The 61,483-nt window shown below is 32.1% G+C and overlaps 6 protein-coding genes across 8 annotated transcripts; 2 read left to right on the top strand and 4 right to left on the bottom strand.

The window, feature by feature from the left end:
- Window positions 1-4,150: 4,150 nt before the first annotated feature.
- On the bottom strand, window positions 4,151-11,529 carry LOC130804023 (calcium-dependent protein kinase 24-like). The gene is made up of 8 exons (XM_057668314.1): window positions 9,526-11,529; window positions 8,578-8,721; window positions 7,957-8,109; window positions 6,978-7,093; window positions 6,726-6,893; window positions 5,753-5,977; window positions 5,157-5,264; window positions 4,151-4,521 (listed from the first exon to the last, which is right to left on the bottom strand). Exons 1-8 carry the CDS (start codon window positions 10,451-10,453, stop codon window positions 4,519-4,521), a joined length of 1,845 nt encoding a protein of 614 aa, XP_057524297.1. The 5' UTR covers window positions 10,454-11,529; the 3' UTR covers window positions 4,151-4,518.
- A 151-nt stretch (window positions 11,530-11,680) lies between these two features.
- Window positions 11,681-16,514, bottom strand: LOC130804024 (fra a 1-associated protein). Its single transcript, XM_057668316.1, has 2 exons — window positions 16,147-16,514; window positions 11,681-12,458 (listed from the first exon to the last, which is right to left on the bottom strand). Exons 1-2 carry the CDS (start codon window positions 16,374-16,376, stop codon window positions 12,089-12,091), a joined length of 600 nt encoding a protein of 199 aa, XP_057524299.1. The 5' UTR covers window positions 16,377-16,514; the 3' UTR covers window positions 11,681-12,088.
- Window positions 16,515-20,530: 4,016 nt separating this feature from the next.
- On the bottom strand, window positions 20,531-28,392 carry LOC130804075 (uncharacterized). Of its 2 annotated transcripts, none has more exons than XM_057668399.1 (11): window positions 28,072-28,392; window positions 26,784-27,008; window positions 26,542-26,663; window positions 25,501-25,609; window positions 25,352-25,391; window positions 25,180-25,269; window positions 24,708-24,807; window positions 24,469-24,608; window positions 23,493-23,595; window positions 21,716-22,398; window positions 20,531-20,993 (listed from the first exon to the last, which is right to left on the bottom strand). In XM_057668399.1, the coding sequence occupies exons 2-11, from the start codon at window positions 26,920-26,922 to the stop codon at window positions 20,801-20,803; spliced, it is 1,719 nt and encodes a 572-aa protein (XP_057524382.1). In that variant the 5' UTR covers window positions 26,923-27,008; window positions 28,072-28,392; the 3' UTR covers window positions 20,531-20,800. The 2 variants fall into 2 exon arrangements, with proteins under 2 accessions (XP_057524382.1, XP_057524381.1); XM_057668398.1 differs by having other exon boundaries at window positions 28,110-28,392.
- A 6,093-nt stretch (window positions 28,393-34,485) lies between these two features.
- Window positions 34,486-40,507, top strand: LOC130803462 (uncharacterized). Its single transcript, XM_057667567.1, has 4 exons — window positions 34,486-35,119; window positions 35,473-35,647; window positions 39,721-39,998; window positions 40,208-40,507. Exons 1-4 carry the CDS (start codon window positions 34,709-34,711, stop codon window positions 40,325-40,327), a joined length of 984 nt encoding a protein of 327 aa, XP_057523550.1. The 5' UTR covers window positions 34,486-34,708; the 3' UTR covers window positions 40,328-40,507.
- Window positions 40,508-41,954: 1,447 nt separating this feature from the next.
- Window positions 41,955-54,216, bottom strand: LOC130803463 (uncharacterized). Of its 2 annotated transcripts, XM_057667569.1 has the most exons (8): window positions 53,931-54,216; window positions 44,713-44,772; window positions 43,836-43,914; window positions 43,638-43,757; window positions 43,460-43,538; window positions 42,939-43,028; window positions 42,641-42,703; window positions 41,955-42,421 (listed from the first exon to the last, which is right to left on the bottom strand). In XM_057667569.1, exons 3-8 carry the CDS (start codon window positions 43,889-43,891, stop codon window positions 42,344-42,346), a joined length of 486 nt encoding a protein of 161 aa, XP_057523552.1. In that variant the 5' UTR covers window positions 43,892-43,914; window positions 44,713-44,772; window positions 53,931-54,216; the 3' UTR covers window positions 41,955-42,343. The 2 variants fall into 2 exon arrangements, with proteins under 2 accessions (XP_057523552.1, XP_057523551.1); XM_057667568.1 differs by lacking the exon at window positions 44,713-44,772.
- Window positions 54,217-56,960: 2,744 nt separating this feature from the next.
- Window positions 56,961-60,176, top strand: LOC130804326 (protein NOI4-like). The gene is made up of 3 exons (XM_057668721.1): window positions 56,961-57,065; window positions 58,918-59,172; window positions 59,929-60,176. The coding sequence occupies exons 1-3, from the start codon at window positions 57,060-57,062 to the stop codon at window positions 59,959-59,961; spliced, it is 294 nt and encodes a 97-aa protein (XP_057524704.1). The 5' UTR covers window positions 56,961-57,059; the 3' UTR covers window positions 59,962-60,176.
- Window positions 60,177-61,483: the final 1,307 nt, after the last annotated feature.

Below are 61,483 nucleotides of genomic sequence, written 5' to 3'. Positions count from 1 at the left end.
ATAACCAAAACTCGTTTTTAAATTCCAAGTAACTATAATATCATTCTAAAAACCTTTTTTTCATAATACATTGTAATTAGATAAATATATTTTCTTTATATTCAAATATAACTACTTTTATTAAATTACTTAAAATAAGAAACTATTTGCAAATATTATAAAGTTTTATCATAAGAAACCAAATTAATATGTTTATCAAATCATCTAAGTTTAGAAGGTTTCTAATGTTATTTTAGTAAATCAAATAAACTTTAATAAAACTAAGTACATTGAAAATCTTTACTTTAGTATAATAATAACATTAAACAAAACAAGACTTGGTTTATTCAAACTTAAAAGTTAAAAAAAAATTAAACTCTCATTATATTTGGCACTTAAAGATAAATAATAAATAAGTTACTAGTACTAATCCATACTCAAGGCTATTTAATTTAAGATTAAAAGAGGTTTAAAAATAGGGCTATTACATTAGACCGTCTGATTTAAAAACTTGTGTTTAACTTCTCTTTTTCACCCTGGTAATATACAATGTACATAATCATAAGTAGACCTGGGAAAATTTGATCCGACCCGAAAATGAACCCGGGACCCGACCCAACAAAACCCGAACCCGACCGACCCGAAAGCGACTTAATCCGAAACATGACCGACCCGATAATTACCCGACCGAAAATGACCCGACCGGAAACCGACCCGTTTTGACCGATTTAATATCAATTTTTAGAGTAATTTCAATGTTAGAATTCATTTCAAATAAAATTTTAGTTTTCAAAGTATCTCAACATATTGAGTATATCACTTGAACCCTAAAACTCATCAATAGATCTCAAAAAACACGTATTTAACGTCTTTTTAGCCATCGTAATTAATTTTCTTTAAAAACAGGACGTTATAATCATCTTAATTGAATACATGTATCTTGTTAAATCAGTCAAATGAGTTTTTAATTCTTCTACATTTCAGTAAGCAAATCAATATAATTTATACGAACGTTTCGCACGTTTGAATGAGCTTTTCAAAAAACAAATGTCGCTACCCTAAATAATAAAACGCGTATCTTATAAGACGAAATAAGTACTTAGTTAGTTGTATATCTTTCCAACATGAAAATTGTGAAGATAATTTTAACGTCATTTTTATCTAACGTTACAATTATAATAAACAAAATAACTTTTATAAAGCGCGTATCTTACAAGTCTTTCAAAATAAGTATTAATTCCCATATTTTTCTTGCACTTAAATGAACCTGACATACCAACTATTTTTTGAAAATCGTACATGTAATTTCTCTAATGATTTTTTTTAGACATTTTAATGATTTTTTTTTATGTTGAATTAATCGATTGGATATTCTAATGTTTTATGGTAACCCGTTGGGTCAATCCGAACCTACCCGAAACCCAGAGTGATCCGACCTGAAATTGACCTGATCCGAAACTGACCCGACCCGAAAATGACCCGACCGAAATTGATCCGACCCAAAACCCGACCGACCGATCGTTTTCCCAGGTCTAATCATAAGCTTCAAGTAAAAAATTTAGCCCAAAAATGCTATGCAGAATCGAAAAACTAAAAAAATTAGAACGCAAATCATTAAAGCCTAAAGTCGAATCAGTATAGTACTATCGGTTTATTAGTCGTATTAATATAGTGCTACTAAAGTATTAATATATTATTATATATTAGTTTTATTGTTGTAGTATTAGTCGTATTAGTGTATAATTAATATATTTTATTTAAGTGGTATATTATCAATATATTATTAGTTGTATAAGCGTATTATTAGTAAATTAATAGTCGTATTAGTAAACTATTAGTCATATTAGCATATTATCAGTTGTATTAATATCACATTTGTCATATTAGTGTAGAATCGGTTGTATTAGTGTATTATCGGTATACTGTTAGTTGTATTTTAGTATATTATTAGTCGTAATATATAGTGTAGTATAATATTTATCATATTAATATATTATTAATCTCGTATTAATTTTATTTTAGTCACATAAACATAGTGTTAATCACATAAAGTTTATTAAACTTATCAAATGAAATAAAAATTTAAAATTCACCAAGTTTTTGAGTGATTAAAAATTTAATAAAACTTTTGTTACTGATAATTTTAGATTAAATAGAATTTTTTAAGTAGGAAAATATTCAAAAATGAAGGCGGATAATTTACCTCCTTTTCCTTTCCCATTTTAAATTTTTCAAAAATTTTGACTATCATTATGTTAGACGGAAATTTAGTCGGTAAAATTCCGACTATTTGATTTTGCAGTAGGAAAAAACAGTTGAAATTTTTTATAAACATGATTTTAGTTGGAATTAGTTGGAAATTTCGATTAATACAAAGTAGTAAGAAATGCAGTCAAAAATTTCAGATTGTTTTATCATAGTCGGAATATTCAGTCGGTGTACCAACTTTTTTTCACATCATTTTATTATGATATACATGTGAACCTGTTTAAATGTTAAAAAAATAATTTCTTCCAATTCCATTTACGCATCTATATTCATAAAACCCCATCCAAAATTTATACAATGCCTATAAGCAACACGTGAATTTGATAAATAACGCATCAATGTTTATGTTACAAATGTTTCTCCTATCTGAAAGACTTTAGTCTCCTTCTGCATTGGCTTCTTTAAATAACAAATGAACCTCTTGCATAATGATGTCCACCATGGAAGTAGAAGGGGAGAATCAATAAAGGATGGCTTCCTTATATACCGCCAATACTTCTATTTCTTTTCATCAGTTTTCACTGCGAGTAAAGCATCATTAAGATACGTTTCAAATAAAACAACATACGATATATCGTTCTTGATATTTTATGGCCCGTAGAAAGTCTTCTTTATAGAGGGTTGATTGTGGTTTTCAATGGGTGCTTGGATGAGAATAGATTTTGTGAAAATAAAACATTATCATAGTAGGACAAGCATGAATCATAAATCTTGTCAAGTAATTTTTCTAGCTAAATTACATTAGATATTCGATAATCGATGTCATTTGCACCATAAAATACCAACCAAACAAATAAGAATTTTCATCAAAGCAAATAAAAGAAAACTAATTTCATTGCATATTTACATAGGATTGAAAATAGTTTATAATTTTATGCTATGTTTAGATAGCAAATTAGGAGAAAAAAGAAATGAAGGGAAAGAAATGGAAGGAGTATGGAGGAAAAGTGCACTTTGTTTGTTTAGAAGGGAAGGGAAGAAAAGAGAAAAGGAAGAATATGAGTGTTGTCCTTCTAAATCTTTCCACTTTAATGGCATGCTCGGATTGGGTGTAAATATTTAAGGGTTGAATAAAAAGTTAAAGTAAAAAAATGAAGTTGATAAATGAAAAATTAGTGAAATTTGATTGTTGTAGAGGTTGAAGAATAGTTGCAAAGTGGTGAAAAATAAAGGGAGCTTTTAATTCTGTGGGGTAAATATTTATCCAACGGGAGAGTGGGGGAATTACCTCCATAATAAGGGAAATTATCTTTTTTTCTTTCATTATTTTTATTTTATGCTCATTTTACCTTCTTCACAATTATCTCAACTACTTCAAATACATCTCTATTTGCTTTTATTTCATTAGTTTGACTTTACTTCCTCTTTAATTATTTATACCAAATCCAAATCTGCCTTTAAAGAGATTATATTATTAACAAAATTTATCCATATTTTTCCATCAAACCCTTTTCTCCTTTTCTATTACCCAAACAATAAATTTTCAATTCTTTCAAATTCTTCCCCTTTAGTCCCTTAATTGGTCTCTATAACTATAACACAGTGTAAAAGAAATTCCACCGAATGAAACCCATGAACATAAAAGTTAAAAACAGTTGTGTTATTAGGCTGAAATTCATGAATTTTATTTATGAGTTTTTGAAATTAGGCTGAAATTCATGAGTTTATGAGTTTATTCGGTTGAAATTAATAGTTTAAGAGTATAGGTAGGAATCCATAGTGGATTATCGATTAATTGGATTTTGCATCCAAAGGGAATTCACAGCTCAACCACTTCTAACAACAGTCAAAATTTTTGACAAATATGATTTTAGTCGGAATTAGTTGGAAATTTCAATTAACACAAAGTAGTAAGAAATTCAATCGAAAATTTCAAATTGTTTAATCATAGTCAGAATATTCAGTCGATGTACCAACTTTTTTTATATATTATATTATGATATACATTCGAACCTGTTTAAATGTTAAAAAATAGTTTCTTGCAATTTCGCTTTACGCATCTATCTTCATACAATCGCATCCAAAATTTAAAAACTATGCCTTTCAGCAACACTTGACTTTGATAAATAAAGCATTTTGCCATGATTATTGTGCTTGAATGTAACAAATGCTTCTCCTATCTGGAAGACTCTAGTCCCTTCTGCATTGGCTTCTTTATGTATGCAAATGAACCTCATGCATCATCATGTCCACCATGAAAGTAGAAGGGGAATCAATAAAGAATGGCTTCGTTGTATACCGCCCATACTTCTATTTCATTTCTATCAGTTTTCACTGCAAATAAAGCAACATTAAGCTACGTTTCAAATAAAAGTACATACGAACTGAAGATGTTATGTATCATTCTTGATATTTTATGGCCCGTTTTCTCGATTTTCGTTTTATTGGATGCTTGGATAATATATTTTTAAAAAATTTTTTGAGAAGAAAAAAATTCATTTTAAACACAGATTCAAACTCTAGACTAGCCAGACCCTAAGGGTTTGAGTTTGGGCCTGACATTTTTAAACTCTATAGATATGATTCCGGGTATAGATTCAATAAAAAAATCTAGATCTAGGTTTAGATGGACTCAACCCAGATTAGACTCATGCCAATAGATTTTTTGAAAAATAAAAGAATATCATAATAGTACAAGCATAATCATAAATCTTGTCAATTGGTTTTTCTAACTAAATGATAATTAAATATAATTAGTTTTTCTAACTAAATGATAATTAAATATTCGATAATCATACCATTTCCACCATTAAATACCAACAACCAAACAGATTATAAATTCGTCAAATCAAATAAAAGAAAACTAATACCATTTGCATATTTACATAAAATCGAAAATAATTTTAAAGAAATTTCGCCAAACCAAACACCCTCTTAATAAACCTACGAACATAAAGTTAACAACAAACCTGACGTGCTTCTTTGACTGCAACATTTAAAGGTTTCTGTCTTCTACCCAAATCAACGTTTCCTCTTTGCATCATTGCAACGAACTCATTATAATCTATGCGACCATCCTGCACATTTTAACATCCATAATTCCATATGACTAAATTCAGAGGCGAATGTAGAATAAAATCAAATTATGTGGATAATAAAGAAAATGTGCTTAAAGAGGTTTGAACTCAAGTCAATGCATTCACACAATAAATCTTCAACCAACTTAACCAACACATAAATTTATATTTCTAAGTATATGATTTTATATATAAGTAGAATGATATCAGTTAACATCGTTGAATGACATTGGATCCGCCCCTATGCTAATAGTACGGACAATAAGGGAATAACAACAACATTTCATTACCCTAGTGTCATTACTCGACTCCTACATAAGTGAAGTTTGAGGGTCAAATATACGCAACTTTATAGTTGTTAATGATAACAAAGAGGTTGTTTCCGATTGATCTAATTGCCAGTAATACCAGAAAAGTATAAATCTTTGACCCATCGAAAAAAAGGGACAATTGGATAAGAAAACAAACAAAAAAAGCCAAGAAAATACTTGATCTTGGTCAGCTTCATGAATAATCTCTTCAACATGATTTTCTTCAATGCCAAATTCTCGACAAGCTTGCTGTAATTCATCTTTAGTAATGTAACCGCTTCCATCTTTGTCAAAGTAGGAAAATGCAGCACATAAATGATCTTCCTTATCAACTCTGTGGAGGTGCAGCATTGCTGCGATGAACTCTCCGTAGTCAATTGTCCCACTATTATCAACATCTGCCTGTTATTTCAATCAATATATTATTATTAGTCGCGCACATTATAAAATTTCGACTCGAGTAACTTATTTAATATTGTGTTTGAAAATAACTGATTCATTTTAAATTATAGATTTTTAATTTTGAAATTATAAAGGAATAATTAGATAATCACAAAGTTTAGAAAATTATTTTCAAAAATTTACCTATTTTTTTAAATGATGGTGAAATTGACTTAACTTCAAACGTGAATTTCATTGATTTACCAAACATTCAATTTAAGTCGATTCTAGATTTACAAATAAAATCATTGTTCTCAGAAATAGTACGCTGGACTTATTGTAAATGTCAGCATATTATGGGAAAAAACATGAGTTGCACACACTTAATAAGCCAAGGATATATGTCATCCCCAAAATCATATGGCAATGGTAACAAGGGCTCCAATAACTTATAAAGTGTGCACACCATTTTCAATTTGTCAACGTGGAATAAACAATCCCAATAGTAGCTTTAGTGATAGTCATAAGTTAGTGAATTGGAAAGTAAATAAAAAAGATGTTCGGTAAAGTAGTCTACTGAGTAATTTTAGCTTATTTTATCATAAATAGAGGTTCGGATGGTCAAACCATCCAATAGTAGCGTTTGATAAATTAGCAATTTGAAACAACTTATTGTTTCGAATAAGTTGTTTCTAGCAGCGAATTCAAAATTAGCCTGCCAAATCAATTACTCCGATCACTTATCAACTACCAGTTGTCTAGAACTTACAGATTGCATTAGATAATGAATTTCAGACTCTTCAAGGTTAGCACCAAATCTTTTAAGTCCATTTTTGAGTTCTTCAAAAGTAATATTTCCACTGTTATCAGTGTCTATCATTTTAAACATCTCTTTAAGTCCAGCAATTTCTTCTTCTGAAAGCCTCTCAGCAATAACCTGCATTTCAAAATTCCCATTAAAACCCATGATCTTCAAGCTTTTTCTCCTTGTTTAGCAATTGTGGGGACAGGGGATACTTACTCTAAGTGCCATTTTCTTAAGTTTGTTCATAGCACAGAACTGAGTCAATCGACTTATCACTGAATGATCAAGAGGCTTATCAGGAGCCAAACCGTCAGCCATAATCCAGGGATGGCCTGAAAAAATAAGAATTAGAAGAATTCTAAACACTAATTCAAGGGGATGTTCGACAAAATAGCTTATTGGATAATTTTAACTTATTTTTTATGTGATTAGAGGGTTGAGTGGTTAAACCAAATGCTAATGTTTGGTAAATTAACTGGTTGAAACAACTTATTGTTATGAATAAGCTGTTTTTGAACAAGCTGCTTATAACAGTAATCAACCATTGTAATCAGTAATCAGTAATCAGCTACCGGCTATGAGTCAATCTCCAAACACCCACAATAATTCAATATACAATCACAATACATTACATTTACTGCAAGGTCATTTTATGGGTCCCACCTTATGGGGCTTAGGGCGTTTGATGTATGCGGTCTTAAACTCGTTAGTGATAACAAAGAGGTTGTTTTAAATTGATACTTGGTATCAAATATCATTTGTAATTTCACGTGAATTTGAAGTGCACATGATTTGATGAGCCATTTTAATGTAGCAGTAGTACATATAATTATATAGTATAATGCAGACACTAATTGCTTTACGAAGTCGTTCCACGTATACTCTGCTGAACTATATTCCATTCTATTATCTCTATGTCATTTAGTGACTCACATATATGTCAACATTACATCCGGAGAATCATGAGTGAGCCTAATGTTTGAGGGTTTTCCTTTTCACCGTTGTGATATAGGCTTGATTATCACTACTTACAAAAAGGATTGATTCTCTCTCCCTTTGCTCGGGGAATTCTTTATCCTACCTCAAATAAAAAGCATTGGCATTCAAACAAGTCTACAAATGTACAATGTATTAGAATTGGGAATAGAACATAAAAAAAATACAAAAAATAAAAAAATAAAAAAATGGCACTTACATAGAACTTCATGTGCAGTTAATCTTTTCTTTGGGTCTCTGACAAGCATTCTGCGAACCAAATCTTTTGCTCCTTCTGATATATTGGGCCATGGATCAGATATGAAGTCCAGGTCACCACGTAGAACCTCCTCAAATATTTCTTCCTCCGTTTCTGCATTAAAAGAAATAGCATTTATGTGTAAATTCTTCTGATCGAAGCATCTATGTAACATAACAAATAATCAAGGTTTATAAAATTGAAATTAAAGTGCCAAATATTCATAGTGGAGGAGCTCGGGCGAGCGAGCTAGTGGTGACCTCGTCCGAACAAGCAAGGAAGCATGGCGATCAAAAAGTGATAAGGGGTGTCACATGATTCGTTAATATTCATGCAAAATTATGAATGGGAACAAGCGAATTTTTATCGATTTTAGGCTTTTTTTTTATTTTAAGCGAATCGCAAATTCATAATCAAGCTGGCAAATTATGTTACATAGGCGACAAGCAATGTAAGGGCTGGTTCGACTTGCAAACACCATTGTAATTGTTGAGTTTTTCTTTACTAAATGAATACATTTGCATAACAAAGATGTTTATAGAAAAACATACAAAAGAATGTTATGGTCTTACGGTCTAATACCTGCCCAAAATGGAGGGACTCCACTTAGAAGTATATAGAGGATGACTCCAGCACTCCAAACATCAGCCTCAGGACCGTAACGCCTGCGTAATACCTCAGGTGCTACATAATATGGACTACCAACCACATCATCAAATATATCCCCTGTAATTAACAATTAGTCAGAATTTAATGTACCTTTTTGACAAGTAGAAAACAGACAGGATAGTTAAGCAACTAAGTAAAGCTTGTGAAGTGTGCACAATGTAGAAAAATCCTAAAAGCTACATCATCTGCTTTGTGAAGTGTCCTAAGAAATGAACATAACCATAGGTGTAAATTTATTAGTATATACTATATGTACAATAGATAGACTATTCTAATGTAGATATGTTTCGAAAAAAAATTAGCTTTCATTGTTCTCTTCCAATGACTACAGGCGACCTCCACGTGATAAGAGTATTGATTTGCCTTCTTTCCTATCCTCCTAGACCCTGCCTTGGGCGGGACTCATTGGGATGATGATGATGACAAGCTTAGGTCTTGTATTCTCAAATTCCCTAAGCAAATGTACTAAAGCCTATACTATAGGACATTTTGCAAGCTATATATGCACATCCTTGTTTCGCTCTTTCAAGCGAAGCATTATCCTACATGTAAATTGTCTATGTAGTTATCCGCATAGGATTAGCTTTTGGGTGTATTTGGTGAATGATTTTTTTGCTTGGTTTCTTAGTTGGCTTTTGATTTTTGGTTTTTTGATTGGTCAAACAGCAAAAAAATATTTGGTAAAAATCAGCTAAAAACATGTCATTCAAACCAAAACTAAAAAGCTGAAGCCAACAACTAATTTTAACCAAAAGAGTTGTCTTATCAATCAGCTAGCTAGTCAAACTAACCAACAGCTCTAGCAAAAGGCCATTTGCAAACAGTTTAAACATTAATTACTTAGAGATGTGAGGAGTATACCTGGCTTAAAAAATATAGATAATCCAAAGTCAATAGTTTTAAGAGGTGATTCCTCCTCCTCATTAACAAAAAGAAAGTTCTCGGGTTTAAGATCTCGATGCATGACTCCTAAAGAATGGCAAGCTTCAACTACACTAACTATGATCCTGGCTAGATTAGCTGCTTTCCTCTCAGTGTAATGACCTCTCTTGACAATTCTATCGAAAAGCTCACCTCCAGCACAAAGTTCCATGATAACATGAACAGCCACACCATCTTCATAAGCATCCTTAATATTGATCACATTAGGATGACCCTTTAAGTGATGCATAATCTGAATTTCCCTTCTCACATCTTCTACATCTTCCTTGTTTATAAGCTTCCTTTTCGCAATCGATTTGCAAGCGTATTCTTTTCCAGTTGCTTTTTCCTTACAAAGGAAGGTAGTTCCGAACTGCCCATGTCCAAGTTTTTTCCCTAAACTGTAAAATTCCTTCAAATTTCCTGTCTTTCGTCTCAAAACCGAGTGCACTTGCAGCCCTGCACTTGACACCCTCCTTTCGTGCACAGGCTGCTGCTGTTTCTTGCTCGTTTCCTCGTCTCCTACATTAACATTATAGCTACGACTCCTTTGACTTGTTAATCTGCTCAATGGTCTCCCTAACCGGCTTTCCTGCCTTCCTAATCGACTTTCCTGCCTTCCTAACCGGCTTTCCTGCCTTCCTAATCGACTTTCTTGCCTCCCTAACCGGCTTTCCTGCCTACTTAATCGGCTATCTTGTCTTCCTAATTTACTACCAATCTTCACTATTTCAGGTGGCTTAACCTGAACATCTGATGGATTATCTTGAATTTTATTACCACCCTTTGAACTATCTCTAGTGATCTTTTCATGTGGCTTGCACCAATACCAAACCTTTGAAAGTTTCGAAATACAATTACCTCCCATCTCATACTATAAACTAAATTACCCAATTCCTTTTCCCTCCGTATCACTCAAAACCTATGAACCAGTGTAAGATACTTCGCCAGCTAATTCAATTTTTTGAATTCGTAATTCACTCAAAATGACACAAAAATAGCCCAAAACCGACCAGATGGGCGAATCATGTCAAACTGCTACAAACGTTTCTCTAATAGCACCTTATAGACCATGAACAACATCAATTTGTCTTTTGATCCCAAATTGGGTTCTGGGTTTTTCATTTAAGAAGCCAAATCTTAATATTCTTGCCAAACCTCAAAAGAAATTATCTGTTTTTTGTACATTAATGCATACCCATAAACGAATTCAATAAAAGGGGGATGACATTGACCAAAACAAAAAGAAATAAGAACCCAGAAATTCAAACTAATAATCTGAAACAATAATATGAAAATAAATATTTGAGCATACAGTATGAAATACAGAATCCTGAAAGACAAACAATGATGATTGATGGATGATCAATTTTATGGGAATCAAAGATGAAATCTTTTGGAGAATCTAGATTGGGAAATCAAACAGTTTTTGAAAAGAGAGAAGGTCGGAGAGAGGAGAGGAAGAGACAGGGGAGAAAATGCAGAGAATTACAGGTTTTTCTGTTAGGAAACTTTTTAATTCCAAACGACGTGGAGTCCGCTACAGGATCATAATCTTATTGGCAACTATTAAAATTTCAACGACCGAGATTGTGGATTTTGAAGATCAACGGTGGTTATATATTGTTGTATGATGAAGTCAAAGGTAGGATGTCATTAGGCTTCTTTTGGTTTTGATTTTGATTTACAAGACTTTGCAGTTGACTTGGCGATGGGTCGTTCCATGTCAGTCGTGTGTCGTGTTGTGCTAGCTATGAGTCATGCCGGTTCATGCAAGAACGGGATGTTTCGTGTTGTCATACTTGACATCGGTCTAATCGTGCCTCCAAAAATTTATGCTCATGGCCTAGCACGATCTGCTGACTAGTCGTGTAATCACATCATTTTGTTAGGCCTACAAAAAATCACACGACTCATTAAATCATTTAATATTGATTAAGTTAACTCGAAGAGTGGTGACTCATTATCAACTATTTAGCTTAGGACAAAATGTGTTAAAGTTGATAACGAAATTTAGGATGCCAAGCATTTGATGGAAATGTCTTATAATGTATTCTTTCAATTACCTAAAAACCCTAAAATCAATGAAAGGTTGACAAATAAGCTTATATTATTATTATTATGAAATACACCCATATTATTAGCCTCAAGCTGAAATTCTGAATCATGATGTGAATGTAGGTCTGGCATTATCTTGATACATCCATATAACCATATTGTCTTGGAAGGAGCATAAGCTTTGACCCAGTTACATTCTGTGTGATACTGGTGAGGGAAATATCTTGATACAGCAATCTTAGATTAAGTGCTGCAAATACAGTATATAAATTCCAAGCAACTATAGCAATATAACAAAATGGTGAAAAAAAAGAGACTTTACAAAAATCCAGCCAAGATTCTTAAGGTTGATAGTTTGAAACTAACACTTTGTTACAATGAATTGCATATATTTCATTCGCTTATCATTTCAAACTGGAATGCCCACGATTCAAACTCGATCAAATTAGACATCCCTAGCTAGTCCAGAAATATCAACATCCCCAGACTCAGAGTTATGCTGTGTTGTATTTGATTTCTTCGAAAGACGGTCTTCCAAGGGTATTTCCCGCCTTCTTGATGATGATGAGGACCCCTCAAATGAGGAAGGATTATTCAGAAATCCAGAAAACTCATTTCTAATCTCTTCGGCAGCTTCAAAGAAACGGTTTATACCACCAAACACACCACGCTCAATTGCCTCAATGTCACTGCGGAGTCCAGGGAGTTCAAAGGGTCGCATAAATTCAGAGGACAAAGGAGATGAAGCTTTCTTAACCTCATCAGTCACATCTTCTTCCGTGTATTCTTTATTAGATTGCACAATCTCAGTAGGCCTGTCACAGTAAGTTGAAATAAATATGCAAATTATAAAGCAACGTCAAATGTTTACTACTGAGCCATGAAAGAAACCATTTGATCTCCCAAAATCTTCCCCCATATTCAATCTTTCTCCCTTTCTGGTAAACATGTTAAGATTTAAAAGAGGATATTTAAGACACATGCAGAAGCCCAAGAAATAAAGGAACATAGCTAAAACAGCATCAAAATAGAATATCAAGTCATCAACTCCAGCAGAAAATCAAATCTTCACTCGTGAAAAATGGTGCCCCGGGCATTATAAATCTTGTCAATGAGTTAACTAGGTTATCCAATATCAGGTCTAACCTGCAGCCCTTAGAACTTGAAGCATATTAAAACACAAAGTTTTAAAATGTCAAAAAGTAAATGAAGCTTCAGGGAGCCAACAAATTCCAACTTATGTCTTTTAGCTACTGGGTACACAGCCTAGTGACTAAATCACGAAGTGACGGACAAGTTTCCATGTTACATATTATATAAATTTTAAAAAGCCACTATTCCTCAAATACAGTGTAGAGCGGCGGAAGCCGAATAGTAGAAGTAAAACGTTTCTCACAGTTCACCAACAATAAAACAATCAAAAGCTAAAGTCTCTTCAGTTCTCACTAAATCAGCATTCTTGAAAATGGAGAAATTGAAGCTGGAAATAGTTGAGATACCAACACCAAATACAAAAGTTGCTGCTTCGAAGAACTTATCTAGACAGAAATATGTAACCAAAACACACATATTAAACAAAGGTAAGAGATCCAAATCAATTGATTTTCTTTGTACTTTTTGTCCAAGTTGTGTTTTACTTTTAGGAGAAATATGATGCTGCCCTTTAACACACACAACTGAGGGAGAGAAAAGGAGGGTATTGATATTGTGATTCAATTGTGATCGATGATCATAGCAATAAAAAAAAAACTTCTTACCCTACCAACTTGATCTTGTTGTCCAACAACAAACATCTGTGAATCATTTCATGAAGACTAAGTCCAATTACTCCAACCAAGTAACCCAAAATCTCAATCGAGCTCTTGGTCAATGTCAATTATTTGCTAATCTTCTCACGAATCTAAAAAGTGAATAATGGTGAGTTTTGGAATATTTGGCCCCTTTTGAGCGAAATCGTGAACTCAAAAAGCGAATTAGCTGACAAATTACGCTAGACTACTTAGAATATATATTGCAAGAAAATTTTCAGAACGTAGGAACTGAGTGTGTCAGCTGAGTTCTCACTTCTATTTTATTTTGGCTGTGAACCAAGACAATGAAAACCCTAAACAACCACATGTTCCTTGCAAAAAATTTGACCGCAAAGAAAGCTACTAAAAGCAAAAGCAGAAAGTCAAGATCCCAGCAGTTCTCTCTTTCTAAGAACTGACAAGGTGTTTTGGTCATAAAATGATGTTCTTAACAAAGTTTCGAAAAGATTCCCAAAATAGTAATACCAAAAAGTCTGACGAAGAAAGATGAGTTGCATACAAGGATGGATCAGCCAAAAAATAGACTCAACTGTTGTTGTGGGTAGTTTTTTATACCATTAAGACACTGTTCAAATTTTTTATACCTATTTAGCAAAAAGATGCCAAGTTTTACACTAAACAGGCTCATTATAGAAAAACATTATCTATTGAGAAGCCATCTTCAAGCCATGTAACATTTCGCGAAGTCATTAAATTAGCACCTTAAGTCCCCAGCCTTAAGTATCTGAAAATCCACCCTCGATGTCTGTCATGTGTACTACACCAAGACTGCGTTTCTTAGCCAAAAGTAGTGGTAACATCTATTTGAAGCATGAACTAATTACAATAGAAAGTATTGGAAACCATAAAAGGCTTTTATAGCTTCACAAGGAAATCGCCCAAGAAACATCATCTCCTAACTACATTGAGCTAATTAAAGGTATCCACAACATAGAAAGATATCCTCCATAGTGAAAAAATGTGTATTCCATCATGGCAAAGGTCTAGAAACAACTTTTGCGGTCAATACGGATGATATTGCGGTTATTGCGGACGCTATTTTGCTCAAGTTAAGCTCCAAAACCTTGAAAATATAATTGCAATACAGTGATGCAGTCTTGTTTTTACACAATGATTTACTCTATTCCTTTGGGTTTTGGAGCACTCCCAGAGATTACACTATGCATTCCGTTGGAAAAACCACTAACGTATTCGCAAATCCATACAAGAGAATGCAATCCCAAAGGCAAAATATAGACTTAATGACAACATAAAATGAAACATCTCTATCTTTACTCTTGTCCACCACAATGAATGATTGGGAAGGAAAATGGTAATCAACATGCAAATGAATCCCTCATGCTTCAATATGATCTTCAAGTGTCCTCACATCTGAACAAATATGACATAATCTATATCTATAATCTATTACTACTTTGTCCCAATCAATTGCTCCAATTTTCCTCTTTTAGTTGTTTCACTTATTTCATTACATTTTAATCTTTGTCTATGATCCCACATTTCTCCTAATCTCATCTACATTCTTTTCTAATACCATCCACAAGCTCAATCTCTCTCTTCGTCTTATCCACGCATTTCATACATCCTCTTATTTTACCTATTCTCCCACTTGAATCAACCCAAAAATTAAATTTTATTGCATACTCCATTGTAGCAAAATCAATCTGGCATTGGAGCATTTCACCACTAAGAAAACTCATTATAGTTGTTGACTTGTTGGCGACTTACATTTTAATTTGACCTCAAGGGCTTCAGATACTTAGCCTATTTGAAACAATCACCTACATGTGGCATGTTCTAATGCACACAACAAAAAAATAAAGGAAGGGATATAAAGAGTTACTACTCCGATATTCAACACAAGTTAGCAAAGACACTAAGTATTCAATAGCTACCATTAATCAAATAAACATAGATATGTGTTTGAGAAACAAATTGCAACTATAAGTATAAGGTGAGAGCACGAGGAGCTCAATCACAAACACATGATGAAAACATATATCTTCGTAATTTACTTGTCCGTTAGACTCAAATATGCACAAATAACAAACCTCTTGGTGTTTGTGACTCGAACAAGTGGCTAGACATGGGAGAAGATGAGTTGGCCAAGGCGTTTTCCAGTGGCAAAACACCGATATGTGTTAACAAGTCGGCACAGATGGTGAAATCAGGTGTTGATTCTAGTAGTTAAAGCCGACTAGACTGCCTTGGTGGAAACGGCACCACCGAGTCGGTAGTGAGTCAGCAGCCGTGGTTTGGTGCGCCAAAGTCGCAGGGAAGGCAGTTTCTTGTTTTACTTCAGCGGTTCTCTTCATTATTTTGTGTCGCACGTTTTGTAGGGTGTGGGTAAATTAAACCTAATTGGTTTTTTATGAGCTTTAAACCCCTCATTGTAGGCATTAGGGTTTTTTAACACAAGTTCACAAAGAGAGAAACACAGGATACAAAGAAAACAGCCATTAAAGTTTTCTTTAAGGTTCATCTTGATGTAGCTATCTCATTCATAGTGACCACGTAAATTTGTCGGTGTGATTTTTTGATGTTTTTTTGAATCTCTATTATCTTACTAATCAATTGGAATACAAACAAACCACTCACAATCTTGTAAATCGAAATTCAAAAGGTGTAAAGCAAATAATTCAGTAATTGAAAGCAGAATAAACAAATTAAAGTAAGAGAAAGAAAAACTGACTTGCCGACGCAATCCCTGAGAATCTGCTCCGTTTTCTCGCACCTCCTGATGAATTTACCAGGCTCGACCTCCTCAGTATTGCATTTAGACTGCACAATCCTCCTCGTCGAACATCGATCGCTTGAATGGGGACTAGGGTTAGCATTAGACCTTTGGAATTTCGCAACATCAAAAGAATTAGATTCGATGGGTTGTTCGTAATCGTCATCGTCCCTCCAAATCCAACCCATTTTTGCAGAGTCGTAGTTTGCTACAAGACTGGTGAATAGCGCTTTAATCTTTCCTTTTCCAGTTTCTTGGCACACAATCCAGAAGTTGCGTTTCTGTGTTTGCACTTTTTATCCCCTCTGGGCTCTGTGTCGTGAGAGACCGTATCTCCGATACATACATAGTTAAATAGTGCAATTAATATAAAATAAAGAGAAAATAAAAATACGAAGCTTTCTATTGTAAAGCCGTCTCTTACAGAAATAGTTCATGCCTAAATAGTAACATTTGGTTTGTATATATATGGGATACCGGTCAAAACTCAATAGATTGCAGGTCAAATCACTTTTGCTTCCAACTAGATTAATTTTAAATCCGATTAATTTTCTCTTCGAGTCAGTTTTAGGTGGAGCCCTTATAAGTTTGGATCGGATTTCGATCGACCTATGGCTAAGATATATATATATATATATATATATATATATATATATATATATATATATATATATATATATATATATATATATATATATATATATATATATATATATATATATATATATATATATATATATATATATATATATATATATATTATCATTAATTTTTATTCAAAAAGTACATACTTGCAATTTTCTTATTTTCTAAGAGAATATTTATTTTAAAAAATTCAATTAATATATTTATTTTGAGGCTAGAATCACGAAATATTGAATCAAAATATAGAAGTCATCTAAAAATATAGTGAGTCTCCAATTAATAATGACGTGAAACTAAAAATAATGACGCGTAACTAAAAATAATGACATGAAACTGAAAATATGTCGGAATAGCCAATTCGAGTTCCATTAGAATTTGACCTGGTTTATCTGGTATTTTCGGGTTGGGTCATTTTCAGGTTACAAGTCAAAATTTGAGAATTGACCCACTAATTTTCATTCGATTTTCGAGTTAATTTTGGGTCGGATTAAATTTTGACAGGTCTAGATAATGAGTACACTAGTTGACTATATTAATACGACATCCACTACTTTTGCCTTCTTTTGCCTAAGATTTTTGTAGGGAAATGTAGTAATTTTGTTAGTACAGTGGAGTATTACTAGCAAGAAATGACGATCATTTGATATCTACTGTGATTGTTAGCATAAAAAGTAAACTCGTTTTTCTGGTTGTAAAAGCGGTCGCTGAAGTCCGCTATTGCTACGACTATTTTTTCATTACTTTAGTTTTGTATTATTTTAGTTATCTTTATTTCATTAAGTTCTTAGGGTTAATTTAATGTTTAAGAAGGAAATTAGATTAAGGCTCCTTTAAGCATAAAAGGGGATTAAAACCTCTCCTCCTTTTTTTCTTGTTCCTCCTTTAGTTCTTCTTTTTGGTACTCCATTAAACATTGTTTAATTCTTAGAAGCTTTCTTTTGCATTTTATCTCTTGTTATTTTAATTTCTTGTCATTAATTTACATAAGTTGTAATAGTTTAATCTTTTATTGTCAAACTTTAATTATTTTCTTAGTAATTGTCTTTTAATAAAAGTAATATTGTTCTTCATATTACTTTCTTAAATCTTTAATCGTGTCTCTCATAGTTTAATTATTGTTTTTCCTTGAAAATTTCATTATTATCATCTTTTATCATGCTTAGCATTTTAGGATTTTTGCTTATTGTTTTTTATCATGAATAGTGAGTAAATCCTCTTTTTAGAGTTAGGGTTTTAACCTATAATTCAAGTATGATTTTACTATTAATAGTGTCTATAAAATACGATTAAAGTCATTAAATTGTGCTAATAACCCTATTTAAAGATACTTTGTTGGACTAATCAATAAAACTAGCTCCTGAGATTAGCATTAACTTTGCTTTAGGGTAACTTTTGGTTAAATTCTTCATCTTTGAGTGAAAGTAAGTTTATCATCATCTTACCTAGTGTATCCCGCCCATAAAACTATAGCAGGGTCCGGGGAGGGAATGACAGCGACTAGGGATGGTCATGGGTCCAAGACCCTGTAGGACCCGCCCCTTTTAGACCCTAAACTTTTAAATTTTAAATTTTATATTTTTGAATTATGATATTATAAATGGATGGGAGTGGGCCATTTTCATTCTAAAATCTAAAAAATCCAGTACATTATCAAAAACTAACTTATACTTGTTTGATATTTCCTTTAAGATCTTGATGAAGTTGAAGAAGATTGATCAAAATTTAATTTTTATGGATTGTAATTTTTAATGTTATGAAATATACACTATGTTTCTCATTTAGTCTTTTATATTTGATTTTTAATCATGTATTTAGACAAGTGTTTTTACGTTTTAGTAATTATTTTGTATTTGAATTTCATGGACTCGAACAAGTATTTGTAATACGATAATAAGTTGCTTACAAGAATACAAAAAAACTTGAAAAAGGTTCAATTTTGACAAATCAAAGAGGCTTTGTATAAGACCCATTAAGGACCCATTAAGGACCCTAGACCCTGTCAGACCCGTAGGGTCCGGGTCCGGGTCTGAAAATTTTGGACCCTTAGGGTCCGGATCCGGGTCTGGATCCAAAAAAAATAGGGTCCGGGTCCGGGTCTGGCCAGACCCGCCCCATGACCATCCCTAACAGCGACAAGCCGACAACTCATACCCATAAAGGAGAGTGCGTCCAATGAGGCTCTCAACTCAAGAAAGATCGTGAGTAGTTCTTGCAAAGAATAAGACTGGTTGAAGCTGACGCTAACTCCACAAGCGTGTATCTTATCACCCAAACGTGATTGTTAAAAATCAAATAAAGATAAATAGAATTCATAAAAATTAAAATAAAAATAAAATAAAATAAAATTAAAAATAAAATAAAATAGAAATAGAAATAGAATATGTAACAACTTGTCTTTCTAAAACAAGAAGGGTTGCGAAAATAACCTTTAAGACGGTTGTCACATACACTTAATTGAATAAGAACAATAATATAAACCTCGTAAACCTTGAAGCATATAAAACTTAAAGGTGCAAAAACTTATTACATTATATGTAGAGAAAAACTCCTTTTCAAAAACAAAAGAAATAAAAGTCTTAAAGTCTGATTGTATGACACAAGATGAGAAGAAAAGTTCTAGAGCATACTCTCACACTTCCTGTCCGTACGGTAGTAATCATGCTATCATTTACCATCTGTTTCAAAATATAAATCCACAATCAGTGGGGAGTAACTAAGTATCCTTTCTAATCATAAAACACATACAATATTATCTCTAATTACAAAGAAATTTAAACAATTATCCATCAATTATATGAATATATAAAATTAAACTTAGAAAAAAAAACCAGTCCATGTTTGAAAAACAAATTCAAAATATTTAAAGCTTTCATTCAATATAAATTTCATAAATTAATTTAAATAACTTAATAAATCGAATAAATTTGGTTTCACAAATTTTAAAATATAAACAAAAATGGAGAAGGAACGAACGCCGATATTAGATGACCACAAGCTGGCGTTACACTATCACCTACTAAGGTTTATCGGGTGAACCCTAGTCTACTAAAAATAGACATGTCTAAGAATGACCGATTCTCCCCCAGTAGTGCATGTCTTCTTTGCCTTACACCACGATAATAATTAAGCCAGAAATATATATATATATATATATATATATATATATATATATATATATATATATATATATATATATATATATATATATATATATATATATATATATATAAAGGTTAACATGTATTAAAGGTCAAATATTTATAATATAAATCCAGTGAAATGGTTATAGTTAGAGTGTTCAAAATCCAATATCGAATTGATCCGAATCTGAAAATGTGGATATCTGATTGTCGAATAAATGTAAATTCAATTGGAGGTCAGATATTTGAATATATATCAGTTCGTTTTCAGTTTTGATTAGCCTTTGATTTGAAACAAGTTCATTTTAAGAGATGTTTTCTCAATTCAAATACCGGTCGAACACAATTAGATTGAATAGATCCATTGAGTTAGCTTGGATTTAAACATTCTAGCTATCTTTAACATAGAGCTTCATCTGACATAACAATTCTCTAAATGATTAGAACATGTCCTAAATTATGCTACACTAATACTCTTGACTTTTTCTTTTTTTTTATTCACATAAATATATGATATATATGCAAGTTGCTATCCCAAAACACTCCCAAGGCAAATCTGAATGCAAAGACATACCCTTTATTACATCAAAAGAATACAAGTGGATGTCAAAGTATTATCTCATTTACATCCTTACAAACAAATTATTTATAAAAACAAAAAACTCTATGGACTATTTCTCTACGTCAATATTAAAAATACAATTGTGCATATTTTGTGGATAATTCTCAAGATATTATTACTATTTTAACTCAATTAATGACACATTCTTTGTTAAATAAATACTTATAATGACAAAATCACCACCTTGATGTTGTCTTAGTTGCTATTATGAGACCAGTCTCCCAGGAACAAGATGAAAGCAACATAATCTCCACTTTCTTGCTTGCCCAGTCTTCTTGCTGTTCTCATGAATGCCATTAGCTTCAAGGTTTAACGGACTATTTCCGTTAGGCGGATTTTGTTCGGGAGTTACCACATACGAATTTGCTTCCTGGGTTTGGAAATACGTTTTTTCTGACCTGAAAGTAAACATGCATGAAAAACGTTTTTTAAGGATGACAGACGAGTAAAATTATACGAGTTTCAGACAAGTAAAATTATACGAGTTTCACACTGCATCCGCCCCAGTTGGAGCCGATATGGGGTATGATTTTGGTGGATAGTGGGTGGGCATGAGTATGAAAATTCCTACCCGCCATGGCCAATGGATAGTGGGTATAAAGTCTTACCCGCCCCATACCCACATGCCCAGCCCCATACCCACTCGCCCCACCCAATGGCCAATACCCACCTGCCTCTCCTTATACCCGTCCACCCTATATCCACAATGTACTAACTAATATCAAATTTGTATATTTTTATTAAAAATTATTGACAAAACAAAATTAGATGTACAATTAAATTTGTAAGGATTTATAAAATATATAATCTAGACTTGGAGTGAATGTGAGACGTGTATAAGGTGAGTAATACCCATGATGGGTATACCCAGTTGGCCATAGTGGGTGGGGATGAGTTTAAATGCATACCTAAGTGGACAGACGCGGATATGAAAATTTACCCGCCATGAGTGGTGGGTATGGATATGGAAGAGGCATACCGCATCCATCCACACCCGCCCATTTTGCCATCCCTTCACTTTCACATTAACGACTTAATAGAGTTCTAATCTGATCAACAATAATCTAATCCTTTTTGTTACAATTGTATTCGTTAGGCAAAGGAAAAGGGAAAGATTTACCTCAAAGCATCATCGTTGACGCCATTCGCTACAATTTCTTCCATCAATGTACCATGCGTATCTACCAATTTCACGAGTTTACCCATGGTTGATAACGCCTTGCCCCCTTCTATATCATGGCCAGATTGGCTACAACTCTGACGTTTGAGTCTCTTTTCTTTGACGACACTGATCATTTTATCCAAAGCACCGAGAGCTTTCTCAACTTGCGGACTTATAGGCACCGACGGATCCTTATGGAAGTTACAAACTACTGGAGGTTGATCGTTTGAATTGCATCCTCCCTTCACATCTTCCTTACTATTCACTATATCATTATCGCTTCCTTTATAATCTTCTTCCTCGATTTCAGAAGCGGGTTTGTGTTTCAATAAGTATCCGTTAACTTGGTCCTTGCTTTCTTTGACGTTTTCTTCCTCAATCTCGTTACTAATCTGTTTGCAGTCTATCGAAAATTTGTTAACATGATCATTTCCATCAACCTTCTCATCGTCATTTCTAAAAGCACTCTGCGCGTTTATTTTTTGCTCTGTATTGATGAACTCGTTGTCTTTAATGATTTGTGTTTTGGGATTCCCTTCTGAGTTATTAATTGAGTAGACAGCTTCTCTTATTCGACTGTAAAGCGGATCATTCAAGGCCTTAGAAAAATCTTCATCTCCATTAGAAACAGAAGCAACTGTCTGTCCATACATCAGAAATGTCAAGAATGCTGAAAAAAAATGAGAAAATTTTCTTTTAACTATAGAAGTACCTAATGTGATACCCCAAATTAAGCTTTAAAAAGGATTGATAGGCTATTCATATAAACAAGGTGCATCTTCTTTCATGGGAGCTGGGTGACCTCCTGGGAAATTTTCCTGGGTGCGCACGAGACCACGAGTGAGGTCAAAGTGCGCTGAAAAGACTTGTGTTGGTCTGTGGAGCCAGTCTACAGTCTTCATGAGTAGTCACTAGCGGTCTTACGAGCGGGGTGTTACACCTAAGAACACTAGTCAGTTAAGGCGAAATCAGTACGAATGTGGCGTGTGTCCAACATACTAAAGAATATACTCCCACCGTGCGAGATCAATAGACATAGTCACACGTACTAATTTAGGATTCATATTACAAAATGTGCCCATACTCGATATTACACGAGGGGATTCGATCGTAGAAAAAACGAACATAAAAAAAAGGTACGATTATCACATGAGAAATTGCGTCATAGCACATCGGGGGTTGGAACAATGTGACAGCAATTTTGAAGTACACATTCAATAGTACAATTGGTCAATCTTGAATTTTGGGCTATTTATAGTTTTATACTGGTTCAACTATGACAGCCGTTTCAAAGATGTGAAGAAACAAAAGTGGCAGGCTGGACGCCAGCGAATACTTCTACTTGCCAGCTGATCGGAAGACTGGTAGAGAGAAGGAATAGAACGGCATTTGTGACAGGCTAAGGAATAGGCACAGGGCGGCTCATTAGCGAGATAAAGTCTCTATTAGTTACCCAGCAATTCTTATGAATTAACGTCAGTTAGCGACAAAAATGAACATCTCAAGGTATTACCAAGCTCTACCATCAGTAGTATAGTTATATCCAGTGTAGTATAATTCCAGCTAATTCGCCTTTTGAATTCATGATTCGTTCAAAATAGCCCAAAACCGATAATAAATCACTTTCTTCTTTTGTGATTCGCCAGGAGATTAGCGAATTACGTGACACTAGTTCTGTTAATTGGGATTTCTCAATACTTCAAAATCAGAATGCAGAGAGAGGAGCTGTCGATACCTTTTTATAGAACCTGAAACCACTGCCTATCAACTGTCTTGATATGAAATTTATAAGCGATGGAGGAACAAAGTCCAGTTTTACGTCCAAGTTACCTATTGTCCTACGAACATCAAGTAGATTCAAGTCAAAAGACAAACTGACAAGACGAGCAGTCTAAATAAACATATATACAAAACAGTAAATAAGCATTCATTCGGTCATCAAAACAGTCAGGCATTTAGCAGGGCTAACATCTGATTTAATTTTTTATTGTTCTCACTAGTCTTGGTACTTCTTGCATTTTTATGAAGGTCATATGTAATTCTTACCTGATTTCAGAACATTGTGCTTCGGGTATTATGGTATTTCTCTCCCAATCAAACCTCTCGATAATTGTAAATTTGTAATTTTTTGAACACCTCTTTTACCCGTCTCTCTTAGTTAATAACAGCTTTAAAGAAACTTTCTTCCGGATTATACGTACATATCCAATTCCTACTCTTCAACATTTTGCAATAAATACGTTTTCATTTTCTTTATCCATTTCTTTTCCAATTCAGCTCACCACATATAAGAAAATTTCCTGGGTCAGAGTTAAGGAAGAATGAAAATAACCAGGAATAGGTAATTTTATTTTTCTGCCATCAGGATATATCAAGCAGATAACCACTAATAGTCATTGCATTCAATTGTGGGCAGGACATAGCAAATATGTCGAGTATAACGACAGCATAACAAAATAGTAAATTTGTCTTCAGACAAAATCTTAAGATACTTATAAGTAAAGGTGTTCATAAGGGTCATTGGGTTGATTTCAAGTCAGGTGTTTCGGGTCAGTTTAAAATCGGGTTTTGTGTCTATATTGGTTTTTCATAATTATAAATTTACTTATAAGATACCACCAACCAAGACAATCTGATACAATATAATACCTGAAAGAATCAAATGCTTAATAGGTAGTGATGAAAAGGCAATTGCAGTAGGAATAACACACCTAAAGTAACTCCTGTTTTCTGTCACTTTCTGCAAGGCAAAACCTCCAACTATGTCGATCCTTACGGTATTATCAGCTTTCGGTATTCCGTCATTGGTGAAGCCATGTGTTTCCATTTGAATGTTGTCCGGATCAGGAATCTATGCAACACATAATTGAATATTTAACACCTTTATTTTCACATTAGCAGCATCGAAACTAAAACAGATTCTCATGCTTAGCGTAATGTAAGCAATTACCGTGTTTAAGAGTACAACAAGAAGATCACCTTCCAAGTACTCAAACTCAAAATAGTGGAGAAGAGCCTCTCGAGTTGACAATGGCCACGAAAGCTTCACCCTTTCTTCCAACGAGTAAAAGAACATTCAATATACAATACAAAATGTGTTCGAGTATATGTACTGAAAAATAACTTTTAAAAAACTTAGATAATTGTCAAAGAACCAACTCAACCAAAATGCTTGAAGCCCCCAGGATATATTATATACTCTAACACGCCCCCTCACACGAGAGCCCATAGGGCTAGAAGTGTGGATGCACAAAGACGCTGAATATTCCGCTTTAAATCAGGGATGGTTGAGATTTGAACCCGTGACCTCTTGTCACGTTGGGTTCCGAAACCATGTCAAGGAACCAACTCAACCAAAAGCTTAAGCTGATGGTTGAGGCCCCAGGATATGTTATATACTCTAATAATAATGCATTACAAACCTCACTAAAGATATCTGTTCACCAATCCGGACCTTCTGTAAACTCTTTGCTTCTGCAACTTTGAACGTTGGAACTAATGTTTCAGGAAACCTAGACGGATAAGCCGAAAGAAACAATCAAGTGGTAACAACGGAAATGTTTTCACCCACAAAAAGATGAGAATAATTGTTACCATCGTGGATAGAGGGCTGATTCCCAGGAAACACATAAACCTACCAAGAGCAAAACGGAGTATTTTTGAAGACGTTTCAATTACTGAGTGATATATTAGAATGAAAGGATGCTATATAAATATAATTTGACTGCAATAGTTTCACTTACAAGCATCCATAGGAGCATCTATATAACCTTCGACAAGTAGTGAATGAAATGGAGAACCTACGGGTCCCTCTCGGTACATGACACGAAAATCTTCGTTATCCTGTTTCAACTAATGAAGGAGTACAACTAATTCAGCAGCATTCATTGAACCTTATAAAAAGTGTAATATAGTGCATGGTATTAATGTATGCTAAAGTTTGGCCTAATCTTTAATGGAAACAAAATCAAATCGATAAAAGGGGAAACGAAATTCATCAAAGAAAACAAAAACTATGTCTATAAGTTCCGAATCACAGAGGAAGGACTAAAAAATCATAGACAAAAATTGAAAACAAAGAAGAGAATCCAATTATTATTTGATCTCAACCTTGAGACTAGAGGTGCCAACGAGTACACATAAATCACACGACTCGCTCAAAAAAAATTCTCTAAACCTCTGAATAACAGAAATTCACATGTACGGACATGACAAAACTTCTCTCACAATTAAGCCATACATCTCTCTAAGCTAGGGGAGGTTCTGGGCATGTACATGTACAACATGCCCGACCGTCTAACCTAAAAACAGGAGGCCTCAAATATCAAATGATATGAAACAATAGAGGACTTAAATATCCAAAGTGCATAGGTCTTGAAAATATTTGCCAATTTTTGCTCTGCCCCTGCTCTCTCTCGAATGGATGAGGAATTAAACCACTAAACTCTCACAATAGCTAAATATTGCTTTAACTACATCCCTTTATGTATTCTAGATCAAGAATAACCTACAGTCGGAAACACAAAACTGCGTACGAAAATATCGTGGTTTTTGGTTATTTTGCATTTAAGGTATGAAATTCCATTTACAAACTTGTCCTTCACAGAGGCAGATTAAATACTGACAAATTCTTTAAAGCCCCTATGCAATTTCATTAATTATGATATTATATCTTTAAACACTTAATATATATTGCGTAATTTAGTATTAAGTCCCAGTCAAACATGTTAAACATGCTCAAAACCTTCCATAGTCCTTCACGGCCAAAAAAATCGGTTACTTACTTTCCAAGTAGCATGATGAGTCTCATGTGATGAAGCATTATAATTTTCAGATGCACTCCTCAGCATCTCAAGAAAATTCGATACTTCTGGGGTTCTTTTATCTGTAATACTATCAATATATTCTGCAAGATCATAAATAGACAAATTAACTTCATAAAAAAATAAAATGTAACAAAAAAGACACTAGAAATTGGCTACTAAAACACAAAAAACTAACAAAAACTTAAAAAAGAATTGCCAACCTGATGTTTTATTATCTGATGATTGTAAAATATGATGTTTAACTAAATTTCTTAGTTTTTTCGCATCCGTTAGATCATCAGATGCTAGTGTTTCGTCCAATCTCCCTCGATATAGAGCAATTTTTCCCTTTTTCACCATTTTTGCATTTCAATCAGCCAAAAACAGGATGACTATGAAGATTAGATTTAAAATATGAGTACCAAAAATAATATTCTCAATCAGACCTGAAAAAATTATAGTAGAGACAAATGAATCAGATTCTCTTCATTAATTAAAAAAACAGTAATCAATTTGTAATTTATATGCAGAAACATTTCTGTACCATAATGCTTTAAAAAGAAGCCTACTTTTTGTTTTACAAATACAATTCAATGCACAAAAATGGCAGGAGCTTGAAAGTTCTGTTTTTTTTTTTTTTTTTCTTTCTATTTCTGTCTATATCCAGTCTATATGTAGATTTGTAGTACTGTAGTAGTAGAGTTATGTAGCATAGACATAGTTACTATAAGGGTAAAACTCACAAATAGCATAACAATGGAAAGAAACATAATACTCTTACTATTAATAGATATATAAAAACCCAGATTACAAAAGTGAACTCCACATAAAACCCATATAGCATATAATTTTTGAGGCACATTCCAATCCAAATTATCGTTATTCATGAGCCGGTGTAGTGGTTGAAGGCTTCCGACTTCAATTCTATTATCAATAGAGTTATTCAAAATTGATCCAAATAACCAAAATAGAGTATCACTTAATTGACTCGTAAATAACTAGTATATAAAAAATTAAATCAGATTGTCAAACATATTTACATATTCACAGAAACAAATTAATCTGGCCTAAGATATCATACAAAACCCACCAGACATGCAAATGTACACCTCTATTTAGAATTAAACCATATAACCAAAATAAGTATCAATTGACTCAACTTAAAATAACACGCATATAAATATCAAAATAACAAAATCAATCAAAACCCCTTAGACATTCTAATGTAATACAAATAACCAAAATAAGTATCACTCGACTTAACTTGAAATAACACGCACATAAATATCAAAAGATCAAAATCAATCCGACCAAAGATATCATACAGAATCCACCGAACATTCAAATGTACACCTCTATTTACCAGAGAAAGATACTCCAACCTAACTTACCCCAATTAATGAAATCAAAGTTACCATAATCTAATAATCTAATAATACAGGAAATGAAAAAATTAAAGAAAAAGCAAATAAGTAAAAGGCAATAAGTAGAAGTTGTATAAGGAAGGACCTGAAAGAAGCAAGAACAAATAGAGGGAAAATAGATACCTAGAATAGGAATTAATAAAGCTGCAAATTGATGAAATCAAATGAAGAGAAAGGTGATATAAAAAAGGACAAAAATAGTGTACTTTGGGGGAGCAAAGAACACGTGAAATGAACAGTGAAAGAAATAAGGAAGGGGGAAAACAAGAAGAGACTTGCAGATCTCAAAGAGAAGAGAGGTTTGATGATGGAATTGAAAGCATCAAGACGGATGCATAACGTGGGGCAGCTTTTTTGTGCTTCAACTACTTAAACAATAGTCAGCGGAACACAGCCGTAACTGTTGATGAAATCTAGGATTACAGACTAGCTTCATTTTTCGTTCTTTGCCTTTTTTTCACCTCGCTTGGCCCCACTCCATCTCCACCAACCAAATTTACTACGACTTATTTGGCAATTGACTGTTAGCTTTTTAATTGGTTTGTTTGATCTGTTGAAAATGCTGGTTATTTCTATTGGATTTTAAGCTATCTGAAAAAGTTAGTTGTTTGTGGAGATGTTTGGTAAATTTGAATATTGATTGTTGGTTGTTTATTTGAGAAAAAATAGATCAATAAGCTAAAAGCTAACTGGAGCAACTTTTCATTTTGGCTTAAAAGCCAACTTTGCAGCAACTTTAATAGCCATTTAAAAAACGTTTTTTCTAATTGTTTGACCAACCAACAAGCCAAAAGCCAACTAAAAAGCTAAGTTAAAAGCTAAGAACCAAACACCCCTAACTTCTCCATACGGGATGTTACAATGAGTTACAAATATTTTACAACGGGTTAATATTTTCTCTTCTCTTTCATTATACTTTCTTCAATTTTTGTTACTTACACACAAACCCAATTCAGCATTGTTTATCATGCTATGATATTTTACATATTGCGACTATTATACAAGAAAAAAATATGGTCATGACTCATGTGAGATCTTGTATTTCGTCTCGTCGCATATTTTCATAATATTAAATTTTTGGAATTTTTTGTAGCATATAACTCTAGATAAAAATAATTCGATAAACATATTATATTGCGTAAAAAGATTTTTTGGTGTAAGTAAAAAAATCGGGGAAAATGCTTGTCATAATTGACTTTTTACGTAGTTCATTGTCTTATTTTTGATCATTTTGTATATTGATTTAAACATCTCAATTGACGATTCAAGTTATTATAAAAGTATCCAATTAGACGATTCAAGTTAGATCTTAATTGACTATATTTTAGCAGCAATATATAAAATAAGTTTGAACGATAAATAGTTTCAATAATCATAATGTAGCAAGTATTTAAGAACGGCAGAAGTATGTGTTGATGTACTTTTAAATTTGGTACGGATGTCTATATTTTCACTTTAATCAGTTTTTTTATACTTACGATTCTCATATATTTTTTTACTAATTTTACATTAATGCTTATGGCGTCTACGTGATTTTTATTAACTTTATTTTAATGTTGGATCCTCATGTTTTTGTCACTACTTTTATTTTATTATTTTTATTACTTTATTTCTTTATTAAATTTATTATTCAATAAAAAATAAGATAATATCTACACTCTCAGAATAATAAACTTTTTAAAATTAACATAAACATTTTATATAAAAGAGGAATAGGCATATTAAAAGGTAATTGTCACCTTCACTTTACCTCTTTTTTCAATAACCTTAAGGTGTTTTGGCAACTTAACTTATTGAACAACTTAAGCTTATTTTGAAATAAAAGGAGGTTTTGGTGGTCAAATTAGCTAACGCTAGTGTTTGATGAACTAACTGGTTGAAACAACTTATTGATAGGAATAAGTTGTTTTTGAACAAGCTGCTCATAGCAGCGGGTTCAAAATCAATTAATCAAAACAGTTAATAAAATCAACTAGTAAAATTAACCACTATAATTATCTATCAGCTCTTTGTCAAACACCTTCCTTTCTCCTTTCTCTTTCTCAGCTTTTTTTTTATGCTACCAACTTTTTACTAAGAAAACAATTATAAACCAATTATTTGGAGTACTTGCATTTACTTCCTTTGTAATTTGTAGTAGTTTGTACTACTATTTATCTCAGCTATTTAATAGAAGAAAATTGAGTAAATTGATATATTATGGGAGAGCGCAAATATATAAGGATAAAATGAAAAATGTATTAAATATATAAATAAAAGTTAAAGAATGAAGGTGGCGGATGTGAGTCAAAGCTCAACATAGGAGCAAATTTTGTAGGACGAATAAAAAGGAAGGAAACATTATCTTCAAAGCCTGATACTAATTTATTCATTAATATATTTAATTGTGTATTCTGTTCTCTCACGAATATTTGCCCAAAGCAATTGGTGGAAAATTTTTAAAAAAATAGTTATCGTGATATATTATTAAAAAGTGAAAAAATATATGGAGGAGATGAAAAGATATTAAGTTAAATATATAAATGAGATAAAAATGTATTAGTCATGACCAAAAAAAATTGGAAAATTTTGGTGGGAGATAATTAAATAAAAAATAGGGCAAATTTGGTGATAAAGAGTATTATTAAAATTTTTAAATAGTTAATATCAATAAACTTGATCGAGAAAAATCAAACAAAATTTTCTTGCAAATGTTTCTAGTTGTGTAACTTATAGATCAATAATAAAATACAAATCAATAATAACTAGCAAATGTGTCGGTGCAATGCACAAATATATTATTAACAAATTAATTAAAAAAAATGAACGAATAATTGATCAAAACATGTTATAGAAAAGGATTCATGATTTCTAATAAATTCAAAATAATTATTAAATTTATTGTTTAAATATACCACTAGGTGAATAGATTAAAAAAAAATGGTAATAAATATACCACTTAAAACTGTAGGCGTAATACTGTGATTGTTTTTGATAATAAGATTGTGATTTTCAATATAATGAAAAATACGATATTGAAAATGATATTGGGATTATTTCGTTATAGTTGAATTAATGAAGTTAAGTTTATGGTTGCATTTATTTATTTGTTCATCAAATTTTGTCGGTCACTGACGGTGTGCTCCATTATTATTTATGAGCAAGTGAAATTATATTTCGATTGCTAAAGTTTATACATTCTTCGTTCATATCAATTGTATCAAATCAACTTTTACACTATTTATCATTTTATAAAAATTTACATATTTTGGCTATTATAAAAAAATATGGTCATGTGGAATCTTGTTTTATTCGTCACGTCGCATATTTTTATAATATTAAATTTTTATAATTTTTTAGTTTTGTGTAACTCTAAATATAAGCTATCCGATAAACACATTAGATTGCGTAAGAATATGTTTAGTGTAAGTATAGGAGTAAATAGATAAATAAATTAATATTGACATTGTCAATAGACAATACTACTTTTGTCCCTATCACAATACCACAATAGTATATCTTCTTATTTTATAATATTTTTATTTTAATTAATTTTATTATTTTTTTTAAATCTCTATCCATATATATTTCTTTATTTGATTTTATTCGCACAATTTTAATATTTTAAATATTAATTTAATATTTGTGAAAAGGTGTCGTTAGTTGTTGTATACTCATGGACACACAGGGAGTACTATATTAATTTTTACGTTAGAGTCGTCCTAAAGCCTAGACAAGATAGGAATTTGCTTAGAGTTCAAAAAGACTTAATACTTCAATACAACAATGTTGTCATGTGAGACGTAGAACACCGCTTATAAAATTATAACTTTACTTTTGTCAAACACTTGTTAAAAACCGAAATCAGCCCTCTATAAAAAGTAATCATTTTTTTCATTTTGCCTAAGACTATAAAATATCAGAATCAGAAACAAGAATGTTTTACATTTATTTTTTTGTAATGTCTTGTGGAAGCCTCTTAAGGTAGTAATTGAAGTTATCCTACCATTGCTTTTTTAAGAGTAATATCCATTGAAATTGACGTTTCCAAATTCCAACTAACTATTTTCTTAACCAAATAAAAAACAATTTTGTTTTTTCAAAAATAACGTTTTCCTTTAAAATTATTTCTTTTATAGCTAGTCACCTTATGGCTTATATTGTAAATAATCAAGGGTGGGGCTGGTGAGGATAAAAGAAAATGAATAAAAATTAAATTAAATTCAACTGTCAACCCATTTATAATCAATTAGACCGGTTCTTACTTCTTATAAAACCTTCTCTTGGGAGGTTTTTGGAAGGGTTCTTGAGAATGTACAATTTTAATTTGATTTTTTTCAAATCTTTCTTGCATATATCTCACTCTAAAAGCTTTGTAAGTCCACACTTTTATTTACTTTATAGCTAATCTCTTGAGAAATATATCTCAAATTCAGCCAATAAAAAATTAATAAATAATTATCATAATTTTAAAATTTATTTATATTATTTTTAATGCTTTAAATCAAAGCAAAATAAATCATCAAATCTAATTGGGAACCTTACAAGAACCTTATCACACCTAGCCCCTAGGTTCTTAATAAAAAAGTGAGTCACTTTTTCTTACAAGATTAATATGCATCAAGAATCACATGCACAAGTACGTACAAGTTCTATTAAAATATATAACATATCAAACTTCAACTTTCAGCTTAAATTTTTGATTGAGTTAATTTTTTGACATAGTATCAGAAGTCATCGTGACAAGAAGTTAATAGTTCGAATTTTAATTACCAGTCATTTAAAGTGAAATATTAAGCATCAGGTATGAGGAGATCTTGCGCTTCATCAGGTATATAACATATCCTAGTACCTCAACCATCAACGTAAGCTTTTGGTTGAGTTGGTTTCTTGACATGTACAGCACATCTTCCTATTAAACTAGTTTACTTTCTCTGTTTCATGATATTTGCTATTTTTGACGTTTTATGGAATTTACTGTTATTTATTATCATTTATATATTGCATTATCATACTAAAAATTATAAAAATTTAATAGTATAAAAGTATGTAATTAATAATTCAAGCAACATCTCATTTAATTATATTTTTTCTTATATATTAGTCGTTAAAGGAATTGATGTCCTTGAATCAAGTGTGAATACTAAATATAAATAGGATAAATTATAAAGCTAAATACATTAGATTAATGCCCATTTCCAATATTTTAAAAAATATATAGTGGATTAGACCAATTAGAGATGATCTCTTAAAAATACCCTGTCTCACAAGGATTTGTGTAAAAATATTTGTATGTCATTGTTTCCGTATAACGTTTGCTGACTCTTGCATTGCAACCAACTATTTCTAAACTTTAAGATCAATAAGAAAGTAGTTTTTCTTATTCCTTATTAATATACCGCATATGTGATGATCAAGACCGGTGCTTGTGAACCAAATATTAGAAGAGTGATATTTGACATTTTATTGTCTCTGTTTTGGTATAATTTATACTCGATCTTATAAGGTATAATTCACGCATTAAGATTGTGATATTCTACTATATTTGATATTTCATAATATAATATGCATGTGATTTTGTTTAGTCCGCTTTTCGCATCTATATTCTTATAAATGCAATACATAAAATAACCTTAAATGATAAGTTTTATCAATAAACGTAATATAGCGAATATTCCAAAAAAAAATAACTATAAGGTAAACTAAATGTCAAGCCAATCACCATACCCAAGCAAGCAATCATTCTCAACCTTACTTATGAGCAAATACAATTGAAAAACGTATACTCTAACTTATTATCTTATCTTATTATCATGAAAATCGAGAACATACATATCATATTATTTATGTCTATTATAATTTTTTTTTTTCAAAAAATAAATGTCATGATCATTTCATTCAAATGATGCATATCTCATAAATCTAGTTGAAATGAGTATTAGATAGGTTTTAGTGTAACACCTTATATTTAAAAGAAATATGTATATTAAAAGAGAAAAGAAAAAAAAGACTAAAGGTTTAATATGAAAAGTTATTTTTTTTTTTTTTTTGAGATTATGAAAGTTACTTTAAATAGTGTACTTTACTTTGAGTTAATAGTAATGACTTTTCTTTTTTAAAAAATGTTCATAACTAAATGTGCTTATTAATTTTAATTTTGTTAAGGACTATTACTCCTACTTTAGGCTAAAAGTTAAATTTAGATATTTTTTATTTTTCTTTAAAGAAAATTATCCTCAATAATCCATCTATTGCCTTTGCTATGAATATTATTGATTATTGTGAATAATTTAACTTTTATATATTTTTTACTGATAGTATTCCTTGTCATATTTTAACCGATTACTGTAGATACCTACCACCAAAAAAGTACTAAGAGTAGACCAATAAAGATGCATAAGAAGAAAGAAGTGCGACAACCAACAACTAGTATATTAATCGATTAAGATGCAATAAGTAGTACTTTTAGGAAAAAAAATATAAAAATTAAATTATTTAGAAATAAAATGATAATAGCGATTATTCACTAAGGATGGGCAGATTATTCCAGAGATTTTTTTTTACCAATTTTTTAAAATATGCTTGAATTTACCCCGATTTGTTCGTTGAAGACTTGAAGTTACAACTGATTCATAAACCCCTAACGAACGAAACCCTCACTCTGGACGATTAAACCCAAACATTCTCAATTGATCCCTCAAAATTGAATCAAATTCAAAGATTCAATACCAAACTTTGAATCCATGGCATCAAGCATCATAAGGAATTCCTTGAAATCAATCAACTCACAACTTTTAAGAACCCTAACCACTCATCGCCGACCTTTCAACGTCGCGGCCGCCAATACTACTAGCACCGCCACCGCTGATCAATCTGACTCCTTCACATTTTCATCAGACGGTGGGGATAGTAACATACATTTGAGGCCAGATACGAAGGAAACGAAGTCGTCAGTGACGATGCCAATGTCGTTTATGACAGGATCAGTTGTTGGGAAGAGATTCTACAAGAAAGTAACAACAAGAGAAGCTGATGATGGAAATGGATGGAGTGTAATGTTGGATTATCGAACTCTTAAAACCCCTACCAAACGTCCTCTTAAACTCCCTACTCTTTCTCTTGCTAAAGCCATTGCTGCTGAATGGGATTTCCAGGTTACTTTCTTTTTTCTTCTAAGATTAGGGTTTTTTTAATCTTGATTGTCAAATTTTGCAATTGGGCTTTTTTTATTTGGTCGATCGGAAACAGTTTCTTTGTAATGGGTCATTTTGCAAATGGGCGCTTTTACTTACAAAATAAAAAGATTGCTAGGTGGGAGAGTCCCTTAGTGGCATTGGGGTTAACTGATTAGAATGGAATGGTACTATATATTTGGTCATTTTGCTAGTTTCATTTCTTGTTGTCTGCTTTATTTGTTTTTAATTGTGATTTGCGTTGCTTGTAATATGTTAATTGAATTGGGGTTTTGGTGTTAATTGAGTGTCTGGGTTGTTGGCATAATATGTAGCAAACAGATGGAATAAGGCCCTTTACAATGCCACTCATGAAGCTTGCTTGCACTGCATTAGAACGAGTCCCCGTCACTCGCCCTAAAATAATCGATAACTTGATGAGCAAATTCAATCAGGACTTAGTTTTTTGCCGTGCTCCAAAGGACAATGATTTAACCAGAGGTGTTTATGGTATGATTCTTGATACCTCAACCTCTATTAGTGGTCCTGATTGTTATTACTCCTTTCCCTTATTATAATGCATTTATGCAATTTTTTGGTGTAAATATTGTTTTGACTTTTGTACTAATTTGATGAATATTATCCCTCTATTCTTGTGAAGATGCAAAACTCCTATAGCATTAATAGCATTGGGGGAACCGTTAAGGAAGGCTCAACCTTGCTGATTTATTTTTGTTTGTTGGTGCTGCATTTGTGAGGTTCAGTGGTTGCCATAAGATTACCCTTAGAATGAAAGTGACAATACCAAGTGGCAAGGGCCTTGTAGGGCTCATGTAACCAACTATAATGAGTACTACAAAATATTTTGGTGAAACATTCATGTCAATACAAATGAGACAATCATGTTATAGCTTGATGGAAGAATCTGATTATTTGATTTCGCACACCAAGCTGAGTGGTACCGAGTGTTGGCGACATATCTTTGATTTTCCACCAAAAATACTGTTACCTATTTCTATATACTGGTTGTTTTAGTTATGAACAGTAATAACTTTATAAAGTTTTTGTTCGTTATATTCGTTAGTGACCGTCAGTTTTAAGCGAAATAACCAACTTGTCCATGGAGTAGCAAAAAGAAAGTGAAATTCCCTTGTCAGCTGTTTGATTTTCAATTCTCACTATAAAGCCTTGTCAATAAGCGAAAAGGCAATTTAAAAGCTTGCCAAAAGCCAAATACAAAACAAGGCCATAGTTTCAGCGCTTATGTGGCATAGCTTCATTCATACTAGTGCAAAGTAAGGGAGAACTTGGACTTTATTTGTAAACGATTATTCAAGTAGTTGGAACACTCAAGCACTAACTCCTACTCCCTAAGTTATGTGAATAACCTCACAGGCTCACACAAACTCGGTGGGTGGGAGTTTTAAAATACACCAGTAGTGCAAAGTAAACTAAAAATGCCATGTATGTTCTTTGTTGACCGTTCTTCTTAGCTTTGTTGTTGTAGGCTTCATTCATCTTCACTTGAGCCCAAACTTATATATATAGGTTAACCATTGCAGCTGCATGTTCACGTGCATCTTCATGAACATGTTCATCTCTAGAGAGAGCAATGAGGTCTATTTGTATATATGTGGGTTAACTTAACATACAACCTCAAAAAGACAGTGTAGTCTAGTGCTTGTAGGAGTGCGATTATAGGCAAAGTCACATGGCTTAGCTTCACATCCTAATCTTTACTAGTGTTACTCACCAAACCATGCAATAAAACACCCAAAGTTTTATATGCAAACTCCGTTTGCCCGTTGGTTGTGCGTGTGAATTGTGAACTAATGATCATGGAAACACAACAACACAACAATGTCGTACAGAATTCTTATTGACAAAATTCATGTCATTGAGCTTTCTGTTGAAGTCCTCAAATTTTCCTTCCCAATCTTCATATTGCTTAGCAATTGGTGTGCATTTCCTCCAAAGGCCAAACAAAATTCTTCAATTGTCCCTTATTGAGTCATCAAATTTTTCTTCGAACTTTCTTGTGATGTGACTACCTTAGGTTGTTAAGAAAACTTCTTTACCCTATTTGTACTAATGGTATAGACATTTGTGTAGCCATCAAGGCTCCAAAAGCCTTTTTATTTGCCATTACCTTCTTAACTACACATGACAAGTATCCAAATCAACTACATCACACAACATGTTTTTAGAATACCTTGTTAATTGAGGCATCTCAGTTTGTAGGGTCTTGGAATTTCAATGTCTCTAATCCTAAACGATCCATCAAGTCTTTGGAAACGGCATTGGTCATGTTGACTCCATAAAGAAGTAGATCATAAACTCCATCTTTTACACGACACTTGGTATGACACAATTCTCCCTTAGTGGATTATTTTCACTTGTCCTTACAAAGCCCTTTGAACCGGCAATGGCTCATGTTTGTGTTGGCGTTCCCTCACTGTTGTCATTGGTGTTTCTTTTTTTCCTCTTCGTCGCTTTTCAACATACAAGTAATATTCAGCAAACAATCTTCTCTAATTGCTAATATAGACAATTGATTATATGCTTAGTTGCTTACACAATTACACAAAATTTGGAAACATAATCTTCCCATAATTTGTATTGCAATCTACCGAAAAAAAAAGAGTTAAGATTTGACTAATCTAAATCGTGATGATTCTCGTCAAAAATGGATCAAATAAGGAAATAAAATTGTTTTCGAAATTCCGTTAAAACATCTGCTTGAACTTGCAAACAATTGCCTGAAATTTCTAGCCACATATTAGCTTTGAAACCCGTGAAATCAACCCTTTATTATTTTGGAAAATTGGTTTTGAATAAAAGCAATAAAGATATTAACGACATCTCCAAGATACTTGAAGTAGACACACATGGATCACTCACGCTCTTTAGTTTTAAAAGGCGCGAGGGCGGTAGTGAGGCGTACATTTTTTCTCAAAAGTTTATAAACAATTTACATATTTAATGCTCAAAACAATATGGAAATCATATTATTGTTGCATTAAAGATCCAAAACATTTGTTATTATTATATAAGACACTAATATTGCAAAATGACACTAGAGTACCTGAACGCACATTGTAAGGCCTTATGTCTAAATGGTTATCATATTATTAAAAAGCATAGATGAACTTGGACAAATTCATTGAAGAAGAGGAAAATTGAAAGAAAACCGAGGAGGAAAACTAAAAGAATGAACCAACAAAAATAACATTACATAACGCTATTCCATTGACACGAGATAGTACCTAAACGCACACTATAAGGCCTTATGTCTAATGGTTATCACATTATTTAAGAACATAGATTAACTTAGACAAATTCATTGAAGAGGAAAATTGAAAGAAAAACTAAGGAGGAAAACTAAAAGAATGAACCAACATAAAGTACATTACATAAAATTATTCCAATGCTATTAAGTGTTTCCCACCTGGGTGGGTTTGAGGGCTGAATGTATGCGACCTTATCCTTGGGTGATTAGTGAAAAATTCAAACTCCAAGATACCTAGTGAAAGTTTCAAAACCTTCTATGCACCTCTATTTTGATTAGTTAGTTGTCAGTTGAATATTGATTATGAGAATTCAACTTTATGAGTTTACTCAATCTTTTCTGTCATTTTTATTGTGGTTGAGGAGTACATGAAACCAAAGTGCAATCTTTCTCACGTTGAAAAGACAAATGAATCAAGCAATTGACTCTTGGGTCTTTAGTGAAACTTGAGTTAGGAGCAGATCTTTTGTTCTAGCAACTTCTTTGCTAATTTATTTGAATATGAGAATTCCTTTTTTATTTGTCTGCTGCAACTACTGGAGGTATGTTCGATTTTCAAGGAGTGATCATCGCCTTTCAACCACGTTGTAAAAGCTTTTGAGGTTACCGTGACTGCAATATAGGCCACAATAAGCTTAAAACCTTCTGTGTTACGTGATCAACAGTGACCGCTGTACAATATTTTGCACTATGCAAGAAACCCACTAATCTTGCAAGATTAAAGTAGATGTTTTGGGATGTTATTTATATGGGCTGGTGTGGGTAAGAGAATTTTTACTTGCCATGGCTGTGGCTTGGTGGTGGATATGATTATGTTAAGTGGTTATGGGTATGGAGTTGGGGTTCTCTATACTCGTCCACTCATTTTATCATCTCTACTTCTAACTCATTATTTAAACTTGGGTGCTCGTCCAATCCAATTTAACCCATTGAGTAACACAAGAAAACCAACTTACTCCAAACTCCTTATCCGACTATTCATGCCATTTAATTGACTTTTTATTGTGAATCTAGTGTGGCATACTTGTTGAATGGTGTGTTATTTTGTCACTATGTAAACTTATTTGAAGAAACATTTAGTCATATATATTCTCATAAAAAGTGTGACTATAAATCAAGGATGTTTAGCAATTAGCAGCTACAGCTAGCAGTCAAGGAGTGTTGAGTGAAGTACTTATTTATTCTGCAATCTCTTATGTTTCATGGCAGTAATACTGGTGGAACTTTGTTGGAATGTTCTGAGAACCTTGAATGAGTAATTTTGATCACATAAACTCTCCCGGATTCTTTGCAGAACGACAAGTTGAGAAGATAGATCCTTTACTTAAGTGGTTGGAATCAGAATTTGGGTACAAACCTATAGTGTACTCCAGTTTTTTTGGTGGCAAGCAGGACGATGGCCTTGTGAAAGCCATAGAATGCATATTGAAGAGAGCAGATGACTGTGAACTAGCAGCCATTGATGCATTGACGGCATCAGCACATTCTTTAACTATTGCCATTGCTGTAATTCGTGGCAGATTAGATATAGAGGAGGCTATTGAGTTGATTCGTCTTGAAGAAGATCTGCAGGTTAGTTTTCAGTAACAAAACCCTTTAAACATGTCCCCTCCATCCATACCGTCCTTAACATGATACTCCTATTTCTATTTGACATTGCTTTGCTGCATTCATGATCTTCATATAACGGGGAAGTTCACAAATACTGTACATATTTAATTCTAAGATTTCATTAACCCATATCTTTTTAATTTTCGGTTGCATAATTTTTCAACTTACAGGTGGACAAGTGGGGTCTTGTTGAGGGTGGTCACGATGTTGATGTTGCTGATCTGAAGGTGCAGATCGCATCTGCTGCCGTTTTTCTGGGACTATCAAGGAACGCACAAGTATCGATATGATTTTTTTTAAATTAATTAAGTTCACGATTACATGAGTCGATCATGTATCTTTAATTTTTGTATGCTTCATCGGGGTCTGCATCCGACTCGGTGCAACCATGTGGTAGAGAACTTTGTACACAAATATAGCCTTTGCAAAACTAGTAAAAGTAATAATCTACTTAGAAGCTTTTCCTGTAATGCCCTTTTTTCTGGAATAATTACAAAGCTTACAACCTGCTATAAAAAAATCAAGAGAAAACTAAACAGGATTTCCAGTTTCTTCTGAATCTGAAATGGGACGGAATTTTCGTACTGTAATCTTTAGTCATTTACATGAGTATTGTACAAAATAGTAGTAACAGCTGTTTACGGATCTTCATTGCAGCACTGAACACAAACTGGTGTTTGTTTTATAACACAATAACAGCAGGTAGTATCACAGTCGTTATTGCAACCTGAGACAAAAAAAGAAAAACAAGCTGAGGATCGAAATCTCTCAATTTTGAACTTAAATGATGCTTAATGATATGCTTAGATTGCAAGAATTTTCGTTAATTTACCTGTAACTGTGACTACATAATGGTTTGGGTCCTTATCTTGCAGCTTCAACACAAAGGGAAGGCGATTGGTCGCCATAACGATGTTAACTGAACGGTAAACTAAGAGAAGACCTATGATAATATAAGCTATTTCTCTTGATTGCTTCATTCTTACTAAAAATATAAGTCAGGTGAAGAATCCGTTGCCATCACCTCTTTATAGGACTGCTTGTCATTTATATATGTTAAGTGATCAAATAAATGACATGATTTGTATACATAGTAACTATAAGTGGCATTTTTTACAGTTTAAGAAAAATAATCATGTTCCTTACATGGTGATATTTAGTATTAGCCACAGATCAGACAATATTTAGTCCAACATTGATATTGTTTAAAGGATCACTCAAATTGAACCTCATACCAGATTCTTAAATAAGGATATATAGAAGATGATGATATGTCATAAGTTTCATACCAATTTGAGCATTAATACTCACTTCTATGCAGTAAGAGAATTAACAATAATAATACTCCATTTACTACCAAGTCCAACTACTAACTACCGTACTGACTTTGAGTACTATATTAAGGAGAGTGAATGAAATGTCATGACAAACAGATGGAGCAACTGAATGAGTGGATCATTTGAAAGAACGGATTTTAAAAGATAAATTAAAGAGCAACTATCACTCAAAAAAAATCATAAGTTCGATTCTTATCTAACTCTTTCCTTTTACTCTACCTATCTTATGATAAAAAAAAATTTTTGTTAATCAAATTTGTAAGTAAAAAAATTTAGTCATTTTATTTGAAATAGCTGTAATTGCCAAATAATGTTAATCATTACTGTCACCATAAGTAATTTAACTCATTATTTTTTGGGCACAAGCTAAATTAAGAGAATGACTAGGGAACCAAGTAGGACAAAGAAAATCAAACTCGAGTTCCTATTAGAAAAAGCGATCCATGCTTCAACTGAGAAATAAAAATGAGAAATAAAAAAGATGACCATTTAATTTACCTTAAATATGTTGCTAAACACACTCCAAGACCAAGTTTTGTGGTGGTTCTACCCCATTTAAACAAAAAAGTTTTGTCTAGAGTTTTAATAGAAGTCTTGAGGAAGAATAAAGATAAACACATTGAATGATACAAGGCACAAGCAATTCAATGACATTAACATTGCCTCTAATTTATACCCAAAAATTTATAAGGACAAAGTAACACAGGGTACATGAACATCAAACTATCAAACCCTAATTCATGGTATTAATGCACTCTGCATCATGGAAACAAGGATTCATCTGCTGGAGTTTCACATCAGACTGTACAAACAGCTTCAAGTTGATTAATTTGATCTTCTCCTCTTAAACATTTTGTCAACAAATCAGCGATATTCATCATATGGTCCCTTCTGCTTCACAGAACAGTGCACTACTCATTGTTAAGCTCAATAAAAACTTGACAACCGTAGACAATCCCCGGATAATTGTCACTCCTGATCAGGTATTTGAATCTCGTGCCGCTTGAAAAACTCTTTAAATCCATAAGCACTGACGTCATAATTGAACTGGAAATGCATAGAAAATTGACATCAAAAGCAAAGCAGTTAGAGCTGTAACAGCCATGCAATGATAACTAAATGTTTAGTAGGGTCATATCGATTTGTAAGAGATAGCAAATTTTGGAAAGAAGAGCCTTGATCAATGCTCAATTTCTTTGTCATTTAATACTTAATAAGGACAGCAATATACATCAGTTCAGAGTAAAAAAGTTAACAGATTCTTACAGGCAGGACCTTCACCAAATACTTGGTGACGTTTGGATCAGCAACCTTTGCTTGGTTTGCACCCTGTACAAGAAAACATAGAATGGTACTAAGGATATGAATGATTCTGAGCTGCCATCGAGTAACTATTTTCATATATCAAAATTTTGTATTTTCGGGCAAACAGAGGTGAATAAATCAAGCACCTATTGCTTACTAGTAAAAATATTTGAACCATAATCCTTGATCACATGCAATGTCTCATATAGTTATATACTAGAAGACTATAAAAATGTTGAAACAGAAGGATAACACATACTTGCTGCTCTGGGCTATGAAATACTTCAACAAATGGATATTCTGTCTTTTGCCGTGTAATGCAAAATCCTGGATACTTCGGACACTCGACCTGAAAATGCACAAGTATTCAAATATGAAATGTGAAACAGTGAGCCTAAGCATCCTAAAGGGAGGGAAAAAAGTATTTACACAAAAACAGTACATGGATGCATTCAATGCCTCTTCTCCATCACCTCTAGGGTAACTAAAACTTTGGTTAGGATATCAAAAAAAAATGATGAGATTAGCAGGGTTAGCCATGATCTGAAAGATCACATTCTTATTCAACTACTGCAACCAGTATTCTTACATGAAAGAAAGAGATCGGGATCAATTGAAAACATGTTCACAAAAAAATAAAAATCCCCCCTTTAACATGAATTTATTTTTAATGCATGCAGATTCACAATCTCCAAACATGTGATGAAGAATGAAGCAACTCTCACAAATTTGACAATGTACGAGTCAGCAGCGCCATGAGCATAACAAAAAGAGACCTACCCTCATAAATTTGACATGAGGGTAAAACTTTGCTGCAGCTTCTTCTAGTACTTTGTCAAGATGTTTTGTGTAATTTCCCCTACAATACAACAATTTCAAAAGAAATAGAAAGTAAATAGGAAAAATCAATTTGAGATGCAGAAAAAAAATTCCACAAGAGAAAAGGCCAATAATATACCTAATAGTGAAAGCAACAACCACAGGGTAACCTTGGTGAAGAATCTGGACAAATTGACGTTCTGATGTAAAATGTATAACACGTGATGGGCCTAAATCCTTAGGATAACCAGTATAATACCTTACAGGGAAACACATAACATATTAAAATGAATATTACATCAGTAATTGTAGTCCACATGAGGAACTTGTTCTTTACCTGCAAGTTTGACGAAAATTAAGCATCATCCTCTCGAAAACTGATGGTTCAGACATCGTCGGTTAAGCTAATAGGTCCCCTATGAAAAACAAATATTTGCAAGCTGAGCTAGTTGAATAACATTTTGGATGTGTTTAGATAACAATTTTAGAAAAAAAAAAAAAAAAGAAAGGAAGGGAGGGGAAAGAAAAGGAGTGGAATGGAAGAAGTATCCTAAAAAATACTCTCCAAATCTCAAAAATGCCACAGTCGCCAACAAGCACCAGTTCAAAAATCTCAATTGTTTCATCGTCTTCTCTCTAAAGCTAATCTGTTATTCAAATTTTCTCTTACGATTAACGTAGTGCAGAATTTTAGTTTTATTTACTCTTATAGTAAGAACATGTGCATGCTCTTAGAATTAGTTGATTCTAGGCATCATTTGGGGATGTTATAGCTTGTGCTTTAGAGTTCTAAGCATGTCTAGTTCCAACTGTAGATATAGACGATCACACAAATTTGACTTCTACAAATACTCAACTTTTCGTGATTTAATTTACACTATGTTTGGATAACTTTTTGGAAGAAAAGGGAAGGGGATGGAATAGAAGGGGAGAGAAGGTATTTTAGAAGGATTTATTTTTCTAAATTACATCCAATGATTCTCGGATCTGATTAACCAAATAAATGAAATAAAATAGTGAGTTCTCCCTATAGCTTAGTTAGTCATCATAATTCTATGTGTAGAGCTTTGTTTGATACCCGATCAATACCCTTTTCATCTGAAAGGACATGTCCACAGCAAAAGACAAAGTTAGAATATAGTCCCAAAGGAAGTAACAAGTCTCCAAATAACTCATGAACTTTCTAGACAAATTTAATTAGGAAAAGAACAAACCATTGAGGTTAGGAATCCGCTTAAGAGCTTCAATTACCATTTGTTGCACATATTTTCCTTCTGTGAGACAACAATATGCAACAACATATTAAATATTTAAAAATTATAGCCCATGTATGATGTCACAAAAAAATATATATTAAAGAAAATCCACAAAATGACGTGTGTTCATAGCAGCTAACTACGTCTCAATAAGATTTCCATCTTTTCTCATTCCCTCGGTAGTCAGATAAAAAAACTCCTAGTTTGCAACGAATATTGTGGGAATGGGTTAGAGAACTTACGCAGAAAATCACGTTGTATGAGCCATAGAAATCACAAAACTGTGATATTCGGACCTATCATTTGACCTCAAATGTCTAGTTCAAATGACAAACAACATAAAACGTTTTATTGAAATAGTCGAGCTTCACACTGGGACTGGCAAGTACAAGCACTAAGTGACACATCCGGATTAGCATACTGACAGAGAATACACCAACAGAAGTTATCATATCAATATATTCAGTCTCCAAAAAATTTAAACAATTCTAATGTTAAAGTTATCATATCATGCTGCCACCCTCAATATCAAAGAAAATCACAAGATTTTACAAATAGTCTCAACATATTATTCCATTTATCAGGTTAAGCAGAGTGAAGTGATGATTTGTTTTTGAAAAGATAAAAGTATTAGTTTGTTAGTGATCTTGAATATATATTTGTGTATGATTTTGTTCAAAAAATGTTTAATACTTCTTTGAAATTAGAAGATGGTTTTGAATTTGTTCGATCTCTCATTCTTAATTGTAGGAAGATGAATGCTAATGAGGCAAATGAAGCTATTGGTTTTGGATTTGACAATATTTCTAACACGGTTATTTGTTAATCTAATGGTTCAAGTACCTTATATGTTTTGTGTACTTTATCATTGTTTTGCATTGTGTTCAATATTGAGATAGATTAATAGCATGTGTATTATTTTTGTTGAAATTAGCAGCGTTTGAAGAGTTACAAATGATTAAACAACAACGACAAGATGAGATACTAAGATCCCAACAAACTAGTGTTTTTCTTGGGTTCCAATATCCTTAATTCTTTCTTGACTTCTTCTTTCAATCCTCGGAGAAAAGCTCTCATAGAAATACTTGAGAATGAGGATATCCAAGTCATTTTACTTGGACATGGGTGTTATCTGATTCTCCCATTGATACCAGAGCAATGCTTCGCCTTCCATTCTTACTGCAACTGCCACTACTTTTTCCTTCTAATTAAGCCTTTAAATTGCGAAACACTTCTCCGTGTTTATTATCCAATCTTCTGGGCCTTACCCATTAAAAAAGGGTAAGTCAAGTTTCTAGTATTCCCAATTATTTTCACCTCTGTTGTAAAATTTTGGCTATTGGGAACGAATTTTAAATCCTCCTGCATTTGTTTTGTATGTTTTTTTAGATGACTCTCATTAGGAGAAGATCCTTGTCTCCCTCCATGATTTTCTTTTTCCAAGAATCTTGCTTATCCCCCCATTAAAATGGCTAAAGATTTATCAATGTTAGCTATAAAGCCTTATGCATCTTGTCTTGCTTCTTATTGATTCGCTGCTCTAAAGCAGCAACTTCAACTTGAACTTGCCCCTCAGCCGCTCTAGATCTTGCTCAATTTGATCAAAGCGTTGTTGGTTTGTAATATTCACCATTGAATCGTATGCTTCAATACTTGTTGTGATAATAGACTAATAGACTGTTCTTACACTTCTGTAAAATGTGGGAATCAATTTAGAAAGAAGGAACAAAAGAAAGAAAGCAAAGAAAATAGAGAAGCGAGAAGCAGGTTTCAAAGGTGGAGGAGATAGTCAGCCAATTATGAGACAATCCTTACCCTTCTATAATTTGGATTGAGTAGGGTTGTCCTGATTTGTGATTGTGGAAAACGAATACAGCTTAGTATATCCTTCGAGGACTAGGTTCAAGTCCATTTTCTCCCTTTTTTTATTAATCATCTTTATCGTTTCTTATTAATTTATTTTTTTCATTCTTTTTAGTAAATATTTTAATAACGATGACAAGCAATGAATTTCGTTAATAATCAAGTAATCATCAAAGGTACGTTCGCATTATTATAGTATTTTTATATTATATTTAAAGGAAAAATAAAAATGGAACCGAAGGTCCGACCCGCCCGACCCGCGAGTTGGAACCGCCTCATGAACCATTTGGAACTGCCCAGAACCGGAGCGTTCGAATCAAGTTCCAAATGGAACCGGAACGGAACCGGCCCAACCCGGATCGTGGCCATCACTAGTACTTGCAATTTAAACCGTAATTTGTAACGAATGGCTGTAGGAAGAACTCTCAGTAAAGAGCAAACATACAAGAATACTCGGTAAACATCGCACAGCTCTTTTTCTCCTTCTCCATTGTCGTAATCATAAGTTCTCATCTTCATCTTCGCCTCTCTCTTAGCCCCTTCTCACTTTCTCTATCAATGCCGTCGGAGTTTTGCCAGAGGACGCAAGTCTAGTATGCTTCTCTTTTCCTCTTTCTTTTGTTTTTTTGGTTGTTCTTTTGAATTGAGTTTCACTATTTATAGCGATTTCCTGCTTTTTATGATTTCAGGTTTCTATATATGCTTTGGCTTCAGCTATCAATTCGATAACTTAAGGAAATGTGTTTTTATTTATTTATTTCTTTATTTATTTATTTATTTTGTGTTTTTCATTTAAGATCATATTGTGGCTGTAAGAATTGAAGACGATTTAGCTCCAGTTGCAAATACCCCTTCAATCTGGATGTAAAATTCCTTTGTGAATGACTTTAATTAAATTTGTATAGGAGTAAGAGAATTGATAGACTATATAACATATTTTTGAACCTCAACTGCTAGCTTAGACTCTTGGTTGAAGTCATAGGTTCTCCGACTATGAAGGAGACTTTTGATGCATACACATTTCTAGCACAACCAAAGGCCTCTTTTATGAAGGGTGATTAAGTATATAACGTATAATAGAGTCTCAGCCGTTATCTTAAGCTTTTGGTTCAGTTATTACTTGACAATGGTATCAGAAACTCAAGTCACGTGTTCTAGTCCAAGTATGAGAGAGACTTTTGCTGCAACCAAAGTGCTCTCATATGAAGGGGCTTGATAGAGTATTGTAACCTTAACAAAAATTGTTTATGTAATCTTCCACTCCCCCCTAAAAATCCTTCCCTCCTTATTTGTGATCCAAACATAGGATCCCATAACCCTTCCCATTATTCTCCTCTATCCAACTTACCCGCGATCAAGCATTGGAAATTCCCACATACTCCACATTTATGAATTTAATCACATCTTCGGTGTAAGCATAAATAATCTGGTGTCGTTGGTTAAAACTATGAATAATTCGTTAGTTCAGGACAAAAACCATTATTCTTACGATTCAAGATTGAAACATTGGAAGGCATACTATGTAGTTTCTAAAGAACATAAATTGATGCAAATCGCAAATACTTGCAAACTTTTCCACAATCACAAATCAGGACAACCCTACTCAATCCAAATTGTAGAAGGGTAAGGATTGTCTCATAATTGGCTGACTATCTCCTCCACCTTTGAAACCTGCTTCTCGCTTCTCTATTTTCTTTGCTTTCTTTCTTTTGTTCCTTCTTTCTAAATTGATTCCCTCATTTTACAGAAGTGTAAAAACAGTTTATTAGTCTATTATCACAACAAGTATTAAAGCATACGATTCAATGGTGAACATTACACACCAACAACGCTTTGATCAAATTGAGCAAGATCTAGAGCGGCTGAGGGGCAAGTTCAAGTTGAAGTTGCTGCTTTAGAGCAGCGAATCAATAAGAAGCAAGACAAGATGCATAAGGCTTTATAGCTAACATTGATAAATCTTTAGCCATTTTAATGGGGGGATAAGCAAGATTCTTGGAAAAAGAAAATCATGGAGGGAGACAAGGATCTTCTCCTAATGAGAGTCATCTAAAAAAACATACAAAACAAATGCAGGAGGATTTAAAATTCGTTCCCAATAGCCAAAATTTTACAACAGAGGTGAAAATAATTGGGAATACTAGAAACTTGACTTACCCTTTTTTAATGGGTAAGGCCCAGAAGATTGGATAATAAACACGGAGAAGTGTTTCGCAATTTAAAGGCTTAATTAGAAGGAAAAAGTAGTGGCAGTTGCAGTAAGAATGGAAGGCGAAGCATTGCTCTGGTATCAATGGGAGAATCAGATAACACCCATGTCCAAGTAAAATGACTTGGATATCCTCATTCTCAAGTATTTCTATGAGAGCTTTTCTCCGAGGATTGAAAGAAGAAGTCAAGAAAGAATTAAGGATATTGGAACCCAAGAAAAACACTAGTTTGTAGGGATCTTAGTATCTCATCTTGTCGTTGTTGTTCAATCATTTGTAACTCTTCAAACGCTGCTAATTTCAACAAAAATAATACACATGCTATTAATCTATCTCAATATTGAACACAATGCAAAACAATGATAAAGTACACAAAACATATAAGGTACTTGAACCATTAGATTAACAAATAACCGTGTTAGAAATATTGTCAAATCCAAAACCAATAGCTTCATTTGCCTCATTAGCATTCATCTTCCTACAATTAAGAATGAGAGATCGAACAAATTCAAAACCATCTTCTAATTTCAAAGAAGTATTAAACATTTTTTGAACAAAATCATACACTAATATATATTCAAGATCACTAATACAAACTATCTTATACTTTTATCTTTTCAAAAACAAATCATCACTTCATTCTGCTTAACCTGATAAATGGAATAATATGCTGAGACTATTTGTAAAATCTTGTGATTTTCTTTGATATTGAGGGTGGCAGCATGATATGATAACTTTAACATTAGAATTGTTTAAACTTTTTGGATACTGAATATATTGATACTATGCGATGAATTGTGTGTACTTGCTCATTAAGTGTCTAAATGAAGTGTGGAAACTTCTAAAATTGCTTTGTCCCCTTCTGTTGGTGTATTTTCTGTTAGTATGCTAATCTGGATGTGTCACTTAGTGTTGCACTTGTCAATCCCAATGTGAAGCTCGACTATTTCAATAAAACGTTTTATGTTTGTTGTTTGTCATCCGAGCTAGACATTTGAGGTCAAATGATAGGTCACAGTTTTGTGATTTCTATAGGGCTTAAATATATTGTATAACAACTTTTACGAGTTCTATACTTAATTATAATTTGCCGGAGACGGTTTGTTCTCTTCTACTTTAACACTCTTCATCTCTTTTTGTTGTTGCTTCGAATTTTGTAATGGGCTGAAAAGTTTGCAATGATATGATTATTTCAGGGACAAGATGTTACCTTTGAACCTACTAAGCTTCTATGGCTCATACAACGTGATTTTCTGCGTAAGTTCTCTAACCCATTCCCACAATATTTGTTGCAAACTAGGAGTTTTTTTTATCAAACTACCGATGGAATGAGAAAAGATGGAAAACTTATTGAGACGTAGTTAGCTGCTATGAACACAAGTCATTTTGTGGATTTTCTTTAATATATATTTTTTTGTAACATCATACATGGGCTAATAATTTTTAAATATTTAATATGTTGTTGCATATTGTTGTCTCACAGAAGGAAAATATGTGCAACAAATGGTAATTGAAGCTCTTAAGCGGATTCCTAACCTCAATGCTTTGTTCTTTTCCTAATTAAATTTTTCTAGAAAGTTCATGAGTTATCTAGAGACTTGTTACTTCCTTTGGCACTATATTCTAACTTTGTCTTTTGTTGTGGACATGTCCTTTCATATGAAAAGGGTATTGATCGGGTATCAAACAAAGCTCTACACATAGACTAACTAAGCTATAGGGAGAACTCACTATTTTATTCCATTTATCAGGTTAATCAAATCCGAAAATCATTGGATGTAACAGTAAGTGACAATATTCAGACTGTGCAGACAAGCTTAGGTACTTAAAAGAAGTAGAGCAAAATCTGGGAAATGAAACCAAGTAGCTCTGTACAAGTCTCAAGATAATCTAGCCAACAAATGAAATTTCTAAACCCAATTTGTACCTGAAATGTGAAGAAGATGATGGAAAGACAGTGGAGGATTAGATTTTTGCTCCGGCAATTTACTCAAAGCAATTTACTATCGCGAAGAAGATGATGAGTGTGTAAACTGATAGGTATGAGTGGAGGAACTGATGAGGAGCGTGTGTGGCTATGACGGTGAAGGTGAAGAAACTAGGGTTTCTTCGACTGCCTCAATTCATCAATTGATGGGTACTTGGGCATGATGAGTGTGTGAACTGACATCTTCACGCAATCACGCAAATTCCTTTTTTTTTTCAAATGAGAGTGTCGTGTCTATTTCTTGACCGTTGATCTGATATTAGCATTATAAATCCAACGCCTAAAACACCTTATCCTTGTGCTATCTTAATAACCAATAACATTTTGTGCAAATACAACTCATGGATTGCTAAGATGGTAAGATCTCACATGTCTATATACAAAGATCAACGACTTAGAATAAGTGATGTATCAATTGAGTAATATATTCATCAAATTAGACAATTAGTTATCTAAAATAATTTATTTGAGTAATATAAATATTGTATATCAAATATTAAATATTTTTATTATTGAATTTGCTCAAATTGCATAATTTAGGCTATTTAATTCAAAGTAACAAAAAAGGTGGAGTATTAGTTTCATTTACTATAATAGATCGAATTGCGATAAGTGAACTTTGAATTACGATCGATTATTAATAGCCTATAAATTACTTTAGAGTATTCAAGATCAGTAATAAGTGATAACGTTGAGTTAATAGTCAATGATAATCTATAACTATAAGATAGTTTATATTAGTTTCATTCACTCCAATAGGTCTAGTTTTGAACATTATTAAGCTTTAAATTAAATACGATCAATTATTAGTGTAATAGATTTATTAGTTTAAAGTATTCAAGGTCACTAATAAGTATAAATACATAATATCATATAAAATGGTTATGATTACTTGATTAATCTAATTCACTTTATTATAATAAGTTTCAATTATCAAACTTAGAAATACGATCGATTATTAGTGTAATAGAGTAATGTATATTCTAATAGCTTATACTCCCTCTAATTAAAAACAAATGTCTCATTTGGAATTTGCATAAATTCTCCCTCTAGTAATATATCCTAAATTTCTAATAAGTTAATAACAAGCCTAAAAAGAAATCGAGAGAATTACTCTGAATTGGAGGGACTATTAGTTTAGATTACTCAATAACACTAATAAGTCTAAGTATGTAATGGCCTATAAAATAGTTTAGATTATTCTTATTCATTCAAACAAATCGAGTTTTGATTATCGAGTTTCAATATTCAAGCAATTATCAAAAGTAGCAACATGATGCATTGTTAAATAATAGTCTCATTCACATATATATATATATATATATATATATATATATATATATATATATATAAACTACTTAAAATAAATTGATCTGCCATATCTGATAAAACAATCGGTAATTATTTTTCGTAAGTAAATGAGCATACATCAATTAAAAACCCGACAATTAACTTATTTTGATATTGACCCGATCAATAGTTGTCCATAACCGATAACTACTCGAAAAATAAAGCTCGAACCCTTCGTGCCCGAAAAAACCGAACTAATGTTAAACCGATGACAACCCGAGCTCGATTGACACGCGACTCGAATTTCAACCGATAACAAACCAATTTGAACCTGATAATGCGAACAACCGTTGTTGAACCGACCCGTAACTAACCGATCTGACCCGAGTATGACCCGTTGTTGCATACAACCGAAAATTTACTGATTCGAAATCCGACCGAGCCGAATTACACCCATCCGGAACCGACCCGATGACCCGAATGAACACCTCTATTGGAAACATAGGCATTTACAAAAGCTTCTCAATGTCTACTTAATGACTATAAGCAATAATAATATTTATGACATTAGTATATGAAAAATGTGTTTTGAGTTGTACTTAATATGTGATTGATAATGAAGGATATGGTGTGCCACAAACTTGTCGTAGCATTAAGAAATTTATTTTTTGAATATCACAAGACTTTTCCAAAGTTACACCCATCAAAGGTGATGTACACTCACCACTTTAGGTATAAAGCAAATACCACTCTTACACACGAGTAAAAAAGAATGTAAGAAGGAAATAAGATATAAGATATTATGAAATTGTATGTATTAACAAAGGGAAACAAGCTCAATGTATAAACAAACTCTAATAGCCAGTGGCGGATCCAGACTTCAGAGTCCCCTGGGGCACCACTAACATATGGACGAAATTTCTACAGAATTTTATTTGTAAAATTGACGAAATGTCCTTGTCGCAATAAGTTTTATGGAAAGTTCATTAAGGGTCTTTATATCCAAGAATCACTCGTCGTTTCTTACATCACTAATAAAACATTTAAGTGATTCCTCAAAAATCATAAATCAAGATCACAAGGACAGAACATCAAAACTCAAGATCACATTATTATTGTCATTTTGTAAACTAAGATCCAAGAACCAAGAATCAACCAGCTTGAAAATCGAATTGCCTTTATTACTTATGTAAATCACATCTCTGAATCAAAACCAGGACTTAGGCCAATCATCCACAATCACTCCAACCTCTTAACGAAAACAGAACTGAGCATTTGGAAATCATAAATCAAGATAATGGTTTAGAAATTTTTTTTCTTGATTATAAATGTAAGGAGTGCTTGATTGTGGATGATTATTAATTATTAATTGATTGTGAATGATTTCTGTCTTGATTATGAAGCACTCCAACTTCTCAGATTATCAAGCACTCCTTACATTTATTAACTTAAGCATATAATCTTCCACTAAAAAAAAAGCATATGATCTTCTTCCATTAAGAAACAACAACAGTACAACAGTGGTTTAAAAATTCTTAATTAGTAATGCTTAATTTCATTATTCTTAATAAACTCCGAATTATCTTCTGGATATGGCTCGAAGCACACATATCTAAAATCAAGAAATAATCAATAATTCAACTATTCAAGATAAACAAATACATTAACAAACACATTAACAATAACAAAGATTCAATCACTCAAAAAACATAAACAAAAAAAAAATCAAGAAACAACATTCTAATAAAATTCAAGAATCAAAATTAAGAATAAAAATTAGAACAAAAAGATTAAGAATTTAAGATTACGATTAAGAGTGAAAATACCTAAAAAAAATCAAAAATTTGATTTTTAGGGTTTTTGTAAAGAGTAGAGTACAGTCGACCCTCGACTTTCGACCAAGTGAGGCGTGAGCAGCAGCGAGCAGGAGCAGCGCCAGGCTGTAGCGTCTGAGCCACCGGCGGCAGGCAGTGACGGTGACGGTGAGGGTAGCAGGCGGCAGGGGCTGAATGACGGCTGTAGAGTAGAGTTTTTTTTTTGTTTTTTTTTTAGAGTAGAGAGAAGGGGAGTAATGCAGTGTTTTGAAGTTCATTGCTATTCTGAAAATTGTGTTTTGACCCCCTAGACTTGGAAGAAAATAATTTTCTTTTAATTTTATTTTTTAAATTTTGCAAGGGTCACGTGTCCAAGGAGGCACATACGTAGATCCGCCCCTGCTAATAGCTCTAATCAACTCAATTAAGCTTAGTCAAGTCAAAGGGTATATCAATGTATATTATAATTTATAATGATATTAAAACGCCCCATTAATGATAAAATGACAACCGAAAAATCAAGAAATTAAGGTATGAGAATAATGACAACGCAATAAAAGCTCAATAGTAACCTTAGTGAGTTATTGACCGAGAGAAGCGCACATAGGATGTAGAATGCTATTTGTAAAATTTTAACCTTACTCTAATTCAATACCTCAAGGCTTAATTTAACATGCACTTTTTAGTGATGAGTGCAATTATTTGCACTTTATATCATTTTATACTCTATAATGGTGGTTATTACTAGTAATTTCGTGCTTATTTTGAAGATTTATGCTACTTTATGCATTTTGGTTATTCATGCTTATTTTGAGCGGTTTTGATTGTTTTAAGCATAGTTTTTATGGTTTCAATGATGATGGAGTGTACTAAGGAGATTTTTGCTCTTTTGAAGATGTTTTACAATGAAGATGGACAAAAGAGAAGAAAAGTGTTTAAAATGCAAAAGATTTGAGGTAAAATTTGATACATGCTCACTCTTTGGTCATAACTTTTGATAGAAATATTGTACTGATGCAAAGTTTACGGCATTGGAAGGTAGACTTCAAGAGCTTTCCAACGGTATATCATATATCCAATTCCGACAACCGAGCAAGAAATGGCGGCTGTTTAAAGTTCGCTAGTTAGCAGAAAAGTGACGAGTCGTTGCCTAAAAGCTACGGCTCGGCGCATTGTTTCTGAAGTCGATTTTTTCGTAGGCAGAGAGTATGCGATGATTCGTCTCTCAGGAGCAACGACTCGTCGCCTGTTACTGAAAGTCACGTGCAAGCGGTTTCTTCCGGAATTTTAATGTTTTATTTTATTTTTAATTGGAAAAAAGAGTAGTTACTTTGATAATTTGTTGTAGATATAATTATTAGGAGAGTTAGAAAGATAGAAGTTGTAAGTTTTTCATAAATTTTAAGTTTTATGCTTAAATTTTCATGTTGTTCCTCTTGGATTAGAAATCCTTGGTTATCAAACGGAGTTTTATTGTTTTTCATTGCTACTTTCTACTTAATGCGACGTAATTATGGTTGTTTATACTCCAATTAGTAAGCTATTCTACTTTGCCCTTTTTATTATCAATGCATCATATTTAATGTGATTTTATGTTTATTAGCTTGATCAGTGACTAGTTTTCATTTTCTAGATTTGGGGTTTGAACATATAATTCAAGTATGATTTGATTATTGAATGTGTCTATCAAATTAGGATTAAACTGATTGAATTGCGCCAATAACCCTAAATTAAATATGCTTTGTTGGACTAGTCAATAGAACTAGTGTGTAAAATTAGGATCAACTTTGCTTTAGGGCAAATTTTAGTTAAATTCTTATAAATTTGTTCAATAAAACTATCGTGTGAGAATCAAATTAATAGAGTCTAAATCCAATAGTTAACCAATAGAGCGGGAGTCTAAAAGTAACAAGATCATATTTAATCACGTAAAGAATCCGACATTTCATAGATACTAATAAGAGTTTGATCATACAAGAATTTAAGGGATTCTCGACACCCTAGATACCTTCATCATATAGTTTCAACCCATTTTCTTATTGCATTCTTAGTTGTTAGATAAAAAATCAATTAAACTTTATTCTTCTTGAGCAATTTAGTTAATAGAAATTAGCGAATTACTTATCTCAACTTTCTTGTGCTCGACCCGCAGTTACACATACGCGCGTGCGCTTGTGGTAAAATAAAATTTCACATCATTTATGTTAGTTTTTTTTTTTTCATTTAAGAAGTATTAACACTTCAACACTTATAATAAAAATTATAATATATAGAGTCCGTCTCTTTTATTTTGCCAAACGCCCACTCAAAACCATAAATAAGCTTAACTTCTATAAAAGGGGCTTTTTTTTCTTTCATTTTGCTTATAAAATATCAAGAAAGAACTTGTGTATTTTCTACTTCGATATGTTTAGAAAGATAGGTTGGCTCTACTACTAGAGCACTCAGAGCCCCGTTATTTTAAGGACCCATATTTTATAATTTTATAAAATTTTCAATTAAGAATTAGAAATATGATTTTTACCTAAAAGTGCAACATGTGCAAATCATCATATAATTTATGTCAATTTAATCCATAATCAATGACGATTCATTACACTTCGATAATAAGTACTTGAGTCTTAATATTGATTTTTACCTAAAAGTGCAATACGTGCAAATCTTCATATAATCTATGTTAATTAATATTAACTAAATCTAGATAATTAAACAGTGTTATTATTAATAATTATTTTTTGTTCGTTAGTAGTTTATCATTATCACCTTAAAAAATAGAAATACACATTCGTACTTAAAATTAACTTTTTAACTTAAAAAACTTATATTTTAACTTTCTATCAATGTCATTGATTAAGAGCCATAAATAAATATAAAACGTTATAAACAAACATAAATTTCACTCCATAAATAACATTAGACAAATGTAAATTAGGGCGCTAATATCTGTAATTTACAACGAATCAACCTTTCTCTCTCCTCCCCTCTACAATCTACATCATAATATTTGCTTTTTTTTTTTTCCAAAATAACATTTTGATTTTCATTTAATTGCCCTTACATTTACATAATTCTCCTAGGCTTCCTGTAAATTATTTGTTCCTCTTGCTCTATTATTATTGATATTTCCTGCGATGATCTTTGATGTCGGTAAGTTTATTCTTCTCATGCATTTATTTACCCACTTACCATTTTATTTTATGATCTCTAATCTTTAGGATATTTCACGTAACTTATTTTTTTATGTGATAAATAAATATTTATTTAATTTGCATAACTTTAAATTTTTGACCTTTTCATTTGATAGATGATAAGTTTTAAGTTAAATTAAGTACTCATTTTAAATAAATTTTTGAAAAATATGCTTATAAGGATGATCACGACGTTTATTTCATGAAAATAGTTTTTATAACAGGTAATAATAACATAAATTTAACAAGAAATTCAAGCTTTTGTTTACCTAATGGAAAATTAGAAGCTTAGGGTTACAACGCGAATAATAAAATGTTTGTCCAGCACGTGAAAAAGCTAAAAAATTCAAGGTTACTACATGAAATTTTCCCTAATTTTTTCGGTTTGGTTATTTATGCTATAAGCAACAATTACATTTATTACGAAAAATTCATTAAGTGGCTCTCACCTAGAATTGTGTTTATCGATGAAAATTAAGATTGAAATTGAAAAGTTTTTTACATGTTTCGAATGAACTAGTATAGAAACTCGTACAATGCACGAATTTATGAGATATATAAAAATATAACTTCAACGAAAAAAATTTATGGAATATGTGCCTTTTTAAAGAAAAAACTTAAATACTGATTTTATTAAAATTATTTATCGAATACATCACTTTTTCATTTAATTAAATATATCAAATTCTAGATTAGATATATAAAATTGCTATAATAAATTTTACAAATATTCTATCTAATTTAGCTTTAATTAAAAAAACAATCAAATTCTATAATAGGTAAATAATTTTAGAAACCTTAGACATTTGTCAATTTCCACTATTTATATTAATATGCATGATGGGACATGAGTTGAGATTTGAGACTAATGCAAAATAACGTTGAAGTTTTTTCCATTAATAATGAAAGCAAAGGAGAAAAGAAAGATTAATTTTTGTAATATTTTTTCATCGAACTTTTATTTTATTTTTATTATTTACTAAACAAAGATATAAGATATTCTTTTTAAGTCTCACCTAAAGTCTTGTTTTAAGTCTCATCTACTATAAGTCTTACAATTTACATTCCTTCAAAACAAATAATCTGCTAATATCATTCGCATTTTCAAATAAATCAGAAATGTATATAATTTAATAATTTATTAATTACTTCATTGTAATTTAAAACTAAAGAAAGAGAATATTTGACGCACATATAATATCACTTTTGATTCATTTTATATACATCAACTTTCATTTTTTAGAAAAAAATAATTTCACTCATTTTTTTTTTCATTTGAACTTTAGGTAGACACCAAGATAAATAATAATTATAAATAATTTGTCTACCCCTTCATATTTATATGAAGTTGTACGTGACGTTATCAATTGTCACTTAAAAATAAGTTTTTTGTTAATGTTATCACAAACAAGGGTACGGTTGCATATATCTAAGTTTCTAAATTTCGTCCTAGGTGTGAACCACTTATAAACGTTGACCTAATGAAATATTGTTGTTACATTGAGAATTAAAATGTCAGCTAATTTTAATACATTATAATGTATGTGGAATAATGTCCTTTAATTCTATTGGTAAGTAAAACAAACAAAATGATTTCAAATGAGAAAACATTGTAAAATTTTCAAATGTTGAATATGAATAAAACAAAAGAGAACGAAGAGAGTTTCATATTAATTTATTTGATAAATTTAAAGAAAAAATTATACCCCTTCATATAATAATTAGCAACCACCATTAATTAATTAAAGAATATTGACTAACAATAAAAAATAAAAAAAATTAATAATTATGAATTTGAATATGTTGAGCAGCAGGGCATGAACGCAAAACGTAGACCATTACCTAAATTTGGAGAATGGGATGTAAACAATCCAGCATCAGCTGAAGGCTTTACGGTCATTTTTAACAAAGCAAGAGATCAAAAGAAAACTAATGGAATTGCTTTAGGTGGCATGGGAGCTCAACAAAGGTTTAACAATAATAACCTTAATCAAGTCAATTATCACAAACAAGATCAAGAACACAACCATAAATATAAAAAATCCAACAATCAACAAAGAGGAACGGTATTCTACTTACATTATATAAATATAAAACTTAATTTCTTTCTTCACCTTTTTTTAAGTACAAAATAGGCGAAATAGAAAGAGGCAGCGATAATCAAACATAGGTATTTATGGAGGAAAGTGGAATATGCTCAAACTGATTCTCTCTAGCACTTATTTTTTTCACAAATTATTGTATGAGACGCAACGGTCTCATCAAGAAATGCTTGCGTCTCATACATGGGTTAAATAATCCATCTGATACATATTATTCCCTTCTATTCGCCTTATAATCCATTTCACTAGACACATTTGCCAATTTAATAATTATATTATTAATATATCTAATTGTGCATAATTAAAAAATTGTGAAAAGTTAATTTTAATGATTTTTGCATTGAAACGAATAAACAAGATCTCAGTTGACTATGTTATAACTTATAGATTAATAATCAAATACAAGTTAAGGGTGATTAATGAACAGTGCAAAAGTCAAATGGGACTATTAGGGTGAATAAGAGGGAGTATGAGAATATAAGCTCTTTACTTGAAGTTGTCCCACCTAGAAACTGTCTCTCACAAGAATAACTCATTTTTTTATATCTTCATGAATATATTCATCAAATTCATAGGGAGTATTCAATTAGATGGCATAAGTTTTAGTCACATATAAAGTGCTCGACCGCACATATTCTTAAAAAAGTAAGGAACTTCAAATATTAGATTCATTATTTTCTATTAATTTTACCTTAATTTAACTGTTTTCTTTGATTGCAGAGAAAATGGCTATGTTGTTTTTATGCTACCTGAGTTGCTGAACCTCTATCGTTGGTAATGGTGGTTGAGATTTTGAGATGCTTGTATAGATGAAGGAAAATACAACTAGTTATTTGATAAATGTAATTGTTTGGGGCAATTTACATATATTTTGAATTTATCTATATCTTTATCTATACCTATATCTATATTTATATGACTATATCTATACATGATATTGTGCCTTGTATATCATAGTAGTATATGGAATGACATGCAATCAATTAGTAGTTCCATGAATTTTATAAATTAAAATTAATATATCACATAACTGAGATTGATTTGCTAAAATAAAGTTAGATAAAGATAAAAATTTTCACTTTAGTGTTTAATGAAAAATATTTTTCAAAGTAGTGTTCTTGTAGTTACAGGGCTATATATTGGTTTGCAACATCAAACCTCTAACTTGGAATATAACAAAAGCAAAAAAATGTTCAAAAATCAAGTTCTTGAATTACTTTAGATCATATGATGCATTTAGCTACGGAGATGTTGTAAACAATACTAAAATTATTGCAAATCCCACATAATGAACAAAATAAATAATTACTGGTGGAAAAAACCTTAAATGCTGCGATTTTTTTGACCATATTATATGCTGCGGTATTGACCCCAAGCATTAGTGATAACAGCAGATGGGCTTCTTTTAAATGCTGCGGTTTTAAACCGCAGCACAAAAATACCCTATATGCTACAGTTCTATGGAAACCGCAGCATATAGTTTTTTTACACTCAATATATATATATATATATATATATATATATATATATATATATATATATATATATATATATATATATATATATATATATATATATATATATGTATGTATATGTATATATATATATATATATATATATATATATATATATATATATATATATATATATATATATATATATATATATATATATATATATATATATATATATATATATATATATATATATATATATATATATATATATATATATATATATATATATATATATACATATATATATATATACATATATATATATATATATATATATATATATATATATATATATATATATATATATATATATATATATATATATGGCAAAATTATTAAAAACTACCTAGTATATACCCTATTTTGTAAAAAACTACCTTACATAAAAATTTTTGCAAAAAGCTACCTTATATAATACAATTGTTTGCAAAACACTACCTTATAACGGATTGTGGCCTTTGATCGTTATCTTTAACCATTGACTCGCATGTGACACGCACGTAATACTTTAATTTATTTAATTCTTCTTCATTTCAGTTCAGAGCATTCGAAAATCCATTCTTTTTTCCTCCCATTTGCAGCGACAACTCCATTGCTGTAACTTCTCATTTCGCTCCCATCCATCTCGTAACTTCATCTCATTGAAATTTCTAAGAAAATCCGGTATGTACTACTACTTAATTATGGTTATGTACTTCATTGTTGTATTTTAGGTATAATTTAAAATTTATTTGGTTTTACAAATTTGCTTCCTTTTG

The sequence above is a fragment of the Amaranthus tricolor genome, chromosome 17 (genome assembly GCF_026212465.1).
Source record: "Amaranthus tricolor cultivar Red isolate AtriRed21 chromosome 17, ASM2621246v1, whole genome shotgun sequence".
In the NCBI taxonomy this organism is placed as follows: Eukaryota; Viridiplantae; Streptophyta; class Magnoliopsida; order Caryophyllales; family Amaranthaceae; genus Amaranthus; species Amaranthus tricolor.
This window is presented reverse-complemented; position numbering and strand designations above follow the sequence as displayed.

Bases quoted from the DNA above. Each gene is read 5' to 3' on its own strand.
- LOC130804326 (XM_057668721.1), top strand. The intron at 59,173-59,928 runs GTATTCTACTTA...CTTTGATTGCAG, and splicing joins ACAATCAACAAAGAGGAACG to AGAAAATGGCTATGTTGTTT.
- LOC130804023 (XM_057668314.1), bottom strand. From the start codon at position 10,453: ATGGGAGGTAATTGTATTTCGAAACTTTCAAAGGTTTGGTATTGGTGC. The intron at 5,978-6,725 runs GTAAGTTCTAGA...TTGAAATAACAG, and splicing joins TTCATTATCTAATGCAATCT to GCAGATGTTGATAATAGTGG. The intron at 5,265-5,752 runs GTATTTTCTTGG...TAAAATGTGCAG, and splicing joins ATGAAGCTGACCAAGATCAA to GATGGTCGCATAGATTATAA.
- LOC130804075 (XM_057668399.1), bottom strand. From the start codon at position 26,922: ATGGTGAAAAAGGGAAAAATTGCTCTATATCGAGGGAGATTGGACGAA. The intron at 24,808-25,179 runs GTTTGTAATGCA...GTTGGAAGAAAG, and splicing joins GAACAGATATCTTTAGTGAG to GGTGAAGCTTTCGTGGCCAT. The intron at 22,399-23,492 runs GTATCGACAGCT...ATGTATGGACAG, and splicing joins GTTTCAGGTTCTATAAAAAG to ACAGTTGCTTCTGTTTCTAA.
- LOC130804024 (XM_057668316.1), bottom strand. From the start codon at position 16,376: ATGGGTTGGATTTGGAGGGACGATGACGATTACGAACAACCCATCGAA. The intron at 12,459-16,146 runs GTCAGTTTTTCT...TTACTGTGACAG, and splicing joins CTCAGGGATTGCGTCGGCAA to GCCTACTGAGATTGTGCAAT.
- LOC130803462 (XM_057667567.1), top strand. From the start codon at position 34,709: ATGGCATCAAGCATCATAAGGAATTCCTTGAAATCAATCAACTCACAA. The intron at 35,120-35,472 runs GTTACTTTCTTT...CATAATATGTAG, and splicing joins CTGCTGAATGGGATTTCCAG to CAAACAGATGGAATAAGGCC. The intron at 39,999-40,207 runs GTTAGTTTTCAG...TTCAACTTACAG, and splicing joins GTCTTGAAGAAGATCTGCAG to GTGGACAAGTGGGGTCTTGT.
- LOC130803463 (XM_057667569.1), bottom strand. From the start codon at position 43,891: ATGTCTGAACCATCAGTTTTCGAGAGGATGATGCTTAATTTTCGTCAA. The intron at 43,539-43,637 runs GTATATTATTGG...GTTGTATTGTAG, and splicing joins GTTGTTGCTTTCACTATTAG to GGGAAATTACACAAAACATC. The intron at 42,704-42,938 runs GTATGTGTTATC...TTTCTTGTACAG, and splicing joins TTCATAGCCCAGAGCAGCAA to GGTGCAAACCAAGCAAAGGT.